At 43.1% G+C, this 66714-nt stretch overlaps 2 protein-coding genes across 4 annotated transcripts; one reads left to right on the top strand and one right to left on the bottom strand.

The window, feature by feature from the left end:
- Positions 1-5970: 5970 nt before the first annotated feature.
- On the bottom strand, positions 5971-13156 carry LOC311038840 (peptidase inhibitor 15-A-like). 3 transcript variants are annotated; one of them, XM_084048445.1, is made up of 6 exons: positions 12999-13156; positions 11787-12149; positions 10185-10303; positions 8801-8933; positions 8579-8694; positions 5971-7797 (listed from the first exon to the last, which is right to left on the bottom strand). In XM_084048445.1, exons 2-6 carry the CDS (start codon positions 12084-12086, stop codon positions 7662-7664), a joined length of 804 nt encoding a protein of 267 aa, XP_083904571.1. In that variant the 5' UTR covers positions 12087-12149; positions 12999-13156; the 3' UTR covers positions 5971-7661. The 3 variants fall into 3 exon arrangements, with proteins under 3 accessions (XP_083904571.1, XP_083904573.1, XP_083904572.1); XM_084048447.1 differs by having other exon boundaries at positions 11787-12144; XM_084048446.1 differs by lacking the exon at positions 12999-13156 and adding an exon at positions 12245-12354.
- Positions 13157-41963: 28807 nt separating this feature from the next.
- LOC311038529 (kinesin-like protein KIF2A) lies at positions 41964-50091 on the top strand (the record flags this gene model as incomplete). The annotated part of the gene is made up of 3 exons (XM_084048103.1): positions 41964-43594; positions 46528-46636; positions 49942-50091. The coding sequence occupies 3 exons, from the start codon at positions 41964-41966 to the stop codon at positions 50089-50091; spliced, it is 1890 nt and encodes a 629-aa protein (XP_083904229.1).
- Positions 50092-66714: the final 16623 nt, after the last annotated feature.

Below are 66714 nucleotides of genomic sequence, written 5' to 3'. Positions count from 1 at the left end.
GTTTGTGTTCTTAGACTGAAACGGGACGTTTCTGGTCTGGCTCACCATTTAACATGAATGGATTTTTTTACTCACTGCGAAACATTGTGGACGAAGTTAAGAGTACAGTAGTGCCAGGGTCCAATGTTGGGTTGACCATATGGGATTTACATTACGTCAGGTCTGAATTGAATAGACTGCACTGCAAATAACATGGGTTCACATCCTGAATCAGTGCTTCTCTTTTTTTATTTTAAGGACGCCCATAGCTCTGAGAGTGTACATAATTGTCTACACTCTCAGAGTTACAGACCTGTAAAGGTACATTTGGAACCTGAAGGTCCCTGGACCCCACTTTGAGAACCACTGTCCTAGATCATAAAAGGAATATATCAAGGCCAAATTCACCAGGAGACAAAAAGACCCATAACAGTGGCCATGTCATAAAGCTCAAATTCAATCAGCATTTTGTTTTCCTTTTGGCAATTTGAGGTTTTGTACAAATCTACCGTGAAGAACTGGAGGAACTGAATATTACAAAATGTTATGCACACATTGTCCCAAATGAAAAGTATTATAGACGAAAATAGGCTGTTTGTGCCACTGCAAATGATCGGTATACCTTGGGAGCTTTATATTTTTCCCTCTCTTGTTTGAAGTAGGCGCATCCAAGTCAAAAGAAGATGAAGGACTGCACAAACATGCCCTGCGGTTAACTCAGAGGTTCACCGATGCCCCTCCAAAGGATTTATGGCTGCAAAAAGGTTTTAACACATACACGGCAACATTGGCAAAGATCCCAAAACATGTTTCCAATGGCTGACATCAGACTCTGTGAAATACACATGTCAATAGACTCACCTGACCTAGTACACACTAGCCAGAAATATGATGGGTATACAGGGCGGGCACTCTGGTTCCACTAATACAATTGAGAAAAATCTGTACTCCAGCAACTGTAAGAAGGGGTGCAACCTTAAATGCAGAAGAACATCAGGAAATGAAGGATGCAGGACATGATGCAGGATCATTAAATAACAGGCATGTATGTGAATTATCATGATGTTTTGGTTAGACTATCATCAGATTCAAGATTTTGCTTGTCATAATTGTCTTTGCACCTTGTGCAATAGGTAAGACTGTGTCAAAGATTCTGTCACTAATTGTTGAGAGTCTTATGTTTGGACAAACAGGCATCGTCCCTGCCCGTTACTCTGTCCTCAAACATTCCCCTATTGGACCTGTAATGTAAGTCCTCAGTAGACTACTGCCTCCCCACATCTGTCAAGTACTGCTGTACAGACGTGTACGGTATTGCTGTAGTGAATAAATGGAGGTACAGTACATATGACAACAATCTGTCCTAATCCTGTCCCTGCACCTGAGGAAGAAGAGACTTCCGCTTGGCAACAAGCCATGTCTGTCGACTGTCTAATCTGTTTTGTGTTGGCGGGCCGAGCAGAGCATCCAGTGAAAGACTGTGCAGGTGTTGGGACACGCTGGAGTACATTTCATCCCAACTGTTTATGTTGGGATAAAAAGGCGAATATTGACACTGTCCATGACAAAGATTTATGGTCTTGTTTTCCCCAAGTTTATTTGTCCCCCCCTCCCCTAACAGCGGTTCCATTCTTACAGCATTGAGCCCCAGTGCCTCTGCGGTGACAGTGGTGGGTTCTGGAGAGGTTTGCGCACACATTGAGGGAGCTTACACTGCATGGGCATATGGCTGCAGTTCCGATGGCGGCGCTGCATCGAGAGCTGAATAAACAGGTTTGTTGTGCATCCAACAGAGAGAGGACAAAAAGATAAATACAACAAATTAGAGAAAAGCCTCTGCCAAACATCCCCACCCTTAGGGGCAATATGGAGCCCTCCTGCCAAGTTTGCATCCAGGGACTGCTGGGGCTCTGGGGGGTTGTAATGAGGCCGAAGAGAGGAGACTCCTCTCCTGGGGGGAGGAGACGACTGCAGGCCAGAGTTTATTTTATCCCATTTTTCTCTTCAGCTCTATGACACACTATGAAACTTGGATACCATTACCAGGCACTGTCCACAGAAGATCCATCTCCATTTAACAGTATTGTACTGGAGGCAATTTCGCAGTGTTGTACGATCTTCTTTCTCACACTCTTCACCATCAGCGGAGCTCAACTGACAGCTTATTGGATGGCTGCTCGAACGCTTAGAAAAATGACTCAACCTCAGCCACCACCTCCGAAATGATCAATAACTCTGCCTCCTGTCCTTTGACGTCTCCACTTCCTCCACAAATAAGCGATTCACCTTCACCGCCCAAGTCAGAGTTAACCAAATTTATCAATCACCATTCACAGTTAGAGAGATGAATCCCTGTTTTATTTATTTATTTATTTATGTTTTAGGATGTGCCACATACACATGAACTTACAGATACATCATTGTGGACTGAGCAGATGTTGGCACAAGCACCTAAAAGCTTGGATAGGATTTATTGCCAGAGGAATTGGAGACTATTAATCCACCTTTTCTGTCTTTCGCCTCCGTCTACAAGCTCATGTAAGACTTTGTAAAACTTTCCTGGAGTGTGATAATCCAACTGCATCTGTGCTTTATTAGCATGAAGAAGGTGAAGAGAGTCTCCCAAATATCAAGTATCGACATTGATAACCTAAAAGTCTTTTTTATGTTGACGCTTTACAAATATGCGTTCTTTTTTATGTCTACTGTACAGTACCGTCAGAACTGTGATCTCCTCCATGCTGAGCATAATCCATTTAATCAATTTAACAAAGGGCCATAAGGGTGTTGTAGGTCTTTAGGGCGACCAGGAGGCAGGACCACGATGTATTCTAGGCGGAGCAGGTGGAAGATGAGCAGGAGGACAACCAGGCGGGTGGAGACGCTCTGGAGGATGGACAGATACAGTAGGCGGAGCTGCTCTGAGCGAACGGTCTGGACGACTAACATGTACTGTATGTCAGGGATAGCCTTGGATCAAGACTGCATTTAATTGATTTTTACATTTGCATATCACATTCACATTTACATATCTATGATATGAAAGTAAAAGTCAGACTCGATAAAATACATCTACTGTATAATAGTCTTGATCCAAGGCTATGTCAGGGACTGAGTTGGCTGGCAAAGAGAGGTCTGAATAATGTCTTTTTTTTGTCTTTTATTTTTCCAAGTTAAACAAAAATGTAACAAACAATTCTGGGCCCAACACAAATGAGGTCAACTTAAACAACCTGTATAGAACTCAACTGCACAGCATGACTGACCTACCCTAAATGAGACATGAGGGGAATATACTGGGTGATCAGTCCACTCTTAACACACAAAGGGCAATTCACTGGGACATAATATCTACAAACTACAGATAACTACAACATAATCCAATGCAACACTAAAATTAACTTATGAAAATGCAGTACAACTGAAATATACATTAAAAAAACACAGTTGTTCAATCTATACTACTGTACTAATGAAATCAAACTAATCCCCATAGTGCAGAATTAAACATGGTGCAGTCCAATTTCCCCATCAGCTCTAAGCAGATCTGAAGCAGCTGATTCTGCTTTCCTTGGCCATCCAATCACCTCCAGCAGCACCCCTCAGAACTGGTAAACTCAAAGAAAACTGAATCAACTGAAATGCAAATTAAATAACTTGCTGATCGAGCAACTTAACAACAAAAGATTAAACTAAATGTACAGTATGTGCACTCCAATCAGCAACCTTTCTGTCAAACTTGCGATAAACAGTGTGCATTTGAACTGGTTCAGTGTGTGGTTATTCATGTTTGTATGTAGTAATGTAATACTGAAAATAAATATACAAAAATAATAAACCAACCACACATTACTGCCTTAATGTGTGGTTGCTGGTGTGAACACCACATATGTGACAAAATATGCATTTTTGTCAATAGAAACCTCAATCAATCAAAAACAGATCAGAGCTGCTCGGGAGGATGACCAGGAGACTGGCGACGTATCGGTGGAACCTCTCTGGAGACCGGCGACTTAAGCTGGACAGCTTCGGAGGTCAGTGACATACGCTAGCTATGGCAGGCTGCTGGATAAAGGTCCAGTGTCTGGAGTGCAGGGACCATAATATGGCATTGGGAGTGCATGGCTGGTGGCTGGGGTGCAAGTGAGGCTTACTTAATGGTGAGGCAGGCAAGGGTCAAAACCAGGAAAGCAGTCCAACGCTGGTGAATAAATCCGAATAAGGAACAGGCAGGAATCCAAAGTCCAATATTCAACCAAGGATCAAAAATGCAGGTCAGACAGGTAAAAAAGTGGTTCCAGAAACAGGACTCAGGAAACCAAATTCACAGAACACTAAACACATAAAATAAGCATTTTTTTCTGCATCTATGTTCAATTGTGAATGTTCCCCCCAAAATAGGGATTTTAGGGTTCGAGTAGCTAATACAGGCTGAGACACGACACATGTAACTGGAAACATGCAGAGGCGAGACAGAAAGACGGGCTGTGATACAGTCTAAGGTCCAGGCTGTCATTTTCAGGTTTTCACTTGTACTGTACAGTACTAGTCAGATACCACTCTGGTCGGTTCTGTTATGGCATTTACGGAATTAATTAAACTTACTGCTTCTTAAATGATGTCCGGGTTCAGTATTTTAGGTTGCGATACAGTATAATGTGCATTGATGTTGGTCTGTTCCACCAATCATCTTGTTGGCTGGAGGTCCATTCCACTGTTTTCTCAGACAGGACGTTGTGGACAAGAGATGATGTCTTCTGCACACCACTTTGCATCTCGGAATAACGTACAGAGTGTGTGTATAAATATAAATATAAATATAAATATAAATATAAATATAAATATATATTAAAACTTGAGAATTATTTGTATTTTCTAACAGTATTCAGGTTTCATACCGTGTAAGGTGTACACTGGCTCAGTACGATCTATCCCAGCTGGAGAACAGAGCAGGACCTGCTTTGTCTGCCCAACACATCAAAACATTTATGGCATCATATTCCTGCATCTCTGTCTGCTTCTCTCTCTCAGGTTTTCACATACCTCCCCCATCTGGGTAACTTTTCTAAAACTGTAAAAAAAAAAAGAAAGAAAAAAAAAAGAAAGAAAAAACAAATCAAAATAAAAGACGCCCAACCTTCCAGCTGTCATACAGCAGTTCTCAAATCTCAAATCATATCGCCCTCTCTTTTATTCTTCTTGGCCATTCAGGGGCGGCAGTAGCTCAGGGGTAGAGTGGCCGGTAGGGCGGCCAGATGGGAACTGCGAGGTCCCCAGTTTAATCCCGGGCTCCCCCAGAGTTAGTGTCAAAGTGTCCTTGAGCAAGACGTCAAACCCCTAATTGCTCCCGATGAGAAGCTTGGTACCTTGCATGGTTTCCCCCACCATTGGTGCAGGAATGTGTGTGTGAATGGGTGAATGTAATGGACAATCTATGTAAAGCGCTTTGGATAAAAGCGCTATATAAATGCACCATTTACCATTCTCTTTGTTGTGGATGTGACGCATTGTGAGCTTGTAGATTGGCTATTTTCGGCATGCAACACTTTCGCACGACGGCCCATACATTAGGCTTTATTCTGGTAGCCTACTGTTCTCATCTCCCTCCCTCCCTCTCTCTTAGAGAGGTCAATGGTTTCATGGGACACACTTGAACAAGAAGGCCCCCTGAAAACGTATCGGTTATCCCTCCGTTTGTGTAGACACAGACAGACACCGCCAAAGTCAATCTCTTCTTAATGGCATTCAATTTTAGCTGCGGCGTGTTTTCTCTTCTCTCTCTCAGTCTTTGATACCCAGGATGTGGACTTTGCAATGGCAGCATTTAATTGAAAGTGAAAACTGAAAATCAAAGAGATGACATGATACTGAACATCCTTTGGCAGACTATCTAATCAATATCAGACACTCATACCACAGACAACAATGGATATTGTTTAGGCCTGGCGAACAGCATGGGTGGATCAGTACAAATAATACAAAAACACACCCTCAAAATAAACCATTTTATTACAAAACACAAAAACATAATTGCAAAAGCACAATTCATTGCACGAATAAATCTTTTTGTTAAATATAGTCAGTGCAGATAAGAGTTAATTTCCTATTTTGCAATACATTGTTTTTTTGTGTTTAAATTCATATAATTGCCAACTTCTCTGTTTTTACATGTTCTATGCTTCCTTAACATGGCTGATCCAGAAGGTCTCTTCAGTAGATATGGGATACTACTGTATTCAGAAACTGGCCTAATTTTGAAAGGAATCTGAATGCATCGGCCAAGTCAAAGAAGTTGAGGCATTTGCTTGCCAATATTGTGCTAGTGCTTAGTTCATAGGAAAAGCCTACTCTAAATGCAGGACAGGAATACAAGTTCAAATAGTACACTCTAATCCATTTTCCTCTGACAAAATCAAAGTTGATATGCAAGTGAATGCTTTTAAACTTTACTATGTACAATTCATTTGACAAAACAAAAGAGAATATCATTTAAATATTTATGCGTATAAAAAAGAATAACTTACAATATGGTTGTAGTATATGGTTAGTCAAACTCAGGGTATAATGAATATCTATACAAACAAAAAAATATATAAATTCCTGATATTTTGGAAATGTATAAACAATTAAGGTGCACTTTAGTACCTATATCTCATAAACTAGCTAAAACATAATTGAAAAGATTGTGAGGAAAATATAAACAACCAAACTGTCCAATATACCTACAAAATGAAATGAAACAGAATCAGATATGTGTCATATTCTTGCTATTCCAGACATCTTGAAGCATTAGTGAAAACCGCAAAATGCCCATGACACTGATGTGAATGTAAGGATGATATGAATGTAATGAATACATAACCAGTGCATACAAAATCTGACAAAGCACCGTACAGACATGAGCTGTAGTCTTGGCAAGTGATCATGAAAGTTTAAATGAAATGTGGTCTTTGACAACACGTGTGTCACGTCGATCTTAGTTTTCATGCTGACTTTGGGCATTCAACTGAAATTCCACTGAAGACTGCCCATTGTGTTGTGCATAAAACTTCCTTACAGTAAGTGCACTTCGGTGAACACGACTTTTGCCAATTTGTTGTAGGAAATCCACTATACCTGTGTTTGCTGGGGTGTAGTGCATTCCAGTATTGGCAAACAGCTTTGTGACCTCCTGCTGTGGTCACGAACATTGATCTTCAGATTATGACATTATGGAAAGGCAGAGCACACACAATGGCAGTGTGATGCCCTTAGCACCGTAGTGATAAGCAGCTATGATCGTGTAACTTATCTCCCATCAGTCACACCAACAAAATAACAAATCTGGTCAATACTAAAACCAATACAGCTGCAGTGAAAAATTAAATGTTTACGCAGCACCACATACATACTGTTTATGAAACATCAAAGACCCCCTCACAAGATAAATTATCTTCCATCAATCTAAATCATCATAGCAATTAAACAGTTCTAGTAAGAATTGAACAAAATAATTTACATTTTATGTACATGTCATCAACGCTGAAATGTCCGCTGCCTTCAAACATATGTTTGTGTCTTTAAATAAGCCGATATATACAAAATAGCATGGTCCAGGAGTGTTGTGCAAATCCTTAGGGGATAAAAAAAACAAAGAGTCTTTTGTGGCAAGTTGTTGGCTTGTATGGGGTGTAAACCTGTGTCTATTTGAACCAGTGCAGGTAGTTTGTGTTGAGGGCAGGGAAGCACATGTTATTGCTACATGAGCCCCCATAGCTGGGAGGACAAGCTGAGCATGGAACTCCTACTTTGTAGGGAGCCTCTCCAATCCAGTTACCCCTGGAAGACAGAAATATGAACATATGTGACAATATGAACAATATGTGAACAGAACTGATGACCACACAACTATCAATTTTAAAGAGGATAATGTTCAGGATATCTTTAAAGTATGGTGAGCTGTGTGGAAGGCCGGTAATTATAACTTGACAGATTTGACAGATGCTATAGAGTCATTGTTTGCCTGTCATTCATTCATATCATTGTTACCCTGGTTTCTTTGAGGCACTACATTGTTCTCTCTGCACTCTACTTGCTTGTTGTCCTTGTTTTTTTTCTACTATTGTCCTTGTTTTTTGTTGACTACAGCTCATGCTTACTCTCCTTATTCCGATCTCCCACTTGTAAGTCGCTCTGGATAAGAGCGTCCTCTAAATGCCTAAATTGTAATGACCATTATCAAGTCCAAAATGAGCCAACTTGTGACCCACAGTATGGAGGCCATATTTTAATTGCTAAAATAGGTCATCAGTGTGCTGATACTGTTACTCTTGAATATGTCTCCCCTCAATGAGATTAAAGAACCCCGGTCACAAGTCAGTCACAAGTCCCAACAGTTATGAAACACGGGGCTTTGATTCTGGATTTCTTTTTTAGTCTCTGGAGCTTTTGGAATGCAGTACCCATACACAGGCTTGTATTGGGGTTAGCTGGGCCGCCAAGTGACATGGGTGGCAGTGCACAGCCCAGTACAGACCAGAACAGCTTGTTTCCTAAAGCTATGTCTGCAACTACACACAGTGTGGGTAGGTCAAGTAATCAATATGCAAAGTATACTTACTTGGGTGAGTAGTTGCACACTAAATATGTTGCCCGTTTCCAAACCGAACCCCAGACATTCATATTGTGGCATGTGTGAACAGCACAGCCAACTTTGTTTGATGTTGCCCACACCATCTGTAAAGCAGACACATTTGCATTCAATCAGTCAGTTACTGTATAATGGAGTTTTCATGGTAATGCAGTTGTATTAAGCCAGTACCATTATAGCATAATTGCTTACCTGTGTATAATGAGTACACATGGGCCCATAGCATCTGAGGGGGCATCTAGGGTTGCAGTCTCGGGGATATGGAAAAGCGTAGTCTTTAACCTCATCATACCATGGCTTCACAAGCTGAAGAATGGATCGATAGCTGTGGATAAAAACAGCCAGATAAGTACCTCCATTACCAAGACTGGAGGTCAGAAGCACACTGCACACTGTTTGTTTAAATAATGCTTACGTTTATGCCGGTTGCCTGACTCTAACAATGATTTTTCTGAAATCTTTCCAATTTCAGGTTACTGTAATAATCTTCCTAAATGAATACATAATAATAATAATATAGATAGATATCATGCATTGCTACCAGTACCATACACTGGCATACAAGTTAATTACGCAAATTTAATCATGACTATTAAAAAGCCAGTCTCATTCTTGGATTTTTGTTGAAAATCTTGCCAGTTGTTCCCACTTTAGTCACTATATACCCTGTATTGGAGATGTATCTGTAATTTCCAGGAATCTCGCTCTGTCTGTCTGTATGCCTGGCTGTCCTTCACATATCTTGAGAACCGTTCATCCGATCGACTTCACACATGGCGGGTGTATTGCTGAGGACTCAGGGGAGTGCTGTGTCAAGTGTGAACTGTGAAGTCGGATGAGTGATTCTCCAGAACCGGCCCGCTCCGAATGGGCACGTGTATCTCACCAACCGTTCATCCGATCGCCTTCAAGTGTGAAGTCAATCAGATGTGTGGTTCTCCGGAACTGGCCAGCAGTGAATGGGTATGTGTTCTGAACCGTGGCCAGGCCTCGAATAGCCCCTTTTATATTAAAGATAAATAACTAGTAATATGCTCACTTGCAGTGAGTATACAGACAGTTTTAAATTGCAGGAAACTTCACTAGCAGAGGTTGACAACAGCAGGTTTGAAGATTTTCTATAACAACACTAGATTGTACACCCTTGTACGCCATCATATGGACATGCTGCAAGACACAATAATCTCACTATGAAATGTTCTGTTTGCCTAATCAGATGGCACAGTTGGTAAAGGTTGTATATTTTCCTTTGACCTCTCAACTCTCTGCAGGGGAGGTCAGTGAGATCTAAAAGCTTAGGAAAAAGGTGACATTTTCGCGCCCATTCAAGTGTTCCCAGAGTTTCCACATGGAGGGTCATGTCCCGCCAGGTCATGGCTGGAAACATGGCTTGTTTATGTGTTAGGCTACAGGAAAATTCCTCACGTGTTCACCGGGTCACCGCGCAAAAAACGTTAGGAGACAGAAGAAGGGGCCGGCAAGGCAAAGACCATGACTCCAGAGAGCCATCCTTGAGAGAACCAGCAGATGTGGGGGGGGGGGGCGGGGGTTTGGGGGGTTCAAAGAGGTCACTCACCGTCCTGTCCTGACAGAGAGGTTTTGACCCAGGAACCTGAGGAGGTGGGGTGGCCCATGTTCCCACAGGCAGGAGTGTGCCCAGTCCTCCGCTGTCTTTGCCAGGGTCTCATCCCACACCTAAGCACACAAGAGAAACAGGGGGAACGGTGAACCCCGTTACATAACCAATGTAAAATATACACGCCGAACCCTTCTCTGTGTATGTTTAGTGCAGCGGCGAGATGTGAGATAAGACTCTGGGCTTTTCCTGAGTTCACCGCTTTCCCATAGCATGATATGTAAACTCAACTCATCTGATGGGTTACATAAACTGAGACGGGTTGGGAACATGCAGTACTATTCTATTCTCTCTATCTCTCTCATTAGATATGAGAGCTTTATGAAAATGGTGGTATTTAATAGTGCTTGACAATCAAAATCTATCAGCCAGTATGGGATTTCCCCTCACATACTGGGGGATCACAATTTCGGATTGAGTTACGCAACCGGGAGACACTTCCTTTGATGACATCATTTCTAGCTCTATTGCAGTGCAGTGTTTTGACATAACCCCATCGTGCCCGTGTGTTTTCAGATTGATTCCTCAAAAAACACAAATTATAATAGTCTTTTGTTCACTAAATTCAAAATGTATCATTTAAATGAAGGTAAACATGTAGGATACATGTTCTGAATCTGTGGATCTTGCAAAAACAAACTTGCAAAAAATCCAAACTTGAACTGTACTCTGTGTTGACGTGATTGTGTATAAATGGACACTGTGCAGGAGCTCGGTCTACACACCATGGCTGGCTCTCTACTACCTCCTTAATGCTTTTTCTGCCAGCATGCTACTTGTATTACACATGACCCCATCTCTGGTGGTCCACGTCACTGCGATCTGTCCAACAGCTGAGGGGTGCTAAACGGTTCACACAGTTTGTCACTTTTGGTGTCTTGTACCAAACTTGTACAGGTGTAGCTACATTATAGCCTACTTCTCGCAATAGCCTATACAATGACACACTTATTACCACCATAAATAGACCAATTACACCCTTTGACCTTTCCACCTTACCGTGCATTAAGTCAGTTGGTCAAACTAAAGTGGTCTTTTGGCATTTCGAGTTGTGCAAAACATTGACTGAGTATCTTACTGCAGCGCTACTGAATGAATACAGAAGGATAGGCTCAGTGGTGTAAAGTACTGTAACTAAGTACATTTACTCAAGTACTGTACTTTTAGTAGAATTTTGAGGTATTTTTACTTTATTGGAGTATTTCCAGTTTCAGTACTTTTACTTCTACTCCACTACATCTCAGAGGCAAATATTATACTTTTACTCCACTGCAATTATTTTTAAAAGCTTGTAGATCTGCTATTTTCAAAAGATTTGTATACATTTTGAAAACTTGAAATGGGACATTCTGCACAATGAGTACTTTTACTTTTGGTACTTTAAGTACATTTTGATACCAATACTTTTGTACTTTTACTCAAGTCCATTTTGAATTCCAGACTTTTACTTGTGACAGAGTACTTTACATTGCAGTATTGATACTTTTACTTAGGTAAAACATGTGAGTACTTTTTCCACCACTAGATCTAGGCTATACTTACCATATACTCCATATTGGACGCTGGGGGGAACACCTTCCCTCTGACCTTGTTGTGGTAATCAAGGATGGCCAGCATGTCGTTCTGGGAGATATAACGCTTCTTCCTCCTGGTTTTGGGTATATTGGTGGTGTCTGTGCCATAGCTGCGCCCTGCTGCTGCTGCTGTGCCAAGATGGGTGAAGTTGGTGGTTGGCACCACCGTCGAGGACATGAAAGGAACGCTGATTGTTGCCAATACACTTGCTCCGCAAGATAATATGCACAGTAGCATAAAGTCTATGGCCAAGAACTGAGATTTCATGTTTGATTTATAGGGAAAAAAAGTTCAGACATGCAGAGTAATCCGAGTCAGTCTGGACCTGATCTGGAAAGAAAACAAAAACAGATGATTGATTGATTGACTTATTGATTGATTGAATACTTAAACAGTTTGCAACAGAAAACTTTATCCACGATTACCTTTCTCCCTAGCTCCATTCGAAACCTCTCCCTCCGCTGCTCTCCGAGATGAGGTCCCGCTGCTTAGGGTGCCGGCAGTGTGCGACACCGGCAAACGGTGGCCAATATAGTTGATTCTTACATTTTTCCGCAAATCGTATCCAAAAAGTTAAGGTCGTCCCCCCTGCTTTGAGATGTTTGACATTTTAGCGGTTAAGAAAATGTCAGCGACGGGTTGAAACAAGCGTTTAAATCTCCTTTTTAGTCAGCCTGTAGCCAGTCAACACCCGTCCGCATGCGCTGTGCTGCTCCCGTTAACGTTGCATTGGGAAAACATGGCACAGGCTGAGTAAAAAGCGATTTAAACGCTTGTTTCAACCCATGGGTACAATTTTCTTGACCGCTAAAATGTAAAACATCAGAGAGCAGGGGAGACTACCTTTAATGTTCAGATACGATGGGCGGAAAGAGATAAGAATCAACAATATTGGCCACCGTTCGTCGGTGTCGCACTCGGCCGGCACCCTACGCAGCGGGACCTCATCTCGGAGCTCTACACCGGAGGGAGAGGTTCCATGGAGCTACTTTTCTCTCAAAAGACGCACATGACAGTCCAACACTTAGCAGACGGGGGGAACTGGCACTGCTTGTAGATTCTAACCTCTCTTGTCTAATCTTCTACACTAGAAATGTATTTCTAAACGCAGAATTAGCAGTGATCAGTAGGGATACAAATCCCGTCAAGGCATCTTCCTTATATATATATAGGTCCTACCTTATATTGTCCTTGCGTCCCGGCAGCTTATTGTCCTTGTTGCTAGGTAGGTTATCTCTCCATATGCCTGTGCAATAGATTGGGCTGCAGAGAGAGAGAGAGAGAGAGAGAGAGACTGAGGGGAGGGAGCTGCCTTCCACTGATGCTTTGTGCTCTTTGCAAACTGTAAGGAGGACTTAAGGAGCTCTACTGGAGTCAACGGGTTTATATCATTCAGTGGAAGATGCAGGAGGTGGTGCACCCATAGGGTGCCCCTCCCTGTCACCTGAAACACAAAGCATCGTTTTGGATGGAAACGTAGCCTTAGTGTTTGGTTAAGCTGCTCGGTCCAGGCAGATCTTTCCCTAATTTCATCAAAACATCTGCTTTCGGTTTGCACAGCTGCAGAAAATGAAAAAGACAAATATTTGATAAGAAAATGAATAATCGGGTGGTGCAGACAGTGCAGAGGGAAGGGTGTGGCATGCTTCTGCAAGGATGAGTAGAAAAACAGGTGACAATATTCGAGACACTTTATGTAACAATTTTTTTTTTTTTTGGGTGATATTTTTGGGGCTTTTCTGCCTTTATTTGATAGTTTATAGATTGACAGGAAAGGGGGAGAGAGAGAGAGAGATGGGGAGTGACACACTGCAAAGGTCTTTGGCATTGGGATTCAAACTCACGACACGCTGTTGACCTGCATTAGCAGCCCAGGTGCCCGGACCGCTACGCCAGCTGACCGAGCCTTTATGTTACATTCTAATGATAACCATAGAGAGTTATACCCAATATGATTCAAACAAATAGGCTAAAGTGAGCACACACTGCTTCTCTATAATTCATATCAAAAGCTGAACTGATCCCATCCTGGTGCTGTGATACACCAGTAGTTCTCAAAGTGGGGCCTTGGGGGTGGGGGGGGGGGGGGGGGGGGACCCTTACAGGTCTGCAATTCTGAGAGCGTACAAATGGAACCAAATGGACCTGGCCTTATGTGTCCAGTTTGGGTCTTTGAGTTATGGAGGTCCTCGAAATTAAAAAGGTTGGAGAACCACTGTGATAGACGTTGCACTCTGCTGCAGACATGGCCCCGCAGTCAGAACATGCATAGCTATAAACACAGAGAGAAGGGGAAAGCCAGACGTTTTTGTGGGTCAAATCAGGGTGAGTCCGTTTCTCCTATCAGTTCTCCTTGGTCGTATTCATTATACTGTAAAGATTACACTTGTTCAGTGTTTGGGTCCAACTACGCGGTTTGCCAAGGCAGACACTGTGAGCCAAGTGAAGAAAAAAGAAAAGCCTTCAGCAGGTCATCATTTTCTTTGGCAGCTGGTGAACAAATTAAAGCAACGTGACGCAGGAACAACCCCCTCCCTCCCTCCTCTCTCTCTCTCTCTCTCTCTCGCTCGCTCGCTCGCTCGCTCGCTCGCTCCCTCCCTCCCTCCCTCCCTTTCTCTCATTGCCGGCAAATGATACTTTTCCAAAAATTGTCTAGGAAGTGATGGACTTTTCAGGTGCTGGGAATGGTAGGAAGATATACCACTCAGGAGTGGTGTGTGCACGTACTTTCTTCCCTTTTGTTCAAACCCATCCATCCATTTGAGCTCCATTGACTTTATAATTAACACAGCTAGTGTATTCTTTTACAACCTACTGACATCTGAATCTGGACAATCAGTTGTCAGACTCACGAGAGGAGAGTTGACGATTCCTTCACTGCAAACCCTGATCCAATATTCCACATGGAACCTGGATGCTATAAGCAGTCATGTGTCTATGCTGTTGCCTCCTGATTTTGTTTATGGATCATGGTTCAGAGGACGTGTTTGATGTTTGGAGAAGTGGTGTTGACTTCATTAATCCCACTGCAGTTAGCCAACAGCTTCATTTATTTGGGGGGCAAAAGGAGCCTTTGGGCTACACCAGGGGTCTTCAACAGGGGGTCCGGGACCCCTAGGGGGTCCTCAGAGTTAGTACAGGGGGTCCGCCAAATCTTTGTGTGATGTGATTTATTTTTTTTACCTTTACCACTTGAACCCTAGCATCCCTTTTCTGAGGAGAACTTTTGCCAAAAAATAGCCGATCTACAAGCTCACAACGCCTTGCGCTGCGAGGCGTTGTGAGCTTGTAGATCGGCTATTTTTTGGCAAAGAGGTGTTTGGTGTAGAGGGGAAAAAAGATCAGAGCAAGTAAACAAAAACAGTTAAATCTGAAACACATTTTTTATACAATATAGAGGGGGGTCCCTGCTTCATGTCTCTCTCAGCTAGGGGGTCCTTGGCCTGAAAACGTTGAAGACCCCTGGGCTACACAGCTGAATTGTATTGGGATCAAAACTTTATTCTAAAGTCGAGTGGACCATGATCTATCTACCGGTTACATCTGCAAACCAGTGCTAAAACAGGGGAGATGAATAAGAGTAGAATTAAGTAAAAGAGAGGTGACTATAGTGCAGGGTAAGGTCAGTTAGGGTGGAGAAGAGGATCGGAAGAAAACCGGGCAGGTTAGGATTGTAGGGTCAAGTCGGGTCGAGGCACTGATCAGTTCACCCAATTGAAATTCTATAAAAAAAACTACACAAACAAGTTTCTTGTCACAGATATCTCGTAACAGCATGGCTGCTGCTCCGTATCACATTATGTTCTCATTATGCTTTGAGGTGTTTTTTGTTATGACTGCTATACACTGTCACATCTGCTGGGTATTGAAATCATATGGTATCAATAGCCAGGCCACCTTCCAGTCAGCCCGGCAGCCAACCCACAATTCTGTTCAACACCAGCCATGAGATGCATGCAGCCAATGGTGGACAAAGTACTCAAACTCATACAGTACTTGAGTCAAAGTATAGATACTCCTGGTAAAATATTGGTCAAATAAGTGAGATTTGCTCTGTCAAATTTGTACTTGAGTTAAGTTACTGGAGTAGGCCTACTTGGTTTTAAAAATACTTGAGTATTCAAAAGTAAAAATACAAAGTACGTTTTCGTTTTTGATATCGTTGCGTTGCAGAGTTAAACTTTTGACATTTTCAGGAACTTTCCAACAATATCAATAATACAACGCATCACATCGTGATAATATTATCCTGACATAGAAATACTTCTATTCTGGCCTTTCAATAAAGACACTAAAAGGCTGGATTAGAAATTAATCTATGTCAGGATAATATTATCTGTGTTTCCTTCACTATCTCCATCTCAATCTCTCTCACACACACGCGCGCACGCACGCACGCACGCACGCACGCACGCACGCACGCACGCACGCACGCACGCACGCACGCACGCTGCATGCAGTCTACTCATTCAAGGCCCCAGATGACATTCCCTCAGTCTCAAACTTCTGGTCCTTGTTTTTATTATGAACCCGGTGACTTCGGAGTCTTATTATCTTATTATCAGTGGGAGTAATTAGGGCATTATTTGGGCCACAAGCTCCGCTCCGAGTGCCTTGGGTCTGTTTTGGAAAGGCATTCTTTTTCAGACAGAGCATTTATTTACCTACAATATATTGTTCCAAGTTTCCCCAATGCTTCCCCCTCTCTGCAGAGCGAGGCCTCTCAAAGCCCAATGTTGATGCCAGTGCAGAGAGAGGAACAGGAGCAAAGAGCAAGGAAGAGAAACACAGCCCATAGGCAAATAAAGCAAGAGACTGAGAAAGTGAAGCATAATTCCCCATTTCTAGATGTTTTCCTCCCCTTTGAGCGGAGATTAATAAATCATGTTCACAACAAATCAAATACAATTTACTAATTCTTTCTTGGTGCTTGCTTTTAGGTGCTCAGGGTACCAAAATGGTGGAATTTGGCTCACAACGCAACACCAGTGCCAGAAATGTAGACAAGTCACAGCTTCACAGGAAAGTATTCTAAAGTCAATCTGGTCTACTTTCCTTTGACTGATAACATACTTGACACCAAATGACTTGTGGTAAACCTCACCCAATTGATACTTCCAGCATGCCTAAAACAAACACCAAGAATGATTTGCAAATAATACATGTTGATGCGGCTCCGGTGCACAACAGCACATCCCGGACAAATCAACAATTCAAGTAAGAGAATCCCTGACAGCACGGCGGCTCGACCTGTCCATCCTTCCAGCAATCAATGCACATGCTGCAGACACAGCCCAGCTGTGTGCTCCACCCAAAACTATTGTTACTTTGCTGGCAAGGCCCAACGTGTCTGGATAGGTCGTCACCGTATGAATGGACGGATGAGAAAGCCCTCTATGATAATGTGAAAAACATAAAATCTTCCAGGCCTCCTTCGAAAGCTGATATAATGAGCTGCATGTCTATTTGTTTCCTATGGAACATCTTTATATTGAGGTGATTCTCGTTTCTGACGATAGAGGTGTCAATATGACTTTGTTTAAATACTTGATTTGGCGAAAATGCTGCGTATAGAGTTGAAGTAACCCCAACTGTCCTGAAAGATGCAGGGAGTTTATATTGGCTGTTGAAAAGGCATGGCTATTGGGTACGCTTTTGGGGTGGGAGTTTGTGATGTCACATGTTTGTTTTTCTTGGACGGAGGGCAAAAAGAAATTGTGACAGTTCAAGACCGGTTTACATTGGTCAGGAGCCCAGTGTCCAACTTCAAGCTGACCATGCCGCTTTCTTCCACATGCAGCTGTTAAACGTTGTATCAGTGGAATATACAGTTACATAGCAAATATTGTATATTTCTCACAGTCAGCTAACTTGCAACAGGGCAAGGGCTTGTTGACAATGAAGAAATCTACTGCTGAGAAAGTCCTGCCCTGTGCTCCCATCGGAGGTTCCAGAGTAGATAACAGCTCCTCCCTTTGAAAGAGTAATAAGCATAGTAATTAAGTCAATAAATATCACCATTCTCTGATCAAAGGGTGCCCCTTGCCAGGCTTCAATTTAATTAAAATCTAAATTCCCGCCTTGTTTATACTGCACATTCACTGTAGGTGCTAATCTAACATGGGTGATGAAATAACATTTCATTTTCACAGTATCTCACAATATCTGGCTACAATGCTGCTCGGCAAATAACATTGTAACTTCAGTCCTTCCTTTCTGCAGAATCGCCCAGTGTAAATTTGAGAGGCAAATTTCTGTACAACTTTCTCCACAAACTTGACCCTGGAGAAATATTTTCAGGCCTGGATGTTTTTCTCTTGTTGTTGTCTAGATACAAGCCTTGTCCTGGTTTGGCTGGTCAAAACACAGTGGAATCTAAGATGACTTTGTCCCCAAACCTAGGTCGCAGGAAGGAAACAAGCCATTAAAGTTATTTAGGCAACATCAAGTGCAAACAGCACAAGGCAATAAGCCATGTGAGGTTGTATGTCATTTCTGGAATTTGCTAAACAATATTCGGTCCTCGTGAGCAATTGCGTTGAATAATTTCTAGATTCCTACTGTAGAGATGATGGCATTTAACCTGTCAAATGACAATACAGGTTAAATGGCAAATAGAAATGCTATGGGCGTTACTGAAGCATTTACTTTATGCAAAGGCCTATAAAGTGCTTCAAACAGTCTTGACAAACACAACAGCAGAACATACACAATGAACCAGTCCCCATTCCCGTAACGCTATTTAGGGTGTGGGAAAAAACCTGCAGGATTACTAGACAGGGGGCTTTTTTACCTCAGGAATAATTCCCTCAGCTTGTGTATCTATTTTTGACATGTTACATTCCTTTGCCCCCACATATTCTCACCCATATATAAGACATTTACAGCCATCTTTGATGCTTGGGGCTTGTAAGGCTGGACAGAGACTGGACTGTGGTCACTCACAGACATTTCACAAGAGGTTCAGATGTCAGCTGAGAGAGAGACAGGCAAACATGAAAAATCCAACGGGGCCTAAACTTAGAGGAGAGGCGTTTTATGATGTATCTTTATGACAACAGCTACCAAAAACTATCACCTGGGACCGAGGATGGAGCTGCCAAAAACACAAAAACATTGTATAGAAGTTTTTAGTAAACACAGTGACGTACAGTAATCCTTTACTGTCATGTCGGATAGTACAGTAATAGTAATCTGGCCTCAAAAGTGCAAATGGTGCAACGATGCTGTGTGTTTTTTTCCTTCTTCACCCAAATGGAGCAGTTTGGCCCAGATTTGTATACGTCAGTTCCCCCTAAAGTGCGCCCTCAAAGTATATAACATCTCCGTTTCTGCGGTCCTCGTCTGTGTGGTCCTTGGAGTGTATCCTCCAGCGGTCGCCATGGATACGCCGTGTGATAGCTAGGTGATATTTCTGCCGAACTGCTGGAAGCAGTGGAAGAGCGAGGAGAAGGTGGTTGGTTGCAGGCTTGGATGGCCGGCTGATTGGCGTGCCGGCTGGCTAGCTGGATCAGGCTGTGGCTGGGGAGGGCCTGGAGGCAGTCTAGACAGCAGATGAGAAATGAGCTGGGCCCTGGCAGACAGGGTCCTATGTGGGCTGGGGCGCTTCTGGGTAAGGCCTCTGGGACTCTTGTTCCCGACTGTACAATGAAGGAAGTTGTGCGCTCGCTGGATGCAACACCCCTTTTACCAACATGGCCTCTGCTCTCCGACCCCTTTTGTAATTGTCTTATTCTAATTATTCACTTTATTGATACAGGACATTGGGCCTCTGTGTTTTTACAATGCATTATGACAGGTGGTAACTGTCAAGTGTAGGAGTAGCTCTTATTGCCAAAGAAAACCGCCGTGGATAACGAGTATGCTCAGATTTACGCTCCAGCTTTTATTGCAGCACCTATAAGTCTTTCTGCATATTGTATGCAAGGTCAGACTGTTTTGCATAGCCCAGCTGCAGACCAACATATTTGATGTGAAGAGCAAAGATTTCCGCAGGTGCTCCTCGATGGTCTCTCTGCCTCCTTTTCCCTTGTTTGAAATCATTACTTGCATAAATTTCTTTTTCCTATAGCCTAATCAAAACATTGCCCAGGTGGGATTTATGATTAGACTGGTCCATGGTACTCAGGAAGTGGTCAAAATCGCAAAGTGGAGGAAAGGGCTAAGAGGGGATCTCGTTGTGGGTGGTTGAAGACCCGCTCCTGGCTTATTTGGCACCTGGTATGAGCTTTTGTGTGGCTAGGAATCCTTGGCTAGGGTTATAACCATAGACTTTGTGTCTGGAGTACAGCGGTGTCATCTGGTGAACCGTACCATTCATCACTAAATACTATGCAAGTTGTTAGTTGGATTATTTTTAATGTCAGATTCAGATAATTTCCTGATCGTATTAGAGCCTATTAAAATTGCTATGAGCCAAGTCAAGTAGCCTTTTGCCAGAAAACTAAGTAGCCAAGTGCTCTTATACAAGTGATCCTATTGTTGCACTCTTGGACACACCTATTGCAATGAAAGTGATAGACACACAGTGTTACAGAAACGGGACCTTTATAGGATGTTTATACTGTATATATGTATACGGGGAGGGATGGCTATACATGTGTTATGTACATATATATGTGTGCATACAGTATATGTATACACACACACACACACACACACACACACACACACACACACACACACACACACACACACACACACACACACACACACACACACACATATATATATATATATATATATATATATATATATATATATATATATATATATATATATATATATATATATATATATATATATATATATATATATATGATGTATCTGATATATCAGATCAGTCTTATTAAAACATTTAGTTGAAATCTGATGTGGCAAGCCTACGTCTGAGAGGTTCTAGCTTCAAGTTTAACACGTTTCATAATATTCTTCTGAGCAATGAAAATAAAGCCCATTTCCAGCCGTTCCAAATGTCTTGTTTCTCTTAACCTACAGTATGTCTGGATGTGGGGCTGCGTGCCAAGTCCATGGTGAAGGCTTGACTTGCATTACCTTATAGAGAGACAAGGCCACAGATTCTGTCAGGAGGCCATGGCATAGAAACCAAAGCGTGCCCAAATACAATGCAAAATGCTGAGTGTAGACTAAAAACTTGTACCCTTAGCCCGAGGAACTATGTTCTGTTTATGTGTTCTTGTTCTTTTATAGTTGTCATAAAAGGAACATTTTATAAATTATTTACTCCCTAGGCCTGCTTTTTGGTAATTTAACTCGTTTGAGTTTTCCTCTGTCTTAAATGATACTGAACGAGCAATCAATCTGTCATTAGCATTCCCATCGTCCTGGCTGTGATTTGTAATGACATCATTGTTTGAGTTGGATTCGGCTTATCAGTAAACTGTTAGCTTTCTTGCTCTCCATGTTCCACAGAAGTGATGGATTGGATGTTTCTGTGGAAGCAAAGTCTGTGGGATCTCTGGGAGTCCCCTCTTGGCCTCCCGTCCTTGTCATCCCAACAGTTGCTGAGAAGCAGGCATTGTGCCCGATAGGTTTATGTCTGCCCGAGACCAGAGACCGCTTTCCCAAATGACCACATTGAGAGTTCGGTCAGAACGAGTGACGCTTTCGTGTGTATTTCCCAAGTCCTGGGCTCTGGGGACCCACTCATTTGTCTTTGGGTCAAGGCTGGAAAATGTGTGGTTAGGACAGTGTGTGGGGTTTATTTGGTTGGTCACAGGAAAGCTTTCAAGGAGTCTAGCAAATGATTTTTGGGGGAATTGGTGATGACTAGTAATTGCATAGCAAGTGTTGACCACTGTATTGCTAACAGAACTTAGATCCAGCATGTACAGTAGACATCCTTGAACCATATACAGAACTTAAGAAGTTAAAATTCCTGAAGGTTTCACCCACATTTAACTGTCCCAATCTGCACTGATTATCTCTGTCAGGCTGGACTTCATATTCCATCGCTTCCAAAGTTTGCTGGAGTGCTCCGTTTTGAACAAAATGCCTCAAATCAGTCTCATGGTGGCGCTATAACAGGCCAATTTGTGTTTTTACCTATAACTGCACCGATCTGTGTAAAACTTTGTATGCACACACCCTAGATGCCAAGGAAAAACCTTTGCCCTGTATTTTTCACATCTGCCTTTTATACCGCCTCCAGGAGGCCGAATTATGTAAAACAATTGTTTTTATATTACTCCCTCACATTTTATCCAAATTTCACACAAATTGGTACACATGATCTCTATAATCATGTGATCAAGACGGATCTGATGATTTTTCATATTCCATCCTGATTGGCTAAGATTGACATCTAAAGTTTGCAGGAGTGGCCGTTTTCAACAAAATGCCGCAAATCATGAACGCTGCTTCCGATTGTGGTGATTCCGGTGAAACCTTGCATGCACATTCGCACTGTACTTTGACTGTACTACCTGTATTGTTAATAATCGTGTTTAATAAAGTGTTCAATCAATCAATCAAAAACTGTCAAACTGGCTTCTGATACTCCATACCGTTTGCTTGTAATTGTCTTCACACATTTGTGGGCAGGGCCTATTTCTTACCAAAAAACACCATATATCTTGAACGTAACATCCAATCACACCCAAATTGGAATGGTATGTTGAGTGCCCTGTATAGAGCGCACCTCCAAAACCGCTTTCACTTCTGCCCATAAGTGACGCCACCAATGTGAACAGTTGCACCGTCTGTCTCCATTGATGTTATGTTTTGGTTTTAAGTTACAAACAAGATGGTGTCAGAGGTGTTGTGCAACGCACTGTATTTGTGAGACTTGAACCCAGTGTGGCAGGTGGCATCCCTCGTAACACTTTACGACTTGGCTCATTTGGTTCAGTGCAAACAAAACAAAAGTTTTATGGGGCAAATACAGAGAGGTCACGAACCCAGCAGCTTGATAGCTTCAGGACACAGAGCCATACTGCACAAAAATATGCATTAAACTATGTCATCTTCAATATATTCCAAAAATGAAATCATTTTTGGACATTAGAAATATATTACGCAAATATATTGAATATCGAATATACATGAATATGAATTATATTAATATATAATATATATCAGAGTTATATCAGAATATACAATATATCAGAGTTCACTATGACTCAGGTATAACCATATATAGAGCTCCCCACTGCAGCTACTCCCAAATATGGCTTGTGTCATGCTGATTGTGACGTACAGCATGACATCTCGCCCCAAATAAGTCCATGTCGTCATGACAATAGACTCAAAAAACACCAAACAAACCGTGTCGTCATGAGTCGGATCGACGGTGCAACGTAGGTGTGAGGGCCACATCGCAACCCAAACCTCTGTATATTGGCATTACGGTGACACTCGGTTGTCCAGAACCGCCAATCCGACCTACTAACACCAGGCACCACACTCCCTCGAGTCCTCTGCAATATGCACGCCGAGTTCGAAATTGATCAGGTTGGATGGTTCCGTTCTCGAGATACATGATGGTTAGATGGTTGTATCAGCATTTTCAGTGACATAATTATTTCTAACTCTAAACCATGTCCATGTTTGGACACAATCAGCCTTTTCACTATTTTCTTCTTCTTCTTCTTCTTTTATTTTACAAAATTAGATTCCATTAATTATGACTGAATTTTTTTTTCTCAGACAAAAACTAGAAAGAAATGCTACATTTTATTTCTTATTATATAAAATCAAAGAATGGTTCAGGTTTTCGTTAATTAATGTTGGAGGTGGAATGCTTAAAAAATAGCAGATTTACATGCTCACAATTTGTAGCACCATGACGCGTGGTGAGCTTGTATATCTGCTTTTGTTTTAAGTTTAGGTCACAAAGTCAGGTCATACTGTGTAACTTCCTTTTTTGTAGTCTTTTGGCATTTGTCATTACCCTCGTAAATAAGAAAGTTGTGGTCCGGCATGTGCTCTGCTATTCCGGGTGGCTCAAGCTGGCAGCTGTGCCCAGCAGGGGAGCTCACAGACAGGAAGAAGTACATACAAACACTCGATACTCATCTCTGGCAACTTGTTTGTAAATGATCTACATACATTTTAAGAAAGAAATGGTCCATACAGTTGCTCAATCTTGAATAATGTCATATTTACTATTGCTAGTTGTTGTACATTTTTGGTGCTTTCCATACGGTGGTCCGTTGAGTGTGTAGTATACACATAGTCATCGCCTATTTCAGACTACAGCGTGCCTCTGGTTGGCTGTGACTCTGTCTTGGCCTGGGCCTGGGTAGACAACCCAGCCTGGTGGAGACCTGCGCTCAGAGGAGCACAGTTCTAGTTTATACTCTGCAGTACGACGGTGTTGCATACCAAAACAATGAAATAGGAGTAGTGTAAACAAGCAAATTCAAAACTGGGTTACAATTTAAAAAGAGTATTGCGATGAATTTTTCAATTCACCAACTTGAATCGTCACATATTTGTACAGTATCTATAATTAAATGTCTTTCGTTAAATCCCTATTACATGTATATAAATATAGGGAGGGGGGTGCACTGATTGGTCATCTGTCATGTAGCCCCTGATAAAATCAGCAATCAGCAGAAAGTGAAAATGCACACCATGCTGAACTGGCACCATAAGCAACCTCGCTGTTTAAGGAACTCATTGTGCCAAACATCAATAAAACTCAGCTGGCTGAGCCTCATGGCTGAGGAGACGCTGGAGTTTACCCAGGTGCAGAAGAACCAAAACACAGAGCGGTAAAGTGATAGCACATGCAAACCAACAACAGTTTTCCTTGCAATATTGGTTATACAGTATACAATAGATATATAGATATGGTGGGTAGAACCAGGCATCTTACACAATTGTCATAACCAGAATCGTGTGTGTGTGTGTGTGTGTGTGTGTGTGTGTGTGTGTGTGTGTGTGTGTGTGTGTGTGTGTGTGTGTGTGTGTGTGTGTGTGTGTGTGTGTGTGTGTGTGTGTGTGTGTGTGTGTCTTAACCATTCAACTTTTAAACCTCTCCTTGATTGAATGACTCAAGTGCATGCTCACACCATTTTTAGTAATGTGAACTTTTCCCCCACTTAATTTGATAAAACATAAAGTGCGTCACTGATAAGTCATATTGAACACTTGACCCGTGTCTCACAGATTCATAAGTCATAACATTTGTTGCTTGTTTAATGAGTCAACTAAGGCTTGGCACGGTTGCTCAAGGCAGCAGCAGCAGGTTCCAGAGATGACCATGAGAATGTTGTTCCAGGGGGCTTGCAAGGCTATCAGGCTCCTAATAAGAGTTCATATAGGGTAATTTTCCCACTGTAACGACTTACAGGATTCCTGTACTCTTTTTCAGTTCCTTGCTTTCCACTCAAATTGTCCTCAGGGGCTTGGAGGAAATCATTCACAAGACTGTACTTTTTCGGCACAATAATCAACATCTTCTTGAACTCTGTTTATGCCTCCTCTTGGTAATGAGCTCTGTCAGGCTCTCAGTCAAAATACTACGTCATAAGGGGCTATTTTGTAGTACTACGCCTTTTTGAGTATTTCCACATAGTAAACTATCTCACATATTTCTATTAACCTGTGACCCATGTGGTGTAAATATGTGGGTGTATGGGTCTCTATGTTGTGGATTGCTGTGGTGGTTTTTCAACCTGATTTGCCTCAGCAAGTGTTTTGACTGTTCTCAGTTTGATCGCTTTCCCACTTCTTTCTCTTGGCCCCAGTCCACACACTGATTACATCTGCCAAAGAGTCTCTCACACACACACACACACACACACACACACACACACACACACACACACACACACACACACACACACACACACACACACACACACACACACACACACACACACACACACACACACACACACACACACACACACACACACTGCAGAAATAATTTTATTTGCTTACATTAATCAATTGGAAATAACTTGGCCAATTTCTGGTCAACCTCTACACATGCATGTGTACAGTAGATCATCACCCTTGCCAATGGGGTTGCCAGCGGGTTACGGTTTACCCCGCGATTGTTTGTGCAAGGAGTCCGCACTCTGAGTCCAGAAAACAGCAAAACATTACATCACTTTGTATTAAGTCTTTCCAGTATTTGATCTATTGTGTTGCTCCCGGCAAATATTCTCATGTTTTATTACATTAGCGGTGTGCGTCCAAAGTTCGTCATATCAAGGAAGCGAGATAGAAGCCAAGCAAGGCTACTTCGACAACCATTCGAAGGTCAGCACTATTGTTCACACTTGCTGTGTAACTCTTAACTGCTAATGCGACGTAGAAGACCTGTGCATGACCTTAGGCGCTCACAGCGCTTTTGCCAGCTACACTGCACTACAATGTACGGCCTTCTTTACGTTACACACCCCTTTCCGGCGGTGGCCAATCAGAAGGCTTTAAATGGAATACATGGTGCACAATATGCATAAAGAAGCGCTACTCGATGGGACAGAAAGCACTACCAGGAAATTTGTCTGGGTCCTGCATGGACCTGGATTGGTCAGCCCTGGGCGAAAAAGCAAATCCAGCCAGCTGCTGCCCTCTGCTCTCGTTTGTTCAGTGGTGAGTGTTTATGATGTATCCCAGCGTCCCTAAGCCAACGCACGTTTCCTGTTCCTGTTTTGGGCCTGTATCCCTGCAGAATATCAAAGGGTGCCTGAAACCCATCCAGGGACTCCGATGCTTCTGCCTCTGTGGTTACTGTCTCAGGATGTGCACATGGTTACAATTAGCACAAGGCCTCTTCTCCTATTATTGTCTGTTTTCATTGCCTTCAAGCAGATGAGCAACTTCTCAGAATACAAATGAGGAATGGGAGTAAAAGCCAAGGGCCTCGAGAGGAAGCAAAAACAAAAACTATACTGCACATATTATATTTTCTGGGACTGCTGCCTGGCCGTCGAACGTCTAGAAACATGAGATTGTTGGAGCTCTGGTGCAAATGTATATATCGAAGAGCCTACAGGTCTCACTTCTCAGAGAGCCATTTCACAGTCCTTGGGTTCAATGACAAACGAAATGTGGAGAATGCCATGCTCATTTTTCACTGCTTTGGATGCTGTTTCTATCATTTTAAGAGAAATAAAATACACGTGTGCGCACGCACGCACGCACGCACGCACGCACGCACGCACGCACGCACGCACGCACACACACACACTAAAACCTCTCCTTATGGTGATCCCATTGACGGATGTGTCATTCCAACAAGTGATTTCCTCTTGCTCCTAGCCAAAGCATTCACAGCTCTCTCATCATCAATGACATTGCTGCTATAACCATATGACGGTGATTGATGATTGACATGGCCAGACGGTCACTCTCTAAGTCATGTTCCTCCGTGTCCATTGTTATGGTTGGATGGGCTCGTTGCTCACATGCAGGAGGAGAGCGCTGCACTTGCGAGGTATTTCTCAGCGCTGCTGTAATGACAAACCTTTAGCTGACCTGCGACCTACAGAGCCCCGGTCCCCAGACGCACAGTAGCAGAATGAATCCAGATGGAGAGAGTCTGTCATCAGACAAGATACCAAATGGGTGTCTCAATCACTCTCTCTCAGTCCCAGACAGTGGAGAGAGTGGTTCATAGAGAGTGGTTCATAGATTCACCCATGCAGTGAAAATGCCATTGACAAAGGCATAAAGTAGTGGTTATCAAACTTTTTATGTTAAGGACCCCCAAAATTATATATATTTAGCTGTGGACCCCCTATCTCAAAAATATTTTTGAGATACCGCTTTTCGGTGCCGCGCTATGAGCTTGTATATCTGCTATTTTTGAATAGCCAAATTATAAAGTATGGTTAAAGTGGTTAAAATGATTCTGATGCTATAATAACTCATTTTGCTGGGAACCCCCTGGAACCCCCCCAAGGACCCCCACTTTGAGAACCAATGGCATAAAGGACCATAGCGTCAGTGTTTTTGCATCATTAGCCCATTGACTACAAGTCATGTGTACTTTACTAACAACAATTTTCCAAAGCATTCCCCAGCTCTTTTGATGTGTTTCTTTATACCTTCCAGGAAGTGTTTGGTTTCCATTAATTTCAGTATGATATGAGAACCACCTTGCAGAGACTTGAAACTTTCTTAAGATAGGTGATCCAACAGAGTGAACATGATTAAATAAGAAAAAGAGGTTGCGCATAAACAATGGGTTTCAAGTCCAGTATACACATCAAAAGAAGAAAATAAAAAAGTCATAAAAAGGTAGCACATCCAAAACTTCAAATAAATGGAGGACAAAGTAGCCTACTCACATTTCCACTTTTTTTTATTGGCACATAGAGTGAACATGATGTTGGCTTCATTTATTATCAGTTACATTATCATTGCATGGTAATGCAGATGAAAGCGCGGATAAACTAGAAAGGTCTAGCCGAAAATGGATGCATTTCTCACAAATGAAAACGAAATTCAGTCTTCCATAACATCTTCATGGCTATGTGAAGATTAGCCAGAGAAGTAGATAAATGTAAGGTGCGTCATCATCATCTGAAAGTTTTAATTATGACGAATAGACTAGAGAAATCAAGTAATTATTCCAACATTTCTAAAACATGCAAAGACACTGGTATGATCCTTCAGGGTTGAATGTAGGCAGTGAATAATATTCAATCAGGATTTTAGTCGTCTTCTTTATTTTTCATATAAAGAATGGCCTGTTGACTTTTTCGTTTTGTTAGTTTCTTTCCAAAAATTACTATTACTGTGCAGGAATTGTCTGCAGCACTAATGCAAGAGAAATGCCAGATAAAAGCACCAAGAGAGACTCCTTCATTGGGACACACCATTGTATAAAGTCCTCCCATAAACAAGGGTAGGCTATGTATATTTCATTGTGACATTCTTGGCTGATGAACATGCAGAGGATCAACTCAGTATTACCCCAGAATCCATCCAGCTGTTTTGTGTAAAAACGATCGGTTCTTCTATTCCTCTGTAAATGCTTTAGAGCTGTAAACCTTATGTGAAATCAGTCTCAATCATTAGCCAGTACAGAAATGCATTAGGAAAGGTTGTGAACCTGCCCAGAGTAACCTAGCATGTGACTTCTCACCTGACCTACTAACAGCGAACGTTCCCCCAAAAGTCCAGTCCAACAAGTGTGGTTAATGACATAAATGTGATGACATAACCCACCAATAACAAAAACAGTTTTCCACCCAAACCCACTCTGTTCACATTATGATACATATCGGTTGCCATGATTGTGGTTAGTGGTTAGGGAATTTAGTCAACCCGCGTTGACCCCTCATCAGAAGAGACCCTTCCAAAAACCGCTTTAGTCATTGTCAGTCAAACAGCCTTCACAGTGACCACGCAAGCTGGAGTCTTTTCCATTGTCGGTTTCTCACTTCAGCATGATTTATACTTCATCGTACAATGGATCATGAAATGGGCATTCACGTCTTCTGTGTGTGTGTGTGTGTGTGTGTGTGTGTGTGTGTGTGTGTGTGTGTGTGTGTGTGTGTGTGTGTGTGTGTGTGTGTGTGTGTGTGTGTGTGTGTGTGTGTGTGTGTGTGTGTGTGTGTGTGTGTGTGTGTGTGTGTGTGTGTGTGTGGTGGGGGGTGTGTGTGTGGTGGGGGGTGGGTGGGTGGGTGCGCAGGCCTGCCTGCCTGCATGTTTGGCTGGGGACACTACTGGGAGAAGGCAGCCTTCTCGCGCACAGAGAGACCCAGACGGCGTCAACTGTCGAAGGGACCCGTGCTAAACGAATTATGTAATATTACCTCCTAATATATTTTGAAGAGTACAACCTGTTAGGTTACTATGAGAGAGAGCTATTGACATTTTCTCTTTCTACGGCTCCTCTGACTGCATGGCATAACTGTGAGTCACTCCCTATTCCATGAACCTGACACCAGCTTGAGGATTGAGGATCTGCAAGCTAGAATGGGCATACGTTTGAAGTTTAGTCAACCTGCTGAACTCCTCTACTCTGCCTCAGCCAGGGCATTACAATATGACAGAAATATGGAACTTGCAGGAATACTTGTTTCTCCTAGGTATTGGTCCTTCCACAAGATTTTTCGATAGAAGTGAGGATCGAAGGATTTCACTAAAACAACACAGGAGCGCTGTTGAGTGTGTTGAGTTCAGTTCGTGCCGTTTTAAGATACAGTATGAGTGCTTTGACTTACAAGGGATTAGTCTAGTAGCTTGGTACCTTGGTACTTAAAGTGAATTATTGCGTGTATCGGCCCAAAACAAACTGAACAAAACAAAAATAAAACCCTTTGCATGACCTAGATCCATGCACTGCAAAATCCTAAGTATTAATTAAAGGGCAGTTTTTTACACTCAGAGTTATGACACTCATGCAATGGAGTAGATCGAGAAGAGACAGCCATTGCGTGCGTTCCTTATAAAAAGTGTCGATTACTTTGTGGTGCCGTAGTGACATTGTGAGAGATTTATTTTATTAAAAATGGAAAACAATAAACCGAGGCCGAGGGGACACAGGGCATTTTAGGCCAAGGTGGAAAACCTTGATATACTGATATTTGTCTTGATTTACCCTCAATACAATGACCCCAAATCATACGTTCTTTTTTATTGACTCTAATTCCATTAAATGTGGACAATAAAAACATTGCATTTTCCGAGACATAAAATCACTGCCGCACAGGCATCTACCGTTGAACGCCTCGGTTTCTCACATTAGTTGATGATGATCCCAAACGCACTGTTAAAAATTCTGGAAAGACGAAACGCCACTGTATATCAGAGTTCATCTGCCTTAAACTCAAAATGGCATCTTAGTAGGGCTACGCAGGCTGCCATGCGCTGTTTTTGGACGGGCAGGCTGGTGATTTAGCACTGCAATGTTTGCTTCATATTCCCTCCAGCTGGATGCAGCAGCGACCGTACTCTGAACATCAAGCACCAGCGGGCGTGAAATGGATTATTTAATACATAAAATTACTCCTCATGGCGGTCTTCGTCCAAGAATTGTTCAGGCTCGCTGATAATGTGGTTGTATGGGGAAAAGAGGAATGCTTTCTTTTTTTTGGTATGTAAAAAGTGTTTTGTTTTGGTTCAAAGGCCTCTGGAATGGGGATTTCCATTGTGAAGACATTTTGGGGAATATTATTCCCAAAGTGAGAATGTTCATCTGTCTTATGGAGTGAAGACAGAAGTGAAAAGCCTTTGGCCATGAAAGTAGCCACCTAGCTAAGAGTACATGGACCCGGTCCCTTGTCACCAGTAGGTCTGTCAGTGTCATTAGCGATCCCGAACTGTATCAACGTCCCTCTTAGTCATTACAATTCTTCCCAATCCACAGATGTCGTAAACCGATATTGAAATAGTTGCTCTGCATTGGTCCAGTAGCCACTTAACCCCCTCTGTCACATGGCTTCGCTCAGATGAAAACCTCATAACTCCCAATACTGTAGTGCAATGGTGCTACAAAGTGGGGTCCAGGGACTCTCAGGGTTCCATGGGGGGGGTTCCAAATGGACCCTTTGGTTCCATTTACTCTCAGAGTTATTATGGGTGTCCTTGAAGTTAGAAAAGTTTTTTGAGTGTAAACGCAGCTTTTGAAGTTTTGACTCCAATTCGTCAAACATGAATTGGAAGTTCATATTATCCCGGCGCATAATTGGAAGTTGCATCTCTACTCATATTTGCTGAATTGACTTTTAATAACAGTGATGTTGACTCTGTACACACATCACTGACTGTTCTGAGACCAGCACTGTGGGTCAGTCACTCCGCACCATGTGGCCTGTCGGCGGCCCAGAGAGTGTCGACGAGGTGACCCGTGTCATCAAGAGCAGACAGAGGAAACACATTCCTGGGACCCGACCATATGTGGAGGAAAAGCAGTGGGTGGTAGTGACGTAAAACACGCTCAGAGGACATACTACTGAGACCCCCAAAACAACACTCTCCTTCTTCTCTTCATGGCTTTCCATCACTCTCTCTCTCTCTCTCTTTCTCTCTCTCTCTCTCTCTCTCTCTCTCTCTCTCTCTCTCTCTCTCTCTCTCTCTCTCTCTCTCTCTCTCTGCACAGGTTGGACATAATCTGCAGGTAGCAGTAAAACCAGTTCATGAAGGTCATGTGAGATAAGGCGTGGGTTTTAGCCGAGATTTGTGGTAATCGTGATTGATACGATATGTTCATTCTGTGTTCATGTGCTTCGAGTTAAACAGGTGAATTGGGGTAAACAGGATGGGATCCCGGGTAGTGTCATTGATGGGAAACCTCACGTGATTTAACGACACGTTTCTCCCACATGCAGCACTGAATCACATGGTTTTACTGGTTCAGTGAGCAAAGCACACCATCGGTTGTCATTATTGGTGCTGTGCCAAATCCTCTCAGAAAGTTATATCATTAGAACAGATTTATTCATGGCAATTATAATTCTATATGAATAAGAGATAGTAAAATAATTATTAAATGCAGCGTCAGTTTTTTCTGTCTTTTTATGAGTCAAATGGGTGAATGTGGCTTCTTGCTTTTCTTCCCAAACTGCTGTGATTCCCCATGGATATGCTGACGCAAACCTAGCAGAGTTATTGCAAAGACCCATTAGAGAGATGACGCAGCCTGGCACAAAGGCTGGTATAGTAAAACGCTTTCAGTTCCCAGTGGATTAGACACACGCACGTGCACGTGCACACACACACACACACACACACACACACACGCACGCACGCGCGCACATGCACGCACACACGTGCACACACACACACACACACACACACACACACACACACACACACACACACACACACACACACACGGCTAGCTAACATCAAGTATGGCTAGCGGTGTTGTTATATGGCCCTGTGGGGATTGTTGCCAGTATTCAGGGAAGGGAGAGAGGGAGGAAGACAAAAACATTAATCATGTGTCAGTACCTGGATGGTGACTTGTTTGTGCACGTGCATGGATGTGTGTGCATATTTAATATGCACACTTTCTACATATGTTTGGGGAGCATTATCATCCAAAAGCTATATCTCAAGGGGGTCCACAGTAAATTATCATTGAGAGCGGTCCGTTTTGACAGTCTGGTGGTTAAGTTAACACTCGGGGTTTTACGTTGTGGTTGTTATACCGTCGAGCATGAATCTATCTCTGAGAACGTGTTTCTAGCCAAAGGCTGTGAAAGAACAAAACATCCCTCATCTTGTGGCCCAATTTGAGGGCTTGGAACCGACGTGTGCCACAATTTACTTTCTAGAGCATGTTTAATGTTTGACAGCTTATATTGAAGTATAATGCTCATGACGTAGGGAGAACACAGTGCTATCCAGATGTCATCATTTTTTTGCAAAATACCTCTGTTTTTGCTGCTATTGTGTTTTGTCTCCATCAATACGTACCTGGCTGCTCCACGCGTCATCCTGTCATGTCCTGGACAGGCCGTGTTGCATATTATGACTTCTCATACCTCTTGGAACAACGTGTCCTGCTTGGAACAACACATCCTTCGCTGCAGAAACACGTCTTACTGTTTTGCTGCAGCGATCAAAGCAGCCTGGCCACTTCTCCATAGTATTTACTGTCCTACGGGTCAGAGGAGAGGAGAGGAGAGGAGAGGAGAGGAGAGGAGAGGAAAGGAGAGGAGAGGAGAGGAGAGGAGAGGAGAGGAGAGGAGAGGAGAGGAGAGGAGAGGAAAGGAGAGGAGTGTCTTTTTAGATTTTACCGAAACATAGTTTTTTTCAGAAAAGTTAGGATTTAGTAAGCATTTCATAGCTGTCGGTGAAAAACCTCTTATCTCCATACTCTAACTTTTTGTGTTTTTTCATAAATGAATGCCCTTTTTGATAATACTACAGTGTCACACGAAAGTACTTAAAGTAGCAGATCTACAAGCTCGAAACTTGAGCTTTTTGATCTGCTACTTTTGAATCCTGAAAAGTAACAGTTTTGGACATATGAGGTTTCCAACCGACAGAGACGATTTGTATAATCGGCCTCAGGTCTAAATGGGTTAATACACCGTACCTCCCTTGTACAGTATTTGCTTCACGTCTTGGCGTTCGTCATTTTTTAACGTGCCACCCATAATGTAAGCTGTTAGACGGGAGGCACAGGTCTTAAAACTGCAGTCCACCGGCGTAAGTGCATTTGGGTTTATTTTGTTTCGGCTGGTTTTCCCTGGCCGGCTGCTATGGGGACAGTGTCTGCAGCCGGGGCAGTCAGTCACCACCGTCTAGGTGAGCTACAGGCCACGGGGCCTGCGGTGTTTGGCCTAGTTTGGGATCCCTCTTTTTTACTGGGTTGGGTTGGGCAGAGCCAGGCCAGCAGGCTGGGGTTGGGACGAGCTAGTGGTCAAACGCAGGACCTTTCTGGGTGACCGGTTTTAAATCCTTTGCGTGGGTGAGAGTGTGCATGGCATCACGGCATGAGGAACCTTTCTTTCATTATTCCTCGTCTCTCGTGTCTGGTCTGCTTTGTCCATTGACGTTTCTATTTGGTAAGCGCTCATCGTTTGAGCAGGAAGGAAGGGAAGGCTTGCAGAGAGAGAGCATGTGGTGATTACAAAATCAATTATTTAACCATGAGTATTAAACGTCCTCAGCTCTCTATAAATATCCTAATTTTCCTGTCAGTTCTTCATTCATTCCTGTCTCCTACAGTATGTCACCTCTCTTGTTTTGTCCTTTTCCCTTTTCTCTGCTTCTCTCTTCCTTGAGTGCGTGTGCGTGTGCGTGTGCGTGTGCGTGTGCGTGTGCGTGTCCGTGTGCGTGTGCGTGCGCGAACGAGCAGAGGAATGATGGATGGGGAGGATTACAGTGTGTTTTTCTTTGGTCCCACCTGACCGTAATTCTGTTACTGTTGAAAGCATGGAGAACGTAACCATACATGACACACGCACGCACGCGCGTGCGCGCGCACACACACACACACACACACACACACACACACACACACACACACACACACACACACACACACACACACACACACACACACACAAGCACACACAAGCTGGTTTTGCTAACTTTTGGGGACATTGCATCGACTTTCAAATGAAATTGGCGACACCAATTTTGTCCCCATGAAGACATGCATCCCCGGGAGGCTGCATCTGGTCTGACGTCCAACATTTGACAGAAAATGTGACCTATGACACACACACACACACACACACACACACACACACACACACACACACACACACATTTTCTTTCTCAGGCACTCATATAGTCGTAATTAACCCAGTTAAGCTGCATGTGTCCAGGTTGTCGACAACCACACATCGCTGTCTGTATGTTGTTTACCAAATACGAGTGGTGAGGAATGAGAGAGGGAGGTCATTTGAGGAAAAGACAAACCAGTGAAGTAAACACAGACCAGTTGCTCTGTCTTGAGGTGGTGTTGAATTTCCTTTCTCAACTGGCAGTGTAATTTGTGTTTACGGTGCGTATTATGATTAATGAAACGTGTGCCGCCGCAGCTCCAACACAAACCTTCGGGTTGCTGTCGGGTGGAAACCTCGCATGTCCCAAAACGGTTTATTTTTTATTTTTCACGGTGGTGGTAAAAGTACTCCCATTTTTTACTTAAATAAAATAAAAAGTATCAATACAGCAATGTAGAAATTCCAGAATTCAAAATGTACTTGAGTAAAAGTACAAAGGTATTGGCATTAAAATATACTGTTGACATCAAAATATACTATATAAGTACCAAAAGTAAGTAACCATTATGCAGAATGTCCCATTTCACAGGTTTCAAATGTATACAAATCTTTTGAAAATAGCAGATCTACAAGCTCACAACACGTCGCGATGCGACGCGTTGTGAGCTTGTAGATCGGCTATTTTCAAATAGGCAAAGTTTAAAAGGGCTGAAGTGGTTAATGTATGTTTTGTAATAATAATCTAAATCTACAAAGTAACCATAATAACAAAGTGTTCTAATAATTGTAGTGGAGTAAAAAGTTAAAGTATAACAAATTGGAAATACTCCAGTAAAGTAAAAGTACCTCAAACCTGTACTTAAGTACATGTACCACTGATAGTGAAAATATCACACTATGAGCTTGTAGATCTGCTATTTTCACTACTTTTGCGTGACACTCTTGTTTGTTGAAGTAGGGCATTCAATTACGGAAATGAACGTACAAATTTGAAACATGGAGATACAAGGTTTCTGCACTTTGTTTCATGAGGGAGGGGGCTGGAAACAATGGATTTCTCTTCCAGTGTTTACGCTCACTTGACCTGCGGCCAAAAAGGCATACCGCTGACTTGATTGTCCTTAACCACTTTTTCAATGGGCATGCCATTCTATAGGTGAACACAAAACAAACAAAAACTAATAAACAAACAGAAAAAAATCACATCGCCACGCTTTGTGAACTTGTAGATCAGTGGTCCTCAACCTGTGGGCCGGGGTCCACTTAACCACTTAACACAGCTTAGTGGTCAGATGGGTGGGTCGTGAACTCTTTCTCAAGTGGGCCCTGATCCAGAGAAGGTTGAGAACCAATGTTGTAGATCATTTCACAATTTCACCCAGGGCTCTACACTAGGTCTGCTAGGATCCTGCTAGGATTTCCCTCTACACCAAATCTCTTCGCCGAAAATAGCCAATCTACGAGCTAGCAAGCTTGTATATCAAAGTAGCAAGCTTATAGATCTGCTGTTTTTGCTGAATGTTGGCCCAGAATAGGCATGCTAGGGTTTACATGGTTATGCTCACCCTATAGTCCACCCCATGGCAGTGCCAATTGGTGATGAAGTCGAGATCTGAAGTAACACATTTACGATAGTTTGTCTTCAATTCCAGATTAGTGTATGAGTTTATTTGTGCAGTGCTTCCATATACGATACAAATCGGACTACTTAACACGGCAGCAGGGCCGCGAACGCTTTCGAGACTTTGATCCAGAAAGGGTTGAGAACCCTGCCCTTGCTGCCCTTGCACTCCTCAAAAGCACAGAAGCCCCCATCATGTGTTCCATTTAGTATCCTCACCTTAAATGCCACATGACCTCATTGGACTGTGGGTTCGACAGAACCGCAGCTCACTGAAGTCCGTGAGACAATAAACTCTCATTTGTAAGGAGTTGCCCAGTCTTTCCCTTTCTGCTTTGGTTTCTTTTTGGGCTTTTTTCAAGCCAGCAACGCTAGAATTCCATATGGAAGGGAGTATCGATTTGTTTTTGCACACTCTTAAATGCCTGGAGGGAGATCCACTCAGCCGGCTAGTGGTGAGAGCTGAGCTCCACCGCCTAGACTTGACATGACGCAGGTCTGCCCTGGAAATCAAACAAACTCAAACTCACTCGACTTTATTGTCACATTGTACGTTTACCCCAAGTACAAAGGAGTGGGTGTAATTATTTAGCACAGGACTTCTTATGAACTGCCTGCAGTTGAATAAAGAATAAAAGTAAGAGTTAAGAGTTAAGAAATCTCTCACTAGCAAGCTTTTTTTCCAGTGGCTGTGAAGCCTCCGGCCCAGATCCTCATTTTGGATAGGCAGATGAAACATCTGTGGCCTGCCCCTGAGCGTGGCATTAATATTCTCTCAGATTAAACAGCCATTTGACAGATCTCTGGCGCGTGCCTGCTCGTCCCCTTCACACACCCGTAAAGCCTCCCCATTACCCTATCGTCCCCTTTCCATCTGCTCTCCATCTCAACGGGGCCCTCTGCGACTCGTGATTATGTGAAGTGTCTCAATGTTCCATATACTTCCTATTGCCAGCTGGGAGGGAGGGAGAGAGAGAGAGAGAGAGAGAGAGAGAGAGAGAGAGAGAGAGAGAGAGAGAGAGAGAGAGAGAGAGAGAGAGAGAGAGAGAGAGAGAGAGAGAGAGAGAGAGAGAGAGAGAGAGAGAGAGAGAGAGAGAGAGAGAGAGAGAGAGAGAGAGAGAGAGAGAGAGAGAGAGAGAGAGAGAGAGAGAGAGAGAGACACAGCTCGATGCCTCTTCCATGGAAATAACGTCCCTCAGAGGGATTAAGAGGAGATGTCTAAAGAGTGCTGCGCAAGCCTCATTTTCTGCTTTCACCTATAAATAAAGCCAGGAGAGGCTATGAAACACGCTGTTCTACACCCGAGAGGCACGATGAGTTGCTAGGAAATTAAGGCGCCTTGCAGTTTCTTTAATGTCACATTTAAAGAGCCCTCTACAGTTATCGCATTCAGATGTTCACATCAGGGGTTAGCAGGTGAAGATGAGATACAGCATAGGTAGACAAAAACTTAAATGACACATCTACAGTAACGATGCAGCAGCTTGATTTAGCGTGCCGCATAAGCTTTCGTTAAAGCTTTACGCCACCAGTTGTATAGTGTGAGTATGATGTCTGTCAGCACCAAGCTCTCCGATGTGAATGATCACCTATGCGTCTAGTAATGAACTTAGACTGACTGATGAGCCTTCATAAAGGTACATCCAATCCCTAGAACCTCCTAGGAGAGAGAGGGGAGAGAGAACCACGGTAGATGATCTGATCTACTGTGGTATCACCCATTTGTAACCATGAATAAACAGATGTCCGCTTTCTGCGGTTGAAATTAGACCCAGCAGACTGCAGTACGGCCCAAACCACCATATACTTTGGCACCTATACAACCTCTCTTCCCCCAGCCATTGGCCGGAAGCAACGTCCTGCACTGTGCATCCCCCCAAACCCCCGATCATTAAGATCAACCTGACGTTGATGCGATGAGCTGGACTAAATCCAATTAGTGAGAGCGTTAATAGCATTCATACCTTTGTCTATGCAAGCTAACATGTATAGTAGCTGTTTTTATTTGACAAAATAATGCACTGCATGTGCTTGAAAGGGCCTAACAGGAAGACTTTAATTGCGAAATCATTCCTAACACTTCCCTTGCTCCTGGTAAGGTAGTAGTTAGCACTTCATTCCCCTGGCCATAGTCAGGACTGTGAACAATGTGAGCAGTGGGGAAAAATGCTGCTCTCCACTTGTTGGCTGGTGTTAATGGGTTCAGGCTAGTCAGAGAAAACAGACCGCTAATCCTCCACAGATACTGCTGCCATGTCAATAAAACTCCAATGAATGCCTCTCTTCGTGACAATGAGTAACTGTCAGTCCAGAGCCCAGTGAGGAACTTTAAAAGGGCACTTTACTTTCAGCTGAGGCAGCATTTCAATCCCATTATGAGTCAACAGAAATGGAATAAGCATGAAATAAACAAGCACAGATGGGCTGTGTATGGATCTCTTTGTTTTCGAGTTGAAGGGGACATTGCCACGCTGTTGCCTCTACTCTCTTAGACGTTATGATGAAAGCTCTGCATTCTAATTACTCTTATAATACTCTTTTGGAGGAAGTGTTGATAGTTCATTCGATGTTCTGGCAACACCAAATTATTCATCAGTAAATGCACACATGTGTCGATTTCTTATTACCGCTGATTTCTGGTTAATTTGTTCTTGGATGGTATGTGGCGACTTTGCTTTGCGTCATTTAATAATTTGTTCTTTCCACGACAGTATGCCATCTCGCACATGGCCATTGCAGTGTGTCGTCTCATCTCAGACATGGCTAATGCAGAGTGTCATCTCAGACTGGATAGCAGAGAGCTCCACAGAGAGTCGAGCCCAGCACGCCTCTCTAACTGTGGCAGGGACGAGAAAGGCAGTTTTCCTGGGACGCCACTTTGAATGGGGACTTGTATTGCGACCTTCTCTCTTTTCATTTCCTTTGCTGTTTTGTTACACTGCTGTTTTGCTACACTTCCTTCCCAACAGACCCCGCACGACCCTGCACCTCTGAATGCATATAAAAACCCATCCCAGATCAAATTGTCATTTGGAGATGGTGGACATAATCATATATTACTGTGAATCTGAGTCACGGCCACCCAGCATAATCAATGTACTTCATGCTGTACAGTATACGATATGATTCCCCTTGGTACCCATATCCATGCATTTGTGTGCTGTGTGGCTTTGTGAATTGTTCATTTTCAAACAAGTGTTTCTCATTATGTTGAGTATTGTGCTTGGCAATAAGGCCCTCACAAATCCTGCCAATGCAAAATCTGCTCTCCAGTGCCTGCTTTGAATACCATATATAGTTTCACCTGTTATCGTGCTCATTTCTTAAACGCAATCCTCACAGGCAACATGTTTGCATGTCTTAACTGTTAAGTTTTTAGGGGTGTCTTTGGTTACAACAAGTATGAAGAAAAGACGGGTTTCGTGCAGCCATGTACTCAAATGAAGTCCACAACTGATTCATTTTGATTGAAAAAGTTCAGATCATGGTATGATGCGAATCAATCCAACATTTGGTAGTTTTGTGTTTGTCTCCCTGCTGACCTCTTCAATTACTAGGTGCTATTGTAGGCAAGAATTCAGTTGACCTCAGTTTGCACTCATGTTCAAGTCCTTGGATCGAGAGAAAACATTGCGTGAAAAATCAGCAAGACATGCTCGAAAGGCGCCGATGTTTATGTTTCCACATTTGACTTCAATAAAATCTAATGAGACTGATTAGCATAAAAGCTCTGTCGGCTAATCCCATTTTGAGATATAAATTGTAGAGGCTGTTGTGTTTTTTAAACAGGATAGCTCTCACTGCAGTGCCACCATGAGTAGCCTACCCTCATTTTTCAAATCAGCTACAATAATTCCAGCGCCAAGAAAAGCAAGGTAACTGGTTTAAATGACCGGTGACCCAAAGCACTCACCCCCATAGTTAGCAAGTGCTTTGAGAAGTATGTCCAATCAATATTTTGTCAGTGTATCCAGTGTTGCATTGGTCATTGCACGCGTTAACACGCAGTCCCACCAGTCTTTTGAGCAGGAGCACGCGCACGCACACATGCATCGATTAAAAACAACCCTTTAAGTTCACACTTCAACAAAGTTTGCAAAGGTTGCCGACTGCAGAGTGTCACACCAGGTGAATTAACATAGGAATGAGCCTAGATGCATATCAATTGTCCATTGTGTGACCTGTAGTGTAGGTGTTAAGCGACGTGCGCGTGACGTCTACAGTTTACAGTTTACAATTTAGGCATTTAGCAGACGCTCTTAATCTAGAGCGATTTACAGTAAGCAAGGACACAAGATAATACATCATAATACATCATATTACACATAATACATCAAATGCCTAAAAATAGTAATCTAACCAATAATCTAATAATAACTAATACATACGTAAACCAAGATTTAGCAATAAAAAACAACCATGAACCTTGAAGAGATTTTTTTCTTGCAGTAGAACATAATATGGGGGTGGTGTTGATGTGGGACCTCACTGGCCAATAAGGCGTCTTATGCCTCTGGTGGAGACATGTGTGTTACTGGGACTAGATGGGATGAGATGGAATGGAATGTGGGAGTCAGACAGACAGACAGACAGACAGACAGACAGACAGACAGACAGAGATGCTGGAGAACAAATTACAAGAGAAACCATATCTGAAGAATTGGGGCCTGCTGATGTAATCCCACAATACGTTTTTGTTTGGAAGGAAGCAATTAAGATTGGACTTTTATGGACCTTTCTCTCTTTCTTTCTTTCTTTCTTTTTTCTTTCTTCTTTCTTTCTTTCTTAATTTCTTTCTTTCTTTCTTTCTTTCTTTTTTTGACAACTGTTGTTAATTATACCTCCATTATGTATAGGGATATGTTCTACAAGTGTGAAAAACATATTTTACATTTCAGGTGGTCTTTAAATGACAAAAAGACAGTCCGTCGTTGTAACCGTTTTTTGGCGGAGCCGTCACCCATTTACATCTTGGGTTTGAAAACGGCACTTCCGCATTCCTGGAGTGCGGAAGTGGCCCGGGACGGCACCGTTTGACGTTTGGTCACATTTGTCCCAAGAAGTCACGATATGCATTTTGGGGAGTGAGAGTGTGTTGTTTACGTAGATGGCTAGGATGGCTTATTTGAACTTAATGCACACAACGGTTTGTGTACCTACTCACACACGCACGCACGCACACAGACAGGCGGCCCACTCCTTCGATGCCACACATGAAAGAAAACAAGTGTGTTTGAACTCCGCTACTATAGCAACTGTGACGTCATCACAGTACTATAAAAATATGTGTAAGCCCATGCAGACTTTAGTTTGAGAGTTGTAAATAGCCACCTACCTGTCCAACACTGCAGCAGAAGGACATACGTTTATGTTTAAGTATTGTAGGTATTTAAGTAATGTAGAATGGCATGTGGTTTTGGGCAGAATGTCGGTACTGATGTGGAAATAAAGCACAGTGATGGGCGAATCCCCCAGGACACAAAGTGCGTCACAGAGGAGTTGAATGAGATTGAGAATGGAGAAGAGATTGACTCTGAGGATCTAAATCCAGGTGTGGCCCCAGACGAGGAGATTGTCCCCAGCCCAGAGACCCTACCGCTTCCCATTCCTAAAATCAGTAGAATTGTAAAGAAATATCGTACGACAGCGCCATCAAAGAGTGAAAGACTAAAATCACAGGAGGCACACACCATCAATCATAACTTTGAGATCTTGTACATGATCAGGGATTTCCAAGCCAGTCTAGACTACAAACCTCTGTCTACAGCAGACATAATTGAAGAACACAAAATATGTGTTTGTGTGAGGAAGCGTCCACTGAACAAAAAGGAACTGACTATGAAGGAGCTGGATGTGATCACCATTCCCAGTAAAGATACGGTGATGGTTCACAAACCCAAACAGAAGGTGGACCTCACCCGCTACCTGGAGAACCAGCAGTTCCGCCTCGATTACGCCTTCAATGACTCCGCAACCAATGAGATGGTGTACAGGTTCACAGCCAAGCCTCTGGTGGACACCATCTTTGAGAAGGGCAAGGCTACCTGCATCGCATACGGACAAACAGGAAGTGGGAAAACGCATACTATGGGTGGAGATTATTCTGGAAGGCACCAGGATTGTTCCAAAGGAATCTATGCATTAACTGCGCGGGATGTATTTCTCATGTTGACGAAACCCAGATATAAGAAGTTAGAACTACAGGTGTACGCAACCTTTTTTGAAATCTACAATGGGTATGTGTTAGACCTGCTGAATGGTAAAGCTAAGCTGAAGGTGTTGGAGGATGGTAAACAGCACGTTCTGGTGTCAGGACTAGAGGAGAAAGCAGTTAGATGTACGGAGGATGTTCTCAAACTCATCGAAACGGGAAACAAATATAGAACATCGGGTCAGACATCGGCCAACGCCCGCTCTTCCAGGAGCCATGCTGTATTCCAGATCATTCTACGGAAGAAGGGGGAGGTGCACGGGAAGTTCTCGCTCATCGACCTGGCTGGGAATGAGAGAGGAGCTGACACGTCCGGCTCTGACCCCCAGACTCGCCAAGAGGGATCCGAAATTAACAAAAGTCTGCTGGCACTAAAGGAGTGCATCAGGGCTCTGGGACGCAACCAGCAACACACTCCCTTCAGGGCCAGCAAGCTCACTCAGGTCCTCAGAGACTCCTTCATTGGGAAGAACTCCCGTACATGCATGATTGCAACAATATCTCCTGGTATGGCATCTTGTGAAAATACCCTCAACACACTACACTACGCTAACAGGGTGAAGGAGCTGAAAGTTGACTCCATGAGACCCGACCGCCATCAGCCCCAGCCCAAGGCTCAGCAGTCACTGTCCGTTGCAGCCATGGATCATCTAAAACTGAGGCAACTAGAGAATTACAATAACATTCTGAGAGAGGAGAATGCCAAACTCACTAACAAGGAGCTCAGTACCTCCCAAACCATCCAGGAAATGCAGCAGACAATAATCAAGGAGAGGCAGGAGTTTGAGAGAAAAGAACAGGCCTGGAAAAAGGAAAAGGACCTGTGGGAACAGAGAGGGGAGGGAGGGGGAGACCTTTGTTAATCCCACGGGGGAAATTCAGTTTCAGCTTCATGCAGCTGATGGCTGCTCAGATGATCTTGATGAGCGCTCGGGGGGGAGCTGTTAGGGGTTAAGTGTCTTCGAAATGTAGACGTAAGCAGACCGGGAAGTGAACCGGTGACCTCCAGACAGCCACTCCACCCACTAAGCTACGGCCGCTTGTTTGGAAAGACGAGAAAGGTGCACTCAAAACTCCACCAGGAGGCACGTTGTACGTTTGTATGAAAAGACATGGGGGGCAATGGGGTAAAAGCTAGGAGAATTTGTGTTGGCACAGGGACAGCCTGTGAACACAAATCAGCCCAGGAATTTGAATGACAGTGACTCCAAATCTGTTCAAATCAACATAAAAATAATTTTAAAAAAAATTAGCCAAAATGTGTCCACCAGCTGATCACCCATTCTACGAAAGTAAACCAACCCAAAGGGAGCAGCAGGATAGGACAAGCCCTATATGTGTGTTGTGTTGCACACAACTGTCATACAGTTGACACAACCGTCATACAGTAGTGTGCAGACTTGTGAAATAAAATCATATTTTGATGGCACTTGCAGTTTTGGACTGTATGGCTGACAGCTGAGGACAAAAGATCACAAAGAATGTCTGAGTGACAGTAACAATTGAATTTTTTATCAACTTCATGTTAAAATGTCTTCTCCAGCTGACCATAATATGGTCACATTATCACATGGACAAGTATGGTAAAATAATCATCCAAATGTAACCAGGGTCAATCAATCTACTTGACTATACAAAGTTGATAACACCCCCTTGCTGATAGTAGTGGTAGCCAACAGTCTATTCTATGCGTTGTGTTTTGATGACAGTTGTGGACTTTAGGCTGACATTTAACGAGTCGACTCCAGCGAAGAGACACTGACAGCATCTCCGATGTCGATTCAATGATGATAAAATGAAAAGAGGAAAGGGACCTCTAAGCAATAAACATTGCTTACCAGTACTTTGGGATCCCGGGAATACAAATCCGGTCTCAGTAAAACTATTCAGGATAAAAGACAGTCATAAAGGAAGGTAACTTCATACTAACTGGAACAGATTGATCAGTACACACAGATGATCACTCTGGATATCAATATAGTTACTCTTTCAGATAGGCTATACATTAATATCTACAGGGTTTCTTTAACAGACACACTCACCTGGGGAATACAAGCCCGGTATATCTTGTTCCCCCCAGTGATCAACTTTATAACTGCATCGTTACCTTGGATACTTTGTAGTATTAACAATGAAATACATAACAAAATAAGTAAACAAGTAATACAAATACATACTTCATTTGAGAGTTGTATATCAAATAAAAGTAAAATTACCAACAACATTTAATTCTATATTACAAAATCTTGCTATTAGACATAGTAACCATTTAAAGCTCAAATTATTCAATTGAAAATAATATTTATTAAAATTCCCAAATTGCATAAAAGAAAACAAATTCATAAAACTGTTTGTTTGAAACCTCAAGGAAATTCAGAATGAGTAAAAAGGTGTCACTCATTCAGATGTATTAATTGTCAAGATACTCTTTTAGTACAGTAGGTGGTACTCAATTAGTAGGAGTAGGAGAAACTGGCCAGGCAACAACTCAACACTGAGATAATGTGCCCGTATACACATTTCTACATCCTCAAATATGAGGATAGTGATAACACTGTTCAAACACTTAGATTTGGATTCAAAATCATTGTAAAACTTTTTTTTTTCTTCTTTTTTTTGGATTAAGTGTTTGGATTAAATTACTTTGTCCCAGAGTTCGTTTGTGTGGAAAGGACTCGATGCCCATGTTGAAGCCACACATACAGTAAATCAATCAAGTACCTTTACCATGCAACCAGTTCTGGAGAGGAAACCATTTGGTTCAACAATGGTGGTTCTTCAGTGGTTCTTTAAGGTGGTTGGGGTGTTGTATAGCACTGCTGCCATACAAAGAACATATTAAGACCATATGTGGTTCTTTAGAGGTTCTCTACATGTTCTTTGGCTTAGTTTAGGCACCTCTAATGGTTCTACAGTATATATCACCATTTGACAAAGGTGCTGTATACAGTAGCTTTAAGATAGGTGCTACAGTATGTAGCATCCAAAAGAGCTTCCCCTATGATTATGAGCCAATAAGCCTGTTCCTTGGCCTGTTAGCACCGTAAACAACAAATATGACGCAGCCCAGTCCAACATGTAAATGTTGGACTGGGCTGATATCCCAGTCAAAAAGCCAGGTGGCATCATGGGTTCATGACATTCTTACAGGATGAGAGGTATTTGAAGACATTCTATCAGCAATAAAGTGTATAGACTAAATTTAAATAAATGAATCACAGTTTCTCTTCCTTTCTCTCTTCCTACCTCTCTCCTCACCGCTGGTCTCCGTGCAAAGAAATGTAATGTATTGATGATTTGGTCCACATCATTAAAGTAATACTCGGTAACTTTTTCAAAAAAACTAAAGTCAAATCTTTTGTGAGTGGCAAATGTTTCACAACACCCATTCCATGAATTTCACCCCCGAAAGCCTTTTATAAACATAATTGAAAGTGGACAGGGGCATCTTTCCCGCGAAAATGACGTCATCCGGACGGAAAACAGAAACGGAAATGCACCGGGACGCCCCCAGGAGGGTGCCTCGCACTCGGACATGGTCCCTAGCTATCCTATGGCACCAGTGGCCACTTACCCGACGCGAAATTTCACGCAGGGGAGAGGCCGGGAGCCCTCGGCTCCCTGGGCCCTCAACACTTAGAAAAAAATCCAACTTTTTCCGAAACCTCCAGGATTCTTGGCCCTGCGCGTCACAGGGACGCCCCCAGGAAGGTGCCTCGCACCCGGGCATGGTCCCTAGCTATCCTATGGCACCAGTCGGCCTTTCCCCCTGGTTGGACATTTCCACCAGTGCCAGGTTCACACTTACCCGCTCTACAGCCCGGATTTCGGCTGTCGGAGCAGCGGGCTGTCGGAGCAGCGCCACGTAACCGTAACTGGGAGCCAATGGAGGGAGCGGAGAAGGGGGGTGACATGTGAAGATTTTGGCTGGATTCTGGATCATTTGGAGAGGCTTACATGCACATGCCGGGAGGCCGGTAAGGAGAGAGTTACAATAGTCAAGTTTTGATATGACTGATGCCTGGACTGATGCCTGGATTCACCAATGCAACACTGAGTGTATCCAATTGGACATTTCTTAACCAGCAGCCATCTTGAAAATAGCATGTTGGTTTGAAACAGAGACGTGGAATTTGTGACACACTGAAGAGATGATTCCGCCTTTGACCCAACTCTGTAACTGGAATGTCTCTTTGAAGATTATGTGGACATTTTAAGAACTTCTGAGGCCGACAACCCCAACATGTTGACTAAAAAAAGAACCTCAACTTCAAACTTAATGGCTCACACCCTCCCCCCCCCCCCCACCCAGAGAGATAGCCATGGCAAAAGTCAACTAGACATGACCTTAACAACCCACCACACCAGGTTTTATCTTCTAGGAATAATTATACACATAGCATGCGTGCGCGTGTACACACACACACACACACACATACGGGCGTGCATGCGCCTGCATGCACATTGCCCTCATCGACGACAACCAATCATCCTTAATGTGTCTCCAATGTAGACAGTGAAAATGCCGCTTGTAAATATATTTCCTGCGGCTACAGTAACAGAACTAACATTGTGCCATTTTTATTTCAGCTTTGTCGTTAAAAGGTCATTAACAGCAAAAACACTTTCATGTGGTGTAACAGTAATGGTGTCATTGTGCATGTGATGTGATTTTGATTGACTCGCTCACTGACATGAATCAAGGTTTTCTTTGCTGCCCAGATTATTTATTTATGACTTTGCTCTATTTGTTTTAAGCTTTTGTATTCATGGTCATTAATATCTTCGCTTGCTAATTGAGATTGTGATGATAAAGCAACGCAATTCATTCTCTAAAGCTTGCCAAGACCAACCCCAACCAGAGAGAGAGAGTGCGTGTATTGTACCCATGCACGTGCATGAATTAAACCATATATGACTATGTTGTTATTGGCTGCAGCTCATCAATCTGTGTTTGTCTTTGGAGAGAATTGCCTCTCGTGAGGAACCAAATCAGCAATAAATAAATAAATTCCACTTACCATTAAAGTGCCAATCTTATATTCATATAGCCTACTGTATGTTATTACTCCAAATAAAAAAAGTTCAGTGTATAGTTGACTGAACAAGATGTCTATTTGTTGTGATCAAGGTGTATACATTTGAAACAATGCTACAGTAGACACTTTAGGGATTCATTGCATGTTAAACTGAACTTTTACAAGTGTAATAGAAGCATTACTGTACAAAACATTCACATTTGTTGTATATTTTCGATCACAAGAGCGGGCATTTAATACCGGTTTCCTGAAGAAAGCTTAAAGTTGAAAGAAGTCCAGAGTCCAAGGATTTAGGTCAGAGCATCTTTTTATTTCAGCCTGACCGGGACGTCTGCCATGTGGGTTCCGATCAGCAGCGCGCCCAGTCACATACAAAGCACATTATTTATACAAAGCTCACCTTCTACAACAAGGAGGGGCTAGGTGGTTTAAGCCCAGCCCCCCAACACACATACATGTATTCTAACACAGTTGTCGGGCCGGGTCCCCGCCTACATCTTGGTATCCCACATTTAGCAGTTATACAGTGTAACAATCTTGTCTTATTTCTATTTATCAAACTTTACGTTTACACAAAGGCTGGTTTAGTATTTCTTGTCCAACATTTCTCAAGCTTTAGAATGAATCCACACACTTTATGGTTGCAAACAACAGTTAGGAATACAATGTGTCAATACAAGCAACATTTACTCCAGACTGAATCTTTTCCTTAATGACATTTCTCTTGGTTTACAGCACAGGTCAGAGTTATCCACTTTATTCCTCTCATATGTTTTCACACTGTGCTACTTAATACAAAATAAGCTTTTACTAAGAAATCAGAATAATACAGTGTAAATTCAATCTGCAGTCTGCATGACCTTACCTAACTTCATCTCTGCCCCCTATCTTAGAGACCGAGTAACAGATGTTTCACTTTGACCACCACCCTTGCATAAAAACAATGGTACTGAAATCAACCTCCTGATTAACAAAAGAACTTGGCTCTGTGATTTGTTTTGAGTTCACACCTAAAGCTGGGTTCTGCTGTTGCAGAACAAAGACCAGGATCCTCAGGGTGTGACTGATTTAATCAGACTTCAAATCTCTTCCTGCCCAGACCCCAACTCACCTGGGCTTCGAAACTTAAACAATGGCCAAGAACTTTTGGAGTGCTTGCGAATGTAAATTGATGATCACATCCCCCCAGATGGCACAAACAACTGTAGAACTCAAAAATCACCCAGTATAATATTAGACCTTCCAGTGTTTACCCATTTAAATGGAATATTGTGGTTATATCATGTTGCCATGTTTGAAACGATACCACATTCCCCTCTTGGGAGACTTCACAACGTCTCCCACAAAAGAACTTTCAAACCTGTGAAATAATACAACTCCGGGTTAAAGTCTCCTCCAGCCATCTGTCCAACCTAAGAAGAATCAACACTTAACAACCTGCTTATGTATGCCACTGAACCTGCAAAACAATCGTCATTTGGTTACTGATCAAAACACATCGTATAGCATCCTATAACAAAAAGTGTCCTTCAGTGTCCACGCGCGCAGAAATGATTTTCTGTTTTTCTTTTTTCGCCTGAGCTAACAAAGCGCAGTTGCGGGATTCTTGCACCTGGAAAATCCTCAGTTCATTGAATCAGAAACTGTTCACAGCTTGGGATAGGGGGAAGAAAGGGGTTTTGTGGAAATGAAGGGTGAGGGTATAGTGTCATTTTCCAATGACACCTGATGGGGCATGAGTAAGAGGAAAGTGTGGTATGGAATTGATATGGGGAGGTGGCGTAGTAGTTGGCAACTTGTGCGGCCTCTCTATAGTGGCGTCGATGAAAAGGCATATCAACCATGCGCGGGCTTCCAGGGATTAACTCTCTGTGAGAGAGCATACGACTTTCACCTGGACACAGCAACTTGGTTGAATCTCCAAGGCCTGCAGATCTGGACTCTGGGACCATCTAGCCGTCCGCTTGACGTCTCCTTCTGCCGTCCTGCCGTGTTGCTTTTGACGAGTAGTTAACAGCCCTCTGGTCGAAGATTCACGCCATCTCCTGGTCTGTAGAGTTGCACCTCCTGGTGTCCTGCTGTGCTCCTGCTGTGCTGTAGCGACTCTGAAGACCCTTCTTCTGATGAGTAGACAGATGGGAAGTTGTCCCACGTCTGGCCCTTCTCTCTGATGAGTGACGAGCTGAGGAAGATTCACACCACCCCTGGTTTGCTGCATCTCCTGGTTCTCAGCCTGGGACGATTGATAGACCTCCTGCTGTCCTCCGCTAATGCTGAGTAGACGCTCCTTTCTCCTGCTGGCGCCCGTCACTTTTTCACCAACTCCTCCTCACTGGCCTGGACCCCTCTGGACAACAACCTCTCCAACTTTCTCCAACTGTCTCCAACAGATCCTGGCAGGAAAATACTTGACAAAAACTTTTCCCTACTCTTTTCCTAATAAACCAGCCATTCATCCATGACACTACTGCTTCCAGACAAATGACACATTTTAACTACTGTATGTCTCAGTCAATTCATTCCTACATAAATTATACTCGCTAAGTTTTCCATTTCAATCCTCTTGATACTTTTTCAATTTTTTCCTCCTTGTTATATTTTTCAAACTAATGATTCTAATAAACCACTTAACACTTAAGTCCTATTTACTGTCTTAGCAACTATTTAACCTATTTTCCTCACGATAATTCAAAATTTATACTATAATAATCACTATTTAAGCGTCCCCTCTGGGTCCTAAAATTAGTCCTATTTCCCTCTCAATATTTTCAAAATGTGTACACTCCTGGCTTAGAGCATACCAAAAGCTATTTTACTTAAGTACAGATTAAAAAGATCAGTGTAAGATCAGTGCTGGGTGATGTTTCGTCACAAGGGTGTGACGTCTCTTTAAACAAGATGAAGCAGACCACCCTATCTGTCTGTCAATTTCTATCTAATCTGTCTACCTTTTCCTATCCTGGCGTCTCGAGCCTGAGGATAAACTCCCCTCCAGTCACCTAATTGTGACCCTCAAGGTTCTGCCAAAACTATACTAATTATTAGGTCTGCACCAGAAAAGGACTTCTTCCACCCCTGGTAACTCACATCAACCAACACTTACCCTAAAACTGCGTCAGATTCTCTTTCTTTCCCTGGTTCCTAACAAAAACAAACAAACAAAATATGGTAATTTCAAAGCACAGACATCTCCTATTAAATGCTTGGATTTTGTATATTGTTCTGTTACCTTATATAAACGAATTTCAGCCTATTTTTAGCACTAGTACTGAACCACTGAATTAAGTATTTAAGTCCACTATCGAAACTCTATTATATTAGTCGATTCGTGATATGAAAAAGAATAGTGATCCAGACCGGGAACTGTGTATAAGCTGTCACTCAATTTAAGGCAAATTTACAGTTTACATTTTAGCACCAAAGAGAAAGGTCTATGTCCTTTTAAAAACCTGAATGAAAAAGTGTATCTCCTTCATCTCTTGGCCATCAGAAGGCCAACAATGACTCTGTCCTAAGATCTCCTATTTAATAAACTAAAATCTAATTCACTTTAGCACAATAAGAATCACAAATATCTCCCTGTTGCAGTAGTTCAGGTGTTTTTTGGAATGAACCCCCAAACCCCTGCAATCAGAAAGCCAGTGAAACTTCTACTTTATGGTTCCTCCATTTTAACCTTCTAACCTATCTAAATCATTACTTTTAAAATCATCTGCGCATCATGGCTTAGTACAACTGAATAAGGTATCTATCAATCAGAGCACGCATGTGTAACTAAGACATCCGTTCTTTAACTTCTAAGCACCTTTTAACCGATCCAATACATTGCCATGTCATGGTATTCCTCATCATGCTCAAACCTTCGTCCCTTCCAAAAAGAATGCATCATTCTGTTCCTGGCCAGTACAACAGAATTAATCCGGGCGTGCACTCCCAGATTGCATCTCTCCGAAAAAGGCCTCGATTTCACACAACCAGGACAACACATCACAACAATACACTAGACCAGCCAAACAATTAAGCCGCCCTGAATGAAGCACTAATCAAACCGAATCAATCCTAAATAATAAAACCTTAACTCTCAATATTTAAATATCTTCACACGGACATCTACAAATCTATAGTTGATCAAATTTAACCTTTACTCATATTATTCCAATTACATCTCAATTTCTTCTCCTAAATTCACTCTTTACTGTCCTCTTTTGTAGATTACTTTAACAGTTCAAAGATTATTTTCACTATCATTTAGACTAAATCGTTATATCAGTTCAAAATATTGAAACAATCATTTCATCTCACCCCTCTACAGCACTCTTTGCAGAAGATGTACTGTACAAAAATGAAATCCACCAATCTATCTCAAGCACACAGAAGCACCGAAGAACTCCAATCCAGTCCAAATAATAAAAATAAAATAAAACTACCTCCACAAGACGCAAAATGCGCCACAAACACACGACCGCTCGCCCCACCTGGGCATACATCAGACACACATTCACACTTTATCACCAACATACACACACACACACGCGCAAGACCAGTCATACAACGTCAAAACGTTCATGCACGAGACTAACACAGACACAGAATCACACTCACATCTCCATCGTCCAGTCCAAGAAAAAATAGCATCACCACGAAAGTGGTACGCAGCTGAAAAGCCACAAAGTCACCTCACCTCCAACACACACACTCACAGACATAGGCCTACCACTCGTCCCCACAACAAAGACTCAACACATACTTTAACAAGACCAACATTAAACGAACAGGAGAAACTCCCAAGTAACCTTACCACGAATGTGATAATTAAGATCCCATTACACAGCCGAAAAGCCATGAACCCACAAAGACGTCCCCAAGAAAGTCGCATTACGAACGTAACACATAAAAAGTTCAACACCAAAAAAACTCCTGTACGATCACAAAATATTCAAGTGCTTTAGGGAAAAAAACAACAATTCACAATGCCTCGAGGTCCATGTACCTTTCCTTTCCCTAAGCAGAACACCACAAAATACATCTTCCTATGATTCCAACCCTATCCTGGTAAGCCATCAATGATCTCTCAACTGAGTCTCACACTTATGGCGAGAGTAATTCTCATATTTACATCATATTTTCTATTGTTCCCAAGGTACATGCAAGGCTTACTCATCGTTCGTTCGAGCGTTCCAAAACTAAACCCAGGATTCTTGCCGGGCTAAGGCACTCGAAGTCCATCGCGCGCCGATATCTAAAGGCAATTGTACACTCACCCTCAGTTTATAATCGGACCCTGGGCTAAGTCCTATTGCCAACCGCAGTGGCGTGCGTGCGTGCGTACATGTGCGTTCATGTTCTTATTTACATTATTCAAAGTCCTGCTGCTGCACTTCAAACGTATTTACAGTGCATTCAACTCTCAAAAACGACCATAGCAAGCTCTCCTGCTCCTCACAGCTCGTCGATTTTGGAAGGCGAATTGATATTGTTCTAAATGTCATTGTATTATAATGCAACCTATTATTGTTGATTACTGAACCGAGTTGAAATAAACTTCTTTTTGACTTCACTGCCTTTTAGCTCACTGATCAAACGGTTCTGTAATATGAAGTCCTATGATATTGTTATAAATTCAAACACTACCACCAGTAGCTCCACACTCGATTAGAAATAGCTTTTTTGACGTCACTGCCTTTTAGCTCAGATCGAAAGAATATGGAACAGTTCGAAAGAGGTGTTAAAATTTTACAATAATATGAACCTGTCCCCAAAGCCAGCGCTTTTCGTAACCTCAGTACTTTTGCGCACAGCAGCTCTGGATATAGTTAATTATCACAGGGAAAAATGATTCCTAAAAAAATATGCAAGCATTTAACACTCCTGTGTAAGGTCCCAAAGACGAGTAAAATGAGCTTTTTGACCAGGCTAATCATCTCCCCCTCTGCAAATACTCAGTCAATCTCTTGTACTTAACATCTTGCAAATATATCAGAATATATTTACTATTAACTGACTTGCAATTGACTGAAGACTTCAAGAAAATCAAGATAAATAAGCCATTGTCTTTCATTCCCAGGTTATTCGAATCTGAAACACTTCAAGGGGCGCCAAAACCTCCACACACACTAATATTGTTTTTTCCAAAATCAATTCGAAAGAAGCTCTCCTACTCTTGCTCACCAGTCAAACGATTCTGGGAAAATGAAGGCCTATATATCGCTATAAGGTATAATTTAGAACAATTTTAGCTCCAAGGCCTTTACCGGCTCAAGAAGCATTTTTGTGCCACAAAGCACACTTACCTTAGACCCTGGATCTACCCCCCAAAAAACCCTTCTCCAGAAAACCAGCCCATCGCCCTTAAAATCAAAAATAAAACCACAAAAAATCAGGTTCTTCTCGCATACCCCGTCCTCCATAAAAGAAGGAAAGAATATTAAGACGACTGCCGACAAACGCCATTAATGTTGTATATTTTCGATCACAAGAGCGGGCATTTAATACCGGTTTCCTGAAGAAAGCTTAAAGTTGAAAGAAGTCCAGAGTCCAAGGATTTAGGTCAGAGCATCTTTTTATTTCAGCCTGACCGGGACGTCTGCCATGTGGGTTCCGATCAGCAGCGCGCCCAGTCACATACAAAGCACATTATTTATACAAAGCTCACCTTCTACAACAAGGAGGGGCTAGGTGGTTTAAGCCCAGCCCCCCAACACACATACATGTATTCTAACACAGTTGTCGGGCCGGGTCCCCGCCTACATCTTGGTATCCCACATTTAGCAGTTATACAGTGTAACAATCTTGTCTTATTTCTATTCATCAAACTTTACGTTTACACAAAGGCTGGTTTAGTATTTCTTGTCCAACATTTCTCAAGCTTTAGAATGAATCCACACACTTTATGGTTGCAAACAACAGTTAGGAATACAATGTGTCAATACAAGCAACATTTACTCCAGACTGAATCTTTTCCTTAATGACATTTCTCTTGGTTTACAGCACAGGTCAGAGTTATCCACTTTATTCCTCTCATATGTTTTCACACTGTGCTACTTAATACAAAATAAGCTTTTACTAAGAAATCAGAATAATACAGTGTAAATTCAATCTGCAGTCTGCATGACCTTACCTAACTTCATCTCTGCCCCCTATCTTAGAGACCGAGTAACAGATGTTTCACTTTGACCACCACCCTTGCATAAAAACAATGGTACTGAAATCAACCTCCTGATTAACAAAAGAACTTGGCTCTGTGATTTGTTTTGAGTTCACACCTAAAGCTGGGTTCTGCTGTTGCAGAACAAAGACCAGGATCCTCAGGGTGTGACTGATTTAATCAGACTTCAAATCTCTTCCTGCCCAGACCCCCACTCACCTGGGCTTCGAAACTTAAACAATGGCCAAGAACTTTTGGAGTGCTTGCGAATGTAAATTGATGATCACATCCCCCCAGATGGCACAAACAACTGTAGAACTCAAAAATCACCCAGTATAATATTAGACCTTCCAGTGTTTACCCATTTAAATGGAATATTGTGGTTATATCATGTTGCCATGTTTGAAACGATACCACACATTGCTAGTAATAAATCCACTTAGACTGTCCTTTGAGTGTGAGATATTGTTTAAAAAAGTACAGAAGAAACTCCATTCCCATTTGGTCAGTCAACATAAAACTCTACCAAACCACTCATTACATGTCATAGCATGCTGCTGACACAGTATTCAGTGAGGAGGCAAAGCTATAAAGTATTAATCCGTTTGAATAGCCAAATGTTGGAAAGTTGAATGTCCTCTGGATATCTCATAAGTTGGGCCATAATATTGCTGATGTTTCCTCTTTCCACCCACGATCAAAGAAAATACCTGGGATAATCATTTGGGCTTTGCTTTAGGTCCCTGCTATAGCAGCAAGTCCAGGTCACACACAGCAGCAAGCTACTATGTTGGACGTCCCTTCAAAACCACTGCACCGTCATCAGTTTCTCCTCGTTGTGCTGCCCATGTTCCAGATGCTTCTAATATATGGTCAATGCTATTTCAGAATATACTTCACAGAGCCTAGTTTCAGTCAGTGTACCATGCATCTTTGCGTTTTATTACAAATACAAAGTCCCCCAAAGTCCCCATTGCATACTTGGTGGGCTGGACATCATTGTCCACTCAGACAACAGACGACAGCATTGGTTTATTTTATGGTAAACTTCCAGCCTACCTTTTGGACCCTTCTCCGTCCCAGCTCTGATACTTATTCTCTCCACACCTCCAAGTGGTTGCTTTTTAATGTACCACAAATTGGGACAGGTCTGGGAAAATTGTTTTCCTACTATGCAGCGTGGGCATGGAATAATCTACAGAAAGATCTAAAATTAGATACATTTATATCCATTGATGCATTTAAGGGCATCATAGGATCATAGGATGTGGTGAAGGAGGCATGACATTGTTTTTCCGGAGAGGCTACTATGTTTGAATAGCTATTTTGATGTTTTATTGTGGATTACATTTTTATATATTGCTGCATTTGTTGCATTTTAATGTTTTGTGATTTGTGTTGTGTTTTTATGAGGGTCTACACACGACAGGACTCATTAGAGATTTAGGGAGAACATGGGGAAAACCAAAATAATTACAACTCAATGAGTGGCACGATGCACTGTAATAACACCACATTCTTGAAGAAAGTGGAAAAATTGTAGAGTTGATTCCACACATCTACTTTCTCTCTGGGATGACCTTTAGGTTTGGTTCTATACGGAGGATGGTTGGCAGGGAGCAAGACATACTGTAACACCTGGACCTATAAGAGATGTAGGTAAAAGTTGGGTACACACATATGTATTTACATTGACATTCCAGCTGCATTGTTCTTTTTGGACTTTAAGGACTGTAGATCAAAATCTACTGGCCTAATTGTGATGGATTTTGCTGTGCACCTTCATGCACCCCAGAGAATTAACCCTACCACCGTGAATTAAGGCTCAAATGTATTCCCGCAATGCCGGAGAGGGAGACAGGCATGGGGTGGGCCGTCTGTGCTTTCTGCATGTCCGTCGCACAGACGGCCCTGCCGGACTTTACGGTAGTATAATGAATCCTTTAGGCTAAAATGTCCACTTGCACACAAGATGTATTAAAATACTGTAGATTACCATGACACTTGCTGAGTGCACTTGCTGCAAGAACATCTAACTGACCCCATGATGTTGATGTTGATAACTCAAGCCCCCCACAGGCCAAATTGTCAAACTTACACACAAGCTGTCTCATCATTTAATTGGGGGATTTCAGGAACCCTACACATTTCTGTGACCCGTTGTGGCCTTTTCACTAGCCCCTCCTTCAGTAAATATACAATATGTGAAAATGTATGTCACTAGAAGTTCGGGCCGCTACGCGGCCCGAACGTCTAGCGTGACGCGTCGTTCACTTTGCAGTGCCACCTTACAGGCACCTCACAGTGTGAGAGAGAGTTTTGTGCTCTCCTAAATCCACGGCAGGCTTTGAAAGTACCCACTTCAGAAAGAGGTGACGTGCATCACCTCTCCAATGACCAAAACCCACTATGGAAGCCGTCGAACTGGTGCGATCTGACGGCATCCTAGAATTTATAGGTAGGATGTGATGTCATGCGTGATGTCATGCTGTCGTGAGATTACGTCACACTGGCGTGATGTCAGATTACGTCACACTGGCTACATACAACGTTACAGACAACCGACGTGGCGCAGGATTCAAATTGTATATATATAGATAGAAGCTCCCCTCCTGACGTCTGCAACCCAGGACTTACGTAGCCTTGGATTGGCCACCTGGACTGGCAGAGATATGCACTCTGTGGACCGTCCCAGCCTCTCTCTCTCTCTCTCTCTCTCTCTCTCTCTCTCTCTCTCTCTCTCTCTCTCTCTCTCTCTCTCTCTCTCTCTCTCTCTCTCTCTCTCTCTCTCTCTCTCTCTCTCTCTCTCTCTCTGACTTCACCCCATATACTGTACTCCACAAAACTTACATATTATGGAATGACGTTTACTACTATAAATGTCCAAGCTAAGTGACTGTCACTCTGACAGAAAGGAAATAAATGCTTCCCTCAGTACTCTACTGAATGCATTTCAAGTAACATTTTGTAGTCTCCGTGGATAAATTCAACTGTAGGCTACCTTTTTTTGCTATGAGAACTGTAAGAATATGGTGAAAACTGACACTTTTATTTATGTGTTAGTAGTAACAAACGCTATAGTCGTAACAAAAGGTGTCCTATCAGCAGTTTCAGACATTGTATTACCACTCATTCTGTGTACCAACTTGAATACATTTGTGGCTGTTTCTATGCAGGCCTCACTAAAAGGAGGCTGACGGACAGAGTAGCTGAACAGAGGTACGCCAGCCCATTTGTACTGGGAACTTGAATTATCCTATGGTCAAACAGTACATGGAAGGATGCGAGTGGGCTCTGATGCCAGGGGCATAGTCACAAAATTAAATGCCACAAACAAAGAGAGGTATACTGGATCTTATGTCTGTAGTGTAGTGACTCCAGCTGCCCCGGTTTGAAGGAGGACTTTGACATCTCATGGCATTGGACCTAAAATAATAGCCATTGATTTGCTTCCCTTTGAGGAGTTAGATAGATAGATCCCATAAGGAAAGTCAGGCATCAGCACCGCACTAGGCATGAAACACAGCCCCGTTGCAGATAAGAGTAGAGAGATACAACTAAGATTAAAAATCTAAATCAAAGTTAAAAAAAATCTGAAATACTCCTTATAATCTCCTCCTCCACCATCTCCGACCATTGGTGGACCTCTGTCCCTGGTGATTGTGGGCTGTCTCTATCTACTGCAGGCTTCATTAGGTTGTGGTCTGTACAGAGGGGGTGGGGGGGGGTGGGGGGCAATGGAATTGTATGCCTCCTCAATGTTGGAGTACAGCAGGTCCAGGATGTTATTTCCTCTTGTTTTGCAGGTCATACTGGGTGAAGTTCGTCAGGGTTTTGGACTATGATGAACGTATTGTGTCTGTAGCTTGCGGCGGTGGAGTGGGTGACCTCACTTGTGCGTGAAGGCGAGGCACTTGGCACGATGTAAACAATCACAGCAATAGTTTGGAATTGGAATGTATGCTATGGAATTGTATGCCTCCTCAATGTTGGAGTACAGCAGGTCCAGGATCTTATTTCCTCTTGTTTTGCAGGTCATACTGGGTGAAGTTCGTCAGGGTTTTGGACTATGATGAACGTACTGTGTCTGTAGCTTGCGGCGGTGGAGTGGGTGACCTCACTTGTGCGTTAAGGTGAGGCACTTGGCACGATGTAAACAATCACAGCAATAGCATATGAGAATTCTCATGGCATAATAATAATATGGCCTCAGGGTCCAGGGTACATTCAGGATACATTCCTTTACAGTTACATGTTCGGGGTTAGTCCATCTGGAGTCAACAAAGACAGTAAGCCCTCCAGCTTTAGCCTTACTGCTGGACTCATCTCTTGTCAGCTCGTAAGTCCATTAAGTTATCAGGTGGAACAATCCAGTCTGGTACAGTACGTTCCTATAATCCTTCATCTGACAAAAATCATTAAGCGCAGAAACCTTGCTGAGTCCAACCCGTGTCATCCTTTGCGAAAAGTTCACAGGATGAAACTAAATTGAGTCGTCAAGTAGCGAAGCTGATTTTGTGGTCTTCTCAGTTCTCACTTGTTGAAAACAGAAAAATGAAAAGCAAATATTGGGCCCATCCAATCCTGAGATTGCATAACTAGAACCAGGAGACCTGGTACTGCCAGACCCCTAGTGGTTGAAATCTGAATGGCCGGACTTCGCATGACGTGTGTATCTGTCTGTGTATCTGTCTTCCCATTTATGCCATATATGGAGAAAAGAGGGACAAAAGAGGAAAAGAGGGACAAAAGAGGGATCCGTCTGTCTGTCTGTGTATCTGTCTTCCCATTTATGCCATATATGGAGAAAAGAGGGACAAAAGAGGGACGAAAGAGGGACAGACAAAGCCTCATGTAGGCCGACCCTCTGGGTCTGGCAAAAAGTAAGGAGAGTTTCACGTATTTAAAGAGTTTAATTGCCATTTTAAATTGGGCCACCCCATTGGAAAAGTGTGTGCCAGCCAGGCAACAAGTCTTTCAGATTAATCTGGAGATATGCTATTCAGCGTAGGCCTACAGCCTCAAAACCCTGCTACACACAGACCAGATGATGAATGCAAAAAAATCGAACCTGGTCTGAAATCTGGTCTGACAGGCGTGTAAACGTGATTGACACAACAACTTTTATATATACTTTTTTTTTTTACGTGCGACAATTTTGGACAAAAACACGTACCGTTTACAGTGTGCAAGAGCCTTTGCTGCTGTTTATCCTTCACACATTGACCAGCTCTTGATCCATGTCTCTGTATCCTGTTTTTGGTGCCAAGATTAGGTCCATGGGTGGGGGTATGTATGGATCTATCTTTGTGGGCGCTCCTCGCACATGTACACAACGGCCATGCCAATACTCGCCTCCATTGTTCTATCTACAGTAGCTGGACCTGACCTTCTACTGGCTAAAAAAGAAAAGAAAAAGACTGTAAACGACATTTACACATAAACACTATCACTTACATTGTCTCAAAGTGGGGGCCCCGGGACCACCAGGGGTCCTTTGGGGTTTCCAGAGGGTCCCCAGCAGAATTAGTTAATGGCTTCAAAATCTGTTCAACCACTTTAACCCTATATACATTATTTGAAAATGAGCTGATCTATTAGATCTGCTATTTTCAAAATATCTTGGCCAAATACATATTAATTTGGGGATCCTTGACAAAAGTTTTACAACCATTGGTGTCAGTGATAGAATCAAGCATAGTGGAAAAAGACAGACGTCACAAAAGTTGTAGAAGAGAGAATAGTAGACCTGCTATTTTAGCTATTTTTAGCGGCGCTAGCCGCTTTATACCTTTAGGTATAGAGCGGATCCTGCTCTATACCTGACTTTGTCCGTGTTCACCGTCAACGTTCTGATTGGTCAGACCCGTCAACGTTCTGATTGGTCAGACCCGTCAACGTTCTGATTGGTCAGACCCGTCAACAAAGTGATTGGTCAAGCTTCACGTGACACATGGCTATAAACACATTATAAACACATATCGATGACATTTACTTTTCAGGATTCAACCCGACAGCGACTACTTATGAAAGGTTGTGTTGAAGGTCAGGTCTGATTGGCTGTGAGGGTCATGGGACAGGAAGAGCTCTTATGGTGAGATGGTGGGCTCAGTATTTACATTAGGATATCCGTGTACTGTGCCTTCGGGACGTCAAAAACCCCACACACAGGTTTAGACATACACATGCACACACACACACACACACACACACACACACACACACACACACACACACACACACACACACACACACACACACACACACACTCCACAACCCCGTCCTTATCATCTCTGTCGTCTCTATGAACAACTCATGAAGTATTACTTTGTTCATGAGTGAAATGTATCTCATGCGCATGCTAGCAGCTGTAACAGTGTCTCCATCAACCAACGTTTTAAAGATGAGCCGTCAGGACTAGTGTTGGAATCCTTTAGAACTTAACGGTTCCCTTTAACAATTCCTATAGGGGGTTCCAATTGGACCCTTACAGGTCTGTAACTCAGATGGCCCTATGTTGCGCGTCTTAAGTAGGCTACCAGGTCTCATGACTTAAGACCTGGAGGCGTGGCCAATGCTGTTTGGCCACACAAAATAGCCAAACAGCATTGGCCACGCCGCCAGGTCTTACGTTAAGTCATAAGTTAAGACGTGCAAAATAGGGCCCTGAGAGTGTACAAATGGAACCAAATGGACCCATACGAGTCCGTTTGGTTACATTTTTACACTCTCAGAGTTATGATGGTCCTTGAAATTTAAACGTTTGAGAACCACCGGTATTGTAATTGTAAAGCAGACGTGAAGTCCACATACCAGCTCTGACAGTGTGATAAAACGGTTCCTGAAACGGTTCCAAATATGATGGAACCGATTCCGGTTCCTCACTGTTGGATTCGGTTCCTCCGGTTCCGGATCCCAACCCTATAGTCACAGGACTGCAGTTCCGCTATATGAGGGCAGAGACCTGCACAGTCAAACACAGAAGAGCTGAGAAAAGTGGAAAAAAAGACGTTGCCCCAGCGCCGCAGATCCCCACAGAGATCATGGCAATGGAAGGCCTATATCAAACACACACCATTCATTAGCAGAATAAAAATGAGTCTGTATGCTTGCCTTGGCCACATCTGGCCCAATTGAGCAGAGATTTACAATGCTGCAGGTTTCACTCCAAGCAGGCATTGAGTGCCGTCTCTCTGGTTGCAGCCATGTTTATGTGGGCCCAGTTTAAATATTTGAGGAGCACACGCGGAGATGGACGGAGGCACAGGTTTTCATCATAAAGCTGTGAAGGGTGAGCCAGCGGGGGGTCATTTAACAGTAGTGTCAACAGCACGAGATCCTACCTCGAGTCGACTCAGCAAACACTGTGTAGTATGCACACACACACACACACACACACACACACACACACACACACACACACACACACACACACACACACACACACACACACACACACACACACACACACACACACACACACACACACACACACACACACACACACACTGAATGGCACAGACGAGGGACAAGACAGCTGCTGTCTGGAAAAGCCCAGTGGAGTTCTCAGAACAGCTCAGAAGGAGCCAGTGGGTCAGTGTGACCATTAGAGGAAGAAAAAACAAAACAAAGAGTGAGATATGACAGAGGGAGAGAACTGCTTTGACGTCATTGGCTTCAGGGACCGAAGATGTTATGTAACCACAATGCTTATCCAAGTCAGTGGTGACAGAAATGCGTTGGTGATCCTGCAGAGTTCCAGCCAAACAGGGGACATCCTAAAATGTTTGACCACTGGAACGCCAGCATCCATATTCTGGAGGAACATAATAGCATTAGACAAAAAATAGCAGATCTACAAGCTCACAATGCATTTCACTAAGTCTAGAGGGTTTAAGGCATTTAACATTTCATTTTTCTGGGGATAGGGCACCTTGATATGTTACATTGCTGAAAAGGAGAAACAAATCGGCAGCTATTTGCAGTGGTGGAAAGCAACTACGTACATTTACTCAAGTACTGTACTCATGTACACATTTTAGGTTATTTTTCTGTACTTGGGTATTTAATTTTTTTGATACTTTTATGTAAATTACTCCAATGCAACACCACCAATGTTGACTATAGGTCATGCTCTCTACTCCTGTCCAAGATTAGCTCCTTGGTCTTGTTGACGTTGAGACTGAGAGTGAGGTTGTTCTCCTGACACCAATGTGACCTTGTCCCTGTGTAGACAGACTCGTCATCATCGACAATCTGGCCCATCACTGTTGTGTCGTCAGCATACTTGGTGATGACGTTGGAGCTGTGTATGGCCACCTAGTCGAGTGTGTACACTACAGGGAGTAGAGGAGAGGACTCAGGGCTCCTGTTTAGGGTCAGTCTGATGTAATGTTGCCCATTCTCACCACTTGGCGGCGGCTTGTCAGGAAATCCAGTATCCAGTTGCACATGCTTTGTGTCGAACTTGGCAGGAACTGCTGTGTTGAACGCTGAACTGTTATGTGCGTAGTCCATGAACAGCATCACAGCATCATCTGTTGTTCCCCTCATACAGGTGTGAGATAGTGGTGTTAAGAGCCCTTAAGAGCCCCTGTTTTGGTTGATATGCGAATTGCCATGCCATAATCTAACGAAACTGGCTGCAAGCGGTCGTACATCATTTCCGCCTAGCATCTCGCATGTCTCGCCCACTGACCCATTCAGAGGATTCTGTGCACCTGCAGCTGGACGCCACTCACCATGGTGAGTGAAAATATCAATCATGTTCAAGATCTGACTAGATCCTGCACAGATCAGCCGATCTTTACCACAAAATCTGACAAGGTTTGTATGTCATAATGATGAGTTGATGCGCAGAATATGCTTTACTCGTACAGTCCACTGTTCGGGAAAAAGAGAAGGGAAAAAAAACTGGGAAAAAATAATTTGAAACAGTTGAATCACAGCTAACCGCCTCTGCACCTATCCTTCCATCTTTCCACCCCAAATCTACACCTTCTCCAGTTTCCCTCTCTCTCTCTCCACTCCTTCCTCAGAGGCTTCAGGAGATGTGTGTGAACCGCTGTGGAAGTTTCCATGCTCCCACCCACTCAGTCACTGGGACCAGAGCCACCTCGAGCGCAGGGAGCGGGCCGGGGGGGAGGAGGAGGAGGAGGAGGAGGGAGGACGGGTGTTCTCTCAACTACTGCTGCGTGGGCCTGCATGGGCCTCTGTTTACTCTGCTCTCCCCAGAACTGTGGACATCCAACACACCCTCGGGTGGACATCCAACACACCCTCGGGTCGCACATCATCATCACTCCGGTCGCTGTCCCCCGGCCTCCCGGCTCCACCCGCCCCGCTCCACTGCCCGTGTACCATGTTCTTCTCCGTCCATGTCCGTACTTATTTAGAAGACAGACAACTCACAATGAGACATGGACACACTGACAGAGATTAATCACGTAGTTGTTACATGCAGGTACTGTAGCATGAATGTGTTACAAACCATGTTTTGGGGGGAGGATCTACAGTAGTTCAGGATAGGTTGTAACTTTATTCCATTATGTACTGTACAACTGCCATAGAGTAGTATTATTATGGAATTAATCCTGCATTTCTTTTATTCATATCTTCATATCTACACTAAAGCAGTGTAGCTTTGGATGGAAAAGACAGGGCTGTGAATTGTTCAGTAGAATGTGCAGCAATCGATCAATTGCATAATCCAAGCGGGACACTTTAGTACTTCCGACCTCCTACAGGGTGATTTATACTTAGATCCGCACTGAAAATAGTTGATCCACAAGCTCATGATGTGTCGCAGACTCGTTGACGCGTTGTGAGCTTGTAGATCAGCTATTTCCAGTGCGAGACACAGCGTGCAACCAAGTATACATCAGGCATGTCTCTCTCTCTCTCTCTCTCTCTCTCTCTCTCTCCACTCACCATTTCCAAGATTTTTCAAACCTCTCTTTCTTCAGGTCAACCTTGTCCCCTCCAGTCTGGATTGCATCTTTAAGCATCAAGTTTCCATCTCTTCAGGCCAATTGTCCACGCCACTGGACCACACCTCTTGCTGTCTGCCTGCGGGTACCTCCCTATATATACTGTATGTCTATTTGTCTGTCTGCTGGGGGTTTCCATGCAGGGTTTCCATTCCGTGTTTCCTTCCACATGCACGCACGCACGCACGCGCGCGCGCACACACACACACACACACACACACACACACACACACACACACACACACACACACACACACACACACACACACACACACACACACGTGCGCACACATCCACACATCCACACAGGCACCACAGGCACCTGCACGACTCGCTACTCCACCCAGACCCTTCTCTCTGACACAGCTGGAACAAGTCTACACTTAGAGGGACAGAAGGGCTGTGTTCATAAGACAGAGACAGTGAAAGACAGACAGAAGGACTGCGTTCATAAGACAGAGACAGTGAAAGACAAACAGAAGGACTGTGCTCATAAGACAGAGACAGTGAAAGACCAGGAGGGATGAAGACAGGGGAATGGCATATATAATGCTGCAATGTTGCATGCTGCGCTGTCTACCAGGCCCCAATTCTTCATAGGCGAATTGAAGAGGCTGACCCCAGTACGTAGATGGTTCAGCAGGGTCCATTGCCGGCGTGGTAGATCTTCTACGATGCCATCTCCCAGGTCCTGGACTGGACATAATGGTGGATACATGTGGGCCTGGCCCATTCCCACTCCTGCTTCCAGGATGTCGCCCAGCTTTGTAGACGGGTCCTCAGGGATAGAACTAAGCATCTCTTATGCCGCCTCATTACCCAGGGATGGTTCATGACAGACAGATACAAAGATCTCCATATATGGACATATGCGTCCCACACCCGGGGATGGTTTGAGCCGCGAATTCGGTCGGACGGGTCCAGAACAAAAAAACCTGTTTGCGGGGGGGCGTAGGCACCGGTTTGTGCTGCACCAAGTGGTAGCGTGCACAATAGAACTCCATTATGTACAGCGGAATGCACGAAATGTCTGTTTTTATGGGGTGTGATGCATTATCCTGGTTTAAAACATTTAGTAAGAAAGCAATACAAAATGTATCAAATCGAATCAGTTTACATCACATGAAAAAGTATTATAAATTACAAGTTTAGGAGAGAAATCAGTCATTTGTACCCTGGGTGATAGAGATAGAGGCCTGTAGACGCAGTTGGGTCTGTTTATTTGAATGGCAGCAGAGAGGCTACATGCAGCTCTGTGTTAGCGGTCTGTCAGCATGCCAGTCGCCATCTCTAACATACACTTGAGGGGGTTTAAAGACACTCTCAATGGGAGTACAAATAATCCACTTGCTGGCATACAGCACGTGCAGCAGCCAAGATGCCCCATACCAAAGCAAGGGCTTTGGAACAGTGGTGACTCAGTTCTAATCCAACATCGTCCATGACGTCAGTAGTGACCTGTGTGTCTCTCCGGGTCTGAAAAGTGTGTGCCAGTGGTTCTCAAACGTTTTAATTTCAAGGACCCCCATAGCTCTGAGAGAGTACGAATGGACGAATGGAACCAAATGGACCAACCAAATGGAATGGAACCAAATGGACCTGTGAGGGTCCATTTGGTTCCAGTAATACAAATTAACTTTTACTTGTCTACAGGCATCTATCTCTATCACCCAGGGTTCGGAAGGTTACTGGAATGTACCATTACAAATGACTGATTACTCTCCTAAACCTTTAATTTGTATTACTTTTTCATGTGATGTAAATTGATTCG

The sequence above is a fragment of the Gymnoscopelus microlampas genome (genome assembly GCF_963454915.1).
Source record: "Gymnoscopelus microlampas genome assembly, chromosome: 22".
NCBI lineage: Eukaryota > Metazoa > Chordata > Actinopteri > Myctophiformes > Myctophidae > Gymnoscopelus > Gymnoscopelus microlampas.
This window is presented reverse-complemented; position numbering and strand designations above follow the sequence as displayed.

What these genes read in the sequence shown, in the direction of transcription:
- LOC311038840 (XM_084048445.1), bottom strand. Translation starts at nt 12,086, where the DNA reads ATGAAATCTCAGTTCTTGGCCATAGACTTTATGCTACTGTGCATATTA. An exon ending in CTCTCTGTCAGGACAGGACG is followed by an intron (nt 8,934 to 10,184) that starts GTGAGTGACCTC and finishes TTTTATCCACAG; the next exon opens with CTATCGATCCATTCTTCAGC. An exon ending in TGTGTACTCATTATACACAG is followed by an intron (nt 8,695 to 8,800) that starts GTAAGCAATTAT and finishes TCTGCTTTACAG; the next exon opens with ATGGTGTGGGCAACATCAAA.